The sequence below is a fragment of the Tenrec ecaudatus genome, chromosome 18 (assembly GCF_050624435.1).
Source record: "Tenrec ecaudatus isolate mTenEca1 chromosome 18, mTenEca1.hap1, whole genome shotgun sequence".
Classification (NCBI taxonomy): domain Eukaryota; kingdom Metazoa; phylum Chordata; class Mammalia; order Afrosoricida; family Tenrecidae; genus Tenrec; species Tenrec ecaudatus.
In genome coordinates, this window is record NC_134547.1 from 41823388 (window position 1) to 41895476 (window position 72089).

Genomic DNA, 72089 nt, shown 5'->3' on the forward strand with positions numbered 1-72089 from the left:
ATGCTATCAGTAGAAGAACGGGTAAAGAAGCTCATAAACATGATGGAATACTGTGCATAGGAAAAAATGTTGAAGAAAACATGAAGCACCTCAGATAGACATGGAAAACATCATGCTGGGTGAAATTAGTCAAGCACAAAGGGATAAATATTATACAAGACCCCTGTTATAAGGGGGGAAGTAAGAAAAAGACACCCATATCAAAGGGAGCAGCAGCCTTGGGAGACTGCCAAGAGGGAGAGGGCATGGGAAGGCAGATCAAATAAAAGGCTAAACTGTGACAGGTGCTAACATGAGTGTAAGATAAGTTAGCACTCCACAAGAGAGGGAAGAGCAATCAAGGATGAAGAGTAAATTATTGGGATCTTGGTTAGTAGTTTAAACTGTTGAATATATAGTTGATGATCTGAAATGTACCCCCCCCCCAATTTACAATTTAAAAATCGGCTAAAGTATTGTGGGAGAAAAGTATTTCAGGGCCCAATAAAGTTGCTCAGTTCCAAGCTAGCAAAAAAAAAGAAAGGAAATATTTTAAAGATTGAGGAAACGTGGAACGGAAAGACAATAGAACAATAAACTTTGACATCTCCAAATTTCTGCTTTCAAGTCCTTTGAATGTTGCGTTCATCTGGGTAGACTAGAGAAACAAATCCATAGATACTCCTAAATGTATAAGGAAGAGGTACATACAAGAGCAATGGAATATTGAGAAAACATCCCAGCCCAATACAGATCAAGTCCATAAATTCAATATTAGCCCATATGTGAGATACCAATCTATAAAGTCCTCTTCTTTCTCGTGAAACACATGCAATGATGCTGAATGCAGGAAGCTCACAGGCCAGTGGGTTGGACATATTTTAGATCCAGTGGTGTTGTAAGCATATCAGCGCTGGCAGGGGTCTCCACGTGGTTTCTTCAGCTCTGAAACTCTGACTGCCACAGGGAAGCTTCATGTGTCCTCTCCTCAGAAATGTACCTCAGGGAGTGAGCCTTGTCAGTAGAAAGTCTCCAAGGGAGTGAGCAGAGAGACAGAGTCTCTTCCACCTCCAAGGAAATACAGGAGTCCCCAGAATTCCCGGAGAAGGCCATGCCCACACAGAGGCCTCATTGACTAGCTAGACTCCACCCCTTCGCTCTTAATCCACTAATTGACACCAGGCTATGTAACTACCACAAATATATATACCTAGCAGTAGGATTGATGGGTGATATAATAGTTCTATTTTTAGTTTTTTAAGGAACTCCTATGCTTTTTTCCCACAATTGCTCTAATATTTTTGATTCCCACCAGCAGTGATTTCCTACTTCCCCACATGCCCACTAATATTTATTGCTTTCTCTTGTTGTTTTTAATTTTAACTATCCCAGTGGGAGTGAAATGTATCTCATTGTGGTTCTGCTTTTTATGTCTCTGATGACTGATGATGCTGTCTATCTTTTTATGTGTTTGATGGCCATGTCTCCTTTGGTGAAACGTCTATTCAAGTCTTGGTCCATTTTATGATTGTGTTATTAGTCTTTGTATTGTTAAGTTGTCACATCTGCCCATTTTTATTTTAGATTTATAATGCATTTCAATTAAATCTCTTCTAGTAACTCTTGCTTTCTCAACTAGTCTTTCCTGTTTATTTGTCTACATGAAAAAAAAAACTATGATTTTTACCCCCAAGAAACTTGGTTTTCGGTAAATCTATATAATATTGTTCTCCCCATCAGAAATGTCATTCTTCTAGTTGCATAAACTAAAACCTAGTGTAGCAGAGGTCGGTAGCACTCACAAAACCCTTGTGCAGTGCACTACATTCTCTTCATACATGCAATTTGTTCAGGTCTGGGTGACGTCCTGCTCAGTGCTTAGTAAGCAAAACTGACCTGGGTTACTAGCAGAACAAAAAGGAAAAAGAAAAGAAAGTTACAAGTTGAGGCACATCTCTCTTCGCTCTCATTGGGTCCTTAGAATTCATGTGTTGGGAAGGTAGCATCATGGAACTGAAAAATCTTGGATTTCAATATCAGTGCCTGCTACCCACAGAGGACTGTGCCTCAATGAGAAATGTATGTTTATTTTATAAGCAACTGAGAATCTACTTTATAGATTCTCCTTGTCAGTGGATCACAGGTTCACATGATTTCTTCTTGTCCTAATACATCAAGGGAATAACTCATATTCCTCTCTCTTCTTATCGTCTACTGCCACTAGATTAACTCCACAGCAACCTCCGTGCCTCAGTTAGGTAAGTCTAACCACCATGACTGTTAAAGCCACAGCCCAGCAGATATTAAATGAGGATCCTTGCATCTATGGGCTCTGTGAGAATTTTCCTTAAAGTATACAGTGCAACTCGTTAAATACAATCAATTTCCTGATCTTCAGCTTCCCTTTTTGCTTTCCCCAAACAGATCTTCCTGAGAATGCCGAGGCTACTGCCTGTCTGTGTCGCTTCATGTCCTATATATTTTTCATAGTCACCTTTTTACCCTGTACAACAAAAAGTGTATGTAGCACCCATGCTCAGCTTACTGTGACAGCAATGCAGCTAGCAAGGGAAATATTGATAAAAGGAATGAAGAGTGAATGCATCTAAGGACTGGGTAACGATCCTTTGGCCAGTCAGGCTGTTTCCAATTTCTGTCCTCAACAAGATTGAAGGAAGACCTAATTAAGCCAATAAATCATTAGACCATATTTGGAAAATAGATTACCTTTTCATATTTGGCATTTAACTCAGAAGGAGTTTAAAGCATTGACAGATCTTATTACAACAAAACTCCCTCCATTTCCTTATTTTGTGAATAAGATTTCTCAGCATTTGTACCAATAAAAAGAGAAATAGGGATAGGATTGATGCTGAGCCCCATCTCATGCTAACAAATGGTAATAGCCATCTGAGGATGCCTATCTGTTAACCTTCTGAAAAACATGCCTTTCTAATAAAACATCTTCTTATGTTTAATCAATTTTTCAACCACATTTACAATATATTAGTAATATTTTGTTCAATGTTATATAACAGTTATAGCTAGAATCATAAATATGATTCAATAAAAAAATTTAATAGAAGTATGACCACAGTAATAATAGAGATATGTATTGACAAAGTTATGATTAGATAATCAATGAAAGTTTTTCATATTAAAATAAATTGCAGTGGGATGAAAATCAGTCATGAAAATATAGTGGTAGTGTAATGGAGATGATTTAAAAGATTAAAATATGAATAAATAAGACCTTAATAATACATTTTAGGTATAAAAAATTAAGTCATCATGGTATTTAGATTCAATTGAACATATTATAAAGAGTATTATAAAAATCTTTGCAAGGTCAATATTTAAAATAAGTATGTTTTATTTTATAACTACTTACATTTAGGTGGATATAATTTTAGATGTCAACTTAATAATAGGAGAAAGAGCTCATAATTTTTAAAAGCACTGTTAGGGTAAACAAGATTAAAATATTTGGAGCCCAATGCCCTGAAAGAAAAGAATTGTTATTTGTATTCCTACAATTTCCCCTCAGCTGTTCTACTGCTACTCTTCCCTTCTCCAGTCAATTATTTGTCTTCCAACGGAAACTTCTTCCCTCGGTACACTGTGTGTGTGTGTGTGTTTAAAGTTTAATCCTCTCCTTGCAAATTCTTCAATATCATCTCACCAAATACAAACTTTTTTCATGCCTTAGCTAATGTCCCGTTTGGCATCTCTCATCTTTTTCCTGCTTTTTTCTTAATCATATGCCTCAGGTCATTCTGTACTTTCTACACTTTGAATATAGCAAGCTTATTCCAGTGAGACTGCTAATGTGTTTGCTGTGCCACCAAACGTGTTTTTACCTCCTTGCCTTCCACCCAAGTCTCTGCTCAAATGTCACTGAGTCAGAGAGGCCGTTCTTAATAACTTTATTTGAAGTTACTTCCTTATTCGGTTCTTCTCCTCCAACCTGCTTAATTTTCTTTCATAGCATCAAATACTATATGATTTATGATATGGTATTTGTTTGTAACTTATTCTTATTTCTTCCACAATAGGATATAATTCTATGAAGTCAGAGACTTTCCCTGTGTTGTTTATACTAGAATACAAAGTGTTACCTACTAAGCACTCATGAATATTTGTTAAATAAATAAATTGCATAAATTGAAATACTTTATATACTCGTAAGTAAATATTTCCTCAATATAGTGTAAAGTATTTTAAATTATGTGAAAATGATTTATACTAACACAAACATTCAACAATACATAATATTCATACAGAATATTCAGGGGAGAAAAGACAGGACAAAGAGTAAGGCCATGCAAAATGGCAGGGTAGGTTAGTTGGTTACCAAAGTAATCATTAATTGGCAAAAATGATCACAATCAGATATATTAAGATGAACTGGATATTTATAACTACGAGAGTGAGTGTTCCTAAACAAAACCCCCATTTCTCAGTCCCACACTGACCCACACATCCGGAGCACCTGACTGGGACCAGGGACGGCCTGAAGGACTTTAGCCTTTAAAAAATATCGGGCACTAGTGTTTTGGTTTGTCGTTACCTGACTAGGACGGATATTTTCTTTGGCTTTAGCTCTTTCAGGCTGTGGTGAATAACTTCAGAATGTGTATTAGATTATTTAAAGGGACACTACTTTATTTATTAATAATAATAATAATAATAATAATAAGTCAAACACTTAAGGAAATCTTTGTCAGGTTGACCATAGGGATAATTGCTCAGAAACATTAGTGAGCACACACAGCAAAACACACACCAATTTCAAAAAGAGTAACAGAAAAGTCACTAACAAATGCTATAGCTCTCGACAAGAAAAGTCAGCAATCTCTGTGGAGAAGCAGAATCTGGTTTTAGATGTTATCATCTCATAATACAAATAAAACCTAGTGTTTAGAAAGGATGGGAATAAGAAATAAACATAAAGATATGGTCAATCAACAGGAAAATAAATTTGACAGAAAACATTACTTGAAACCCCCAAATCTGAGTTAATACTCAAGGATAATAAATTGTGTTAATCATACCCAGAGGAGCTAAAGGTAGTCAGTCATAGGACTAAAGGAAATACAGGGAACGATGTAGGAAGTTTTCCTTTTAATGCTCAAATCTTTTATTGTATTTTCTAATTCTGAGAACTTTTTATTTCTTTTCTGAAATGGCGTTTGGTGTAGAGCAGCAGTTCTCAACCTGTGGGTCGTGACCCTTTTGGGGGATCAAATGACCCGTTCACAGGGTTCAGAACAGTAGCAAAGTTACAGTTATGAAGCGGCAATGAAGATAATTTTAAGGTTGGGTGTATTACAGCGTTGTGGCATTAGGACGGTTGAAAACCACTGGTCTAGAGTTTCTAGTTTTTCAATCCTTCCATTTCCCCCCACAAATATTCCCACTATCTAATGAAGGCACTAAAATACCATTTTCTTGAATTCTACTTTTAGTCATTGCAGGGCATCTTCTTCAGAGTGTGCCTTTATGTTTGGGTGTTTTCCTAATGTTTATTGTAGCTTTCCTTTTTTTCTTTGAAATGTGCTGTGATTGGCTGCTGTGTCCTTGGTGTTATAGGCCAGGTGTTTTTAGCTGGTGAGTTTCTGTGTTATTATGGGGTAGCTGACTCTGCCTGGGGTCACAGAAGAAGGAACTAATAACACATGTGGGAAAATGTAGAAAAATGGGTACAATAAGTAAAGGAAAAGGAAGGGAGAAAATATAAAGAAGAAAAATAAAGTTAAAAGGGGCCATATGAAAAGACCAAAAGATTTATAAAAGTAATGCTATATGTATTAATATATTTAATGTGGACAGGGAACGAAGGAACATAAAGAGGTAGTGAACAGGGAAAGGGAAAACTATAATAAAGTAGACAAACAAGAGTATTTACGGATGTCTATGTGTACGTGTATATGTATGAGACTTAGTGACATATCGATTGCATACTGGGCTGTCAACTGCAAGGCCCGCATTTTAAAGCCACCAGTTACTCTGTGGAAGAAAAACCAAAGCTTTCTAATCCTGTAGAAAGTTACAGTCTTGGAAATCCACAGGGGGAAGTTCTATCCTAGTGTACTAAATGGTTATTATAAGTTGAAATGACTTTATGGCAAAAATGTGATTTTTGGTTGTGTGTGTGTGTGTGTGTGTGTGTGTGTATTTAGAAGGAGCAGAATTAAAGAAAATGGGAAAAGTGCTATTAGGGTTGGGGCATGGTGATCCACAAAGTCAGCAGGCATGTGGGTGCAGTGGTGGTGTACACAGGAGGAAGTAGGAAAAAGAAGAAGAGAATGTGCTGCTTGGATGTGAATTGGCAGATCTGTGGCGGGGCTGGTGGCCATGTGTAGATTCACTGTGGGCACACATGGGTCCATAGCTATGGAGTTGTGCATGAACTGTGGGGGCGGGGGGGTGATTAAAAGAGGAAGTTCTTAGGAGACACACAGGGTGGTGGCAACTTGGTGATGACAGTGGGGGGCCAGGGTGTGTGTGGTGACATTTGTAGTGTGGGGAGCAGGGTGGTGCTGTGCTGGATGGGTTTTGAGGACCACCACAATGAAAAGTCAGGGAAGTCTGCTGTCCAGGCAGGGCCACTAGAGGTAATAGAGGTAGAAGGTGTGGCTGAGGGGACAGTGGGGGCAGGAGCAGGGAAGAAGGCACTCTGTGATGGGCATCAGTGGGTATCCATGGTGCATGGGCTCGGGAAGAGGGAAGTATACAGAAGCCACCCAGGCTGCTGGTAAGTGGTGAAGGGGAGGCCTAGCAGCAGTGAGTGGTGGCTGGCACTGGGTAAGTGCACAGAGGTTGCCGTAGAGCCTGCAGGAGCTCTCAAACTGCAGAGCGTGCCTGTGCTGTCTCCCTCCTTGCTCTCACCATTCCCATAGACACGGACTTGGTGAGCCCTTGGTCTATTTAGCTTTGAAGTTGTTTTGCTGGCTTCCTGGAAGTTCAAGATTTCTTTCATATCGGGCTCTTTCTTTTTTCCTCTTGCCTTCCTTTTAAGTGACCTTTCGCTTTCTTCATGTATGATGTTCTTGGTGTCATTGAGAATTCATCAGGCTTTCTATGATTGGCATTCTATGCGTTTGCATTGGGTGGGGTCTTCTATGGTGGCAAAACTAGTGATTTATAAATTATATGAATATAATGTAGCTTGCTTGTACCATCGTGTACACCACTTCCATGTAATGATAGAGTCCTACTGTGGTCATCTAGCTTTAGTATCCTGTGGTCAGATAACCCCCAGTTTATAATGGGCAGTTCAGGCTTCATGGGGAAGTGTTCAGTCTCCACTAAAGCCCCATAACAGGCCAAAATCTGTTTTTCAAAAGGGGAGTATTTATCTACAGAGGATGACAGAGACTTGCTCCACATGCCTCAAGGGCTGCACTGTGATTTACTAATAGGAGCCTGCCAATGACTCCAAACTGCATCTCTATTTGTCACTGACACTTGAAGAACCATTGGATCAGTCAGATCATATGACTCAGGCAGCAGAATGCTTTGCATGGCAGCCTGTACCTGCTGCAGAGCCCTCTCTTCGTTTGGGCCCCACTAAAGCTGGCAGCTCTTTGAGTCACTTGACATATAGAAGACCAGCACACCCAAATGAGGGATATGATACCTTCAAAATCCAAAGAGACTCCAGGCATTGTGCCTCCTATGTAGTTGTGGGAAGGCCCATACAAGGTAACTCATCTTTCCATTCAGTAGGGATATCTTGACATGTCCCACACTACTGGAGCCCTAGCCATTATACTAAGGTGGAATGTGCTTGAATTTTTATAAGGTTAATCTTATATTCTCTAGCACATAAATGTTTTATCAATATGTCTAAAGTCATTAATATGCCTTCTGTATTAGTTATAATCAGTATGAGTCCATGGACAGGTGAGATTTTGTGGAAGGGAAAGATGGTCAAGGCCCTGCGAACTAAATGCGGCATTGTCTTGGAGAGTTGGCACATTCCTTGGGGAGAGTCATGAAAGTATTTTGTTGCCCTTGTTAGCTGAAGGCAGACTGCTTATGATGGTCCTTTGAAATCAGAATCGAGAAAAAGGCACTGGCCAGATCAATAGCTGCATACCAGGTACCAGGTGGGGTATTCATGTGCTCATGCAGCCACACCTGGAACAGCAGGTGCACTTGGAGTCACCACCTGGTTAAGTGTATGATAAACCACTCTCATTCACCAATGTCCATCCAATGTTTGGATAGGCCAAATCGGAGGGTTAAATCAGGATTTAGTGGGTATCACCATCCCTGCATCCTGCAAGTCCTTGATGGTGGCAGTAGTCTCTCAGATCCCTCCAGGATGTAGTGTTTCTTTGTTTTACTAGGTCCCCAAGCAGAGATAGTTGTCATGGTTTATGCTTGGCTTTTCCTACCACACTAGCCCTTATCACACATGTCAGGAATAGAATATGGGGGCTCTTATAGTTGCTGAGCATGTCCATCCCAATAATGAATTCTGAAATTGGGGAAATTACTACAGAACATTTTTAGGAACCCACTGGACCCACTGTGGGATGCACCTGAAATAAGACATCATTAATAACTAACTTCCATAGGCTTCCCCTCTGACTGGTGGATCTTCAAAACATTTTAAGTTAATATTAATGTTAAGGTCTATGTCCAATAATCCATGCAAAATCAGATAATTTCTTTTTTCTTACTGAATAGTCACTTGTGAAAGGCTGCAGATCCTTTTGGCAAAGACGAGGAGAAAGACTAACCGTATAAACCTTTGGTGGTGTAGTTGAGTCCTTCCTCAATGGGGTCTCACCTCCCTTTCACTCAAAGGGTTGTTGTTCTGTAAATTGGCTCAAGTCTGTGAATTGGTTGAGGGGTTGTAACTCTATCCTGGCATTTTGAGTTGGACCGCTATTCACCTGATCTAGAATATTTCTGTTTGTATAGGTAAAGTGAGGACTTAGTACACTTCCTATTTATTTCACTCTTAGATATACCCTGCGTAATAGTCAATCCCATTTGTCTATGGAATAGAGGTTATGCTGATTACTAGTGTGTTAGTCTGGGGAGACCAGAGAAACAAATCCACAGAAACTCATATGTATCTAAGAGACAGTTTTATATAAAAGGTAAGTGTACATTAAGAAAGCAGCCCACCCCAGTCCAGTTCAAGCCATAAGTCTGACATTAGCCCATATGTCTGACACCAATCCACAAAGTCCTCCTCAAACTCGCAAAACACACACAATGATGCCAAATGTAGGAGGAAAGCCGAGTCAGTGAGCGTGTGAGTACCTCAGCACTGGCAGGGTCTTCACGTGGTTTCCCCAGCACCCAGGGCGGCATCAGGGTAAATCCTTATGGCTGCTCCTCAGGGATGTGTCACAGGAAGTGAGCCTTGCCAGCTGAGACAAAGAACTGGCTAAGGCAGTCATACACAGGTCTGACTATCAGAGAGCAAGAGACCAGAGAACAAGAACGGTGAGGCTCACTGAGCCATTTAGCTCTTCGCCCTTCAATTAATCCCACATGTGTTTATTGGCCAGGTTGGCACAATAAACCTTCACTATGTCGAGTAGTTTAACTCTGCTGTCCAGGCCCACCTTTTCCCTGTCTAGGGAGGGCTGCAGTTTGACCCATACCCTCCCGAAACACCATCAGCCCCACTGCAGGCAGAGTCTTAATTCACCTAGGATAATTCCCACTACTAAGCCTGACTGATATCAAACATCAATCACTGGAGTCTTCAGATCCTGGGGGTTCCTTCACAAATGTGTTTTTACTGTTTTGGTAAGAGGTGTGTCCTCAAAGCACTCCCTTTGGGGTCCATGGTTTATGCTAATAGATTCACTCTAACATGTCAATTTCCCTAAGCCATTGGATGCCTTCTATGGTATACCAAGGTAGGTCTAGTACTTATGAGCTATATCAAAATGGTACTCAGATAAAAATATACAGCTAAAAACATCTAGTTAGAAAAGAAGATAATTCTCAAGTCAACACCTTTACTTTTTAGGAAACTAACTGAAAAAGAAAAGAATAGCATACTAAACTCAACATTAGCAAACAAAATAAATTATAGGAGATAATTATGAACAATTTTATGCCCCCAAAATGGAAAGCCTAAAGGAAATGAATAAATTTTTAGAGACATATTTACTAAAACAACTCACTGAAGAAGAAAGAAAATCAATATAGACCTATAACAACTAAAGTGATAAATCAGCAGCCAAAATCTCCCAAAGAAAAAAGAGAAAAAAGCCTGTACACTTTATTAAACATTTTATGAAGATTTGGCACCAATCATTCTCAAACTCTTTCATAAAATTAAATAGGAGAAAATGCATTACTTTGGCATCAAAGATAGAGAACGTCATTGAAAGAAAAGAAAGCTACACACTAACATTTCTCAGGAATATAGATGCAACAGTGCTAAACAAAATATTAGCAAAACAAGTTGAATCGTTTATTAAAAAAAGATGATTTACCATGGCCCAGTCATATTTATTTCAGGTATACAAGTGGTTCAAAGTAAAAGAAAAAATATCTCCCCCTCCATGCAGTTTGCCACATCAAGAGAGCAAAGGACAAGAGTCTTATGATCATTTCTATTTGATGCAGGAAATGATTTTGTCAAAATTCAGTACCCTTTCATGATTAAAAATTGTGAATAAGCTAGTAATTCCTTAACATGATAAAGGGTACTTATGAAAAATCCACAACTTAAAACATGTGCAATGATGAATGATTATGACCTTTCCTCTTGACCAGGAATACAATTTTAACTTTAACCACTGCTATTCAATAATTTACTGGAAGCTCTAGCAGAACAATTAAGCAAGAAAAATAAATAAATTATGGGGGAGGGGTAAATATATGCCTAGTCACAGATTATAAATTTAATTCTATAAATAGAAAACCCTAAAGAATCCACAGAAAATGATCAGAACATATAAAAATTGCTGGTAAAAGATAAATGCATCAAAGTTAGTTGTGCTTTTAATCACTAGCAATGAACATTCTAGAAAGGATATTAAGAAAAGAATTTCATCTAAAATAACATTGAAAATAATAAAATAATTTTACTAAGAAACTACACCGAAATTACAAAAGAGTACTGAAATAAATTTTAAAGAAATCTAAATAAATGTAAAGATGCCTTATGTTCATTGACTTGAAGAATCAAGATGGATAAAAATGACACATTACATCCCCCCCAAATCTACAGATTCAACTCAATCCTTTTTAGTATTCCAACAACATTATAAAAATAAATGCTAAAATTTACATGGAATTTCAAAGAATTTAGAGTAGTAAGACAGAAACAAAGAAAAGTGAAAAAGAATCAAGTGGGATTCAATACAAAGATAAAATAATCAGAAGCATGGTACCAATATAGGGATAGATATTTAGATCAATGTAATAGACCCGAGAGCTCAAAAATAAAGCTTCAGATGTGCTATAAGATTGCTCTTGAACAGGGGTGACAAGAGGGAAGAATCTCCAAATAGTGCTGTGGAAATTGGATTTCTGCATGCAAAATAATGAAGTTCAATTTTTACCCTCACTATATGCAAAAATTAACTCAAATTGATCAAATATCTAAATTTAATAGCTAACACTATAAAACTCATACCAAAAACCTGTGAGGATATTTCTCATTACTTTGAATTTGGCAATATCTGTATATACTTGAATATAAGCCAACCCGAATATCAGCCGTGTCACCTAATTTTACCACAAAAACTGCATAAAAAATGTGCTGGAAAAACTCGGCTAATCCATGAGTACATTTGATATTTTATTAAATAGGAAACTAGAAACATAGGTAACAAAAGAAAAAGCGGATAAATTAGACTTCATAAAAAATAAACACATCAGAAAAAAAATCTGTGGATTATAATTCAAATTTTCAAAGGAAAACAGACCTCCCAGGGATTGCTCCACCAGGATAGATTCTGTTTCATGGGTGGGGCTGACCTTTTGCCTTTTGGTTCCATTAATTCTGACACAGATCTCTCACTTTCCTAACAAACTGAAATCTTCCCTTTTCCATCAAGCATTTCCTAATCTCTAGAAATTTATTTTAATCAATCAAATAGTTCTTGGAGTAATTTCTTACTTATGGCATCCCCATGGGTGTCAGAGTAGAACTGGGCTCCCTAGCGTGTCCAATGCCTGATTTTTTATAGTTAGAGCATCAGACTTCCAAAGCATCTCTGGCTTTATCAAATCTCCATCCACTGGATTCACAGCTGAGTGTGTCCACCATTTGCACCAACCAGTGACTCCAGAAATTCAGTTGGCCAGCCATAAAAACATTAGATATCACTTCAATTCCAAATAGGTTTATCATGGCTGCTGGAGAACTAGATGGAGAATTTCATAGGCTTAGAAGAGAGCATGTTAATCATTTACCAATGTCTATCCTATGTGATATGGAAGTGGAAGTTGAGATAGGCAGGCCACAGAGTAGCTCCCCATACACACGTCTGTCTGCTCTACTTCCTCACTGTTCATTCTTACTGTAAACATCCTTCTTCTTCTTTTTTTGGGTAAACATCCTTCTTGAAAGCAAACTTTGAGATTATTTTTATCAAATCATATATTTTCAGTTCTCTAAGAACAACTTTAGTCTTGATCTGTCCTAGCATTTTGTTCTTCACCACTATCATTTTGACATCTCTCCCCACCACCAAACTCAGCTCTATATCAGCACTTGAACAAGGTTTTTTGTAATCTCTAAAACAGCCTCTTGAGTTGAAAGAATTACAGTCTTGGCCCAAATAACCCAGGCAGATGCCACATGCATTTATGTGTTACAGAAACAGAGGTTCCTAGAATAGCATGCTTAGAAATTAGAGATGGCAGACAACTAACAGGTCATTGGTTGTCCTGTACAATTTGGTTAAATGCCTGGTATTTTTACAGAATTTCTCTTCAACATTCTCTATGTTACTATTTCAGTAACACCTATTAAGGAACTCTAGCCACATTCTCTATTCAGATATATTTTGAAGGCCAATGTCTCCTTTGAGTTCATTTCAACTCCTAGCCCTCATTTTCCCTCTCATAAAAATTCCCAAGGCACTCCTAGAGGTATTCTGTTTAAACAACAACAATACCAATCCAATGCAAATATTCACCACAAAGTGGCTGACTGTTGTAGTTTCCAACAGAAAAAGCTAGACTCCGTCTGAATGTCTAAACGCAAAGGATTATTGACTAAGCTGCTGTACATCCATAACATATAATAAACACAAGACTACCATTAAAAATGATGCAGATGCAAATTGATTCAGGGAAAACAATGGCCATGGCTATCAAAAGCGGATTTCAAAATAATTTGTATACTATTCAATGATTTTTGGTAAAAATTATACTTGTTTATAAAAATATATATGACATTAACTATAATTAATGCTGAATATTGATTGCAAATGCTTTTTATTTTCCTATTTGTAAACGTGCATCGCCTAATTAAGTGCAATAAACATTTACTTCCCAAACAGTCCTTTTGTGAGAAAATATCTTAGCCCCTTTAAAAAAAAAAAAGTAATGCCTAAGAGGGCTAAGAGGGATCAATCCCCATGAGTTCACTCAAAGACAGTCACGGAGATAGGAACTTTACAAATCAATATTTACCTTCCTGCTCACCACAGCATGTGCTAATTGATAACCTGTCTGAAGAATTTTCTGGAGTTGAATTGCAAAGACCCAGTATGAGTCGCGCCCACTGCAGCAGATACCCTCCAGTTTCCGTCTTACTTTTGTTTTTTTTCTAGTCAGTCATATACATATTCCAGTTCTCTTTCAAGCCCCAGAGATTTATGTTCACTCGAGCCACTAAGATCCAGGTGCAAAACAGGTAAATAACTGTCCCCCCTGACCCACCCCCAAACTCTCAGATGCTGGGTTCTTGTTCCCGCTGCCTGCAAGCCCAATCCTTCACTTCAAGGACAAAGGAGACAGCTTCCCCTATAAAGTTACCCTGTGGGATTGCAGGCTTTTTCCATGTGTTCACCTAAGCTTTGTTTATATTCCTCCAAACAAAGACACAGAAAACCACTCGAGCATCAAGTCATGTCCGGCACTGAGTGTTTCTCTCCAAGTGCTGCACCCATCTGAGTGTAATGTAACTCTTTCCCATCACCGCCACCCCCACTTTTTAAAGCCCAACTGATTACAAGTGTTGTTAAAGGTTACTGAACTAGAAAAGCAAACCAGGCCATGGTTGGCGCATTCCTAATTACAGACAGGAGTGCATTTGGAATAATTGTTTTTGTACCTCGACATTTCTCTGAGCCCTGATCAGGAAGTGGGCTGTTTCTTTTTGGCTACTCATAAGAAAGGATTACTGACAATCCAGAAACTGCTATCGGCTTTCTTTTCTATCCTGGACTAATACGAAACCATTTCTCAAGTATCGGCTTTTCCAACAAAAGTCTTTAGTGCCTGACCTTGCATCATAAAAACAAACTCAACAGATTTGATTCTGAGGTATGCGCTGACTTCCGATCATATTCCAGCTCAGAATATTCTCTTCTGCTGGTATCAAGGTGAGGCTGGAAGAAGTAAGCAGGGGCTGTCGGGAATGTTCTCATTCGGGGCAGGAGACTGTAAGTTAACACCATTGAGCCCTCTCCTTGTGCTTTGCAGTTGTGAGTGTGTTTTTATGATTAAGCTGCTGAGTGAGCTCAGCCCTCTGGGTTTGCAGCCATCTTCTGAAAATTTAAAATGAATCTATGGAAGAAAATGAGTCCATTGAAATAATTCCTGGTATGGTCTTCAGTGAATAAATCAGAAGTTAATTTTCTTTTATAATGAGGCTTGCTAATTCCCAACCGAAGCTTCAAGCTGCTACTTCACCTCAGTGCAAGGATGATGGAATCGTGGGTATATACCATCCTGTCCTTGAACAACAACAACAACAAACTCAGCACAGCCTGACCAAAAAAAAAAAAAAGAAGGGAAAACCTCACAGTCATCCCATGAACACTAAAGGGGAGTGGAAAATAGGAAAACACCTGGCCTTGTGCTTGCTAAATGTTTGCTATGGAAACAATCAGTTCATATTTAACAAGAAATGACATCATGAGGTATTTTCTGCCTTCGGTTCAGCCAGCTGATCCAAAAAGTAGACTTTTTTGGGAACCTGAACAAAACTTTAGGATCCAAGAAGGAAAAAAAAAAAAAGCAAAGGCAAGGAGATAAAACCACCCCGCCAGAAGAGGGTTCGTGTCATCAAGTCAGAGTGGGCCAAACCTCCCTTCTCACAAAGCGCACCATATTGACCAAAGAAGCAAAGTACTATAAAATACTTGAAAAACATTATATTTTAACAATGCCGAGCTGCGAAAGAGTTTGCTTTTAATGGCCATCTATAAAAAGTCTCTTTATTTAGGAAAATCTATTTTAAATTAAATATTATAAGCCCACAAGCAATAGCAAACAATATTTTGGACCATATGTTCTGAATTAATATGCCAAACATTGCAACCTCTATTTTTTCATAAGAAGTGGCCCCACCCTGATATGGGTGTGGTGAGCCTGAAGGGTGGAAGGCTAGGAATTTTCAATAAGGCCACCTTTCCATAGGATGATTGCAAGGAGCAACAGACTACGTTTCTTGGGAATTATCTTCTTCGGAGTTATCTCAGCAGAGAGCCCCTTCCATTAAAAGAAAGAATTCTGCTTGGATCCGCATTCCTACCTTGGCTAGAAACTTAATTCCCAAGAGTCTTAATAACGTGGGCCACACTTGAGGTGACTTCGGAAAGTTGCAGTAATTCCTTTCGTCTGTTGCTTGCCATATTTGTGGTGATATGGTTTGAAAGTCAGCTCTTTCATCAAGGGCTGGGTGGAGATGGAAAATCGGTGTGAATTCCCTCAGGCATGACTCTGCCCACTGCCCTTTGCCAGCGTCCTTCATTCACTTACCAAATGCCTTCTGCAGCTCTTCCATAAAGAGCATCATGGATACCTCGAGGCTGAGAATTCTACAAGCGGTGGGGCTGTTGGCTGTGGAAGGGGAAAGGGCAGGAGAATTCAGAAAACTCACTTGGAGGTAATCTGGCTGGGTTTGGTCCTTGCAGAAGGCATGTCAGCTCGTTCAGATCAGCTTCATGTGTGTTACAGATGCCCCTACCACTGAGAGTGAGCATCTAACACTGTACTACATATGACTCGTGTTTCCCCTGTAAGAGCTAATAGTCTAGGCACTGCCTTCAACTGTGGAATAGTTGTTTGGATAGTGAATTAAAACTCACCCAGCTTGTGATTTTTCTTTCATTTTTTCCTGACAACATTGTTCTTTCCCACTAATCATTTCTTTCTTCTTTTATGTCTTTTTCCGCTCTATTATATTTTCTTTCATGTGTCTTTCCCTTTACACTTTTTGGAGAAATGGAAAGTTATTTATCATTATTTTTATGATCTTGGGTCATTAGTGCTGTTTCACACTGGATAGGTGCTGTTTAATTTACATATCTTATCATAGGATCCTGGAGCCCTGCGGTGTGGTGCCTATGCGCGGTATCACTGGACCCTGGAGCCCTGCGGTGTGGTGGTGATGTGATCCAGGTCTGTGATCTGTATAGTCAGCAGTTTAAAACCACTGGCTGCTCCAAGGGAGAAAGACAGGCTTTTACTTTGACTGATGGCAGTGAGTTTGTTTGTTTTTTAGCCTTAGATCCCAGGAGCCCTGCTGGTGTAGTGGTTGCCATTGTGAATCTTAAGATAGGCAGTTTGAAACCCCCATCCACACTGCAGGAGAAAGATGAGGCTTTCTACTCTCATGAGGCCCGCTAGGGCAATGCTATCTTGACTCAATGGCAGGGAATTTGGTTTTCGTCAGATCTTACAACTCCTCAGAGACTTGGATATTATTACTTCAATTTCAGAGATAAGAAAATGAATTCTGAGGGATTTTGAGCGAAATGCCTGGGTACACAACTCCTAAAGGCAGAGAGAGAATCCGAACTATGTCCACATGCTTCTGATGCTGTAATGACAGCTAAATTCCATGTTCAGATCTCTCTTTGTTTTGTAACGTGAGTTTTATAGCCTCATAATATTATTGCCTCTTTCCAACTGCATTGTTTATTCATCCGCTCCTTTTCCCCTTTCTGCTTTCTGCTCTAAGTTATACACCCTGTGTGTTCTTCTACTAGTAACCAAAGAACCTTGACATAGATCACTAGCAAAGGGGGAAAGAGAAACATCTGACTAAGAAGGACCTATCAACCTGAACGTTCAAGAAAGGGTCTAAAAGTCTTCAAAGGAGGTGAAAACAGTTCATGAGACTGGAGTGCAGGTAATGAAGAGAAAGTGGCTCAAACTGAGGTTGGAGAGGGAAGGAAATTGATAACAATTATGTATTATACATGTACAAAGTTCTTAATTCATATTGTCTCATTCTCCTATCAACAAAAGTAAAGTAAATCTTATTTTTAAGCACCCAGTGCCCCCACTTAAGGGGAAATTTATTGAAGCTGGGGGACTATTATATCATACTTGTCTAGATTTTTAAAAATTATTTTACTGGGGGCGCTTACATCTCTTATAGCAATCCATATATCCATTGTGTCAAGCACATTTGTACATACGCTACCATTATCCTTTCAAAATATTTTCTTTCTACTTGAGCCCTTGGTATCAACTCCTCATTTTTCCCCTTCTTCCCCCACCTTCCTTCTCTCATGAACCCTTGATGAATTTATATATTATTATTTTCATATTTTACACTGACTGTTGTCTCTTTCACCAATGTTTCTGCTGTTCATCACCCTGGATGAGGGGGTTATATGTCGATCATTGTGATTGGCTTCCACTCGCCCCTACTACCTTCCCCCTACTCTCAGGGTATTGCTACTCCCCTTATTGTTTCTGAGGGGTTTATCTGTCCTGGATTCCATGTGCCAAGAGTTCATATCTATACTAGTGTACATTCTTTGCTCTAGCCAGATCTGTTAAGTAGAATTGGGGTCATGATAGAGGGGGGCAGGAAGCATTAAAGAACTAGAGGAATGTTGTATGGCTGCCACATCCCTTTCTTGTGACCCTTCAGTGAGGGATATCCAATTGTCAGATGGGCTTTGGGTCTCCACTCCCCCCCCCAACCCCTGCACTCCACTTTGCATCAGTATGATTATTTGTTTAGGGTGTTCTGATGCCTGATACCTGATCTCACTGACACCTCATGATCACACAGGTTGGTGTACTTCTTCCATGAGGGTTTGGTTACTTTCCAGCTAGATGGCCACTTGTTTATTTACAAGCCTTTAAGACCCGAGATGCTATATCTTTTAATAGCCAGGCACCATCAGCTTTCTTCACCACATTTGCTTATGTACCTATTTTGTTTTTAGCGATCATGTTGGGAAGGTGAGCATCACAGAATGCCAGGTTAATAGAACAAAGTGTTGCTGCATTGAGGGAGTACTTGAGTAGAGGTCCAACGTCTGTCTGCTACTTTAGCACTTAACATATAAATATATGTACAAAGATATCTGTCTCTATTGTTATCTATAATTATATTTATATTTGTACATACCTGTATTTATACCTCCACAAAAGTTCTTTGCCTCCTAACTCTTTCCTCTATTTACTTTTACTTTCCTCTTGTCCAACTAGCATGTTCAACCTTCATTTGGCTTTCAGTAATTCCTCTCAGCTACATTGCACTTGATCAAACCCCACTTGGCATTTACTCCATCCTTGCCATAGATTTTAGATCACTTGTTCCCTATCCCTGCATTAGTTGACTCCCCTCCTCCTTTCCCCTCCTCCCCCTTCTCCTGCCACCCCCAGAACCATTGGCTCAATTGTTTCCTCCTCAGGATGGTTTATTCTGCCTATCTTATATAGATAAACATGGGTGGGGGGAGCCTATAAATAGTTCCAGGTCTGTCTGTTGACCTTTATGAATGTTTTCTGATCAAGTTTGATGAGGTGCCAAGCCCTGCCCCTGAAGTCTATATTTGGGATTCCTCAGGGACTTCATTGCCTTGCTCCATTTGCTGCTCTATTGCACTCCTTTCTGTATTGCCTCAGAGTGTGTGGGTCAGGCTGAGCACAATTCTCGCACTGTGGCTCCAGTGCTGTCCCCCTAGCATTATGGATAAGTGAGTGGATGCTGTGTCTCATGGTGGGATTGTGGGACTCTGTGCACTGGTTGCTCTAAGCAGTAATGTCATCCTTGGGGCTTGGTGGGCCAGGATGCGGTCCACCCTCTCTCTCTCCCCCTACCTCTTAGTTTGCTCCTGTGTGCTCTAAGCAGACCTGCCCCCTTCCTGAGCTGTATCTTCAGTGCTTTCTTGTATAGTGCATTCTTCTGGGAAGTGGTCCACATAGTTGGGATTGGGATCAATCCTGCAAAACTCTCTCTTGGTTCACTGCTTCATGCCGGTATGTTGTCTACAAGTATGCCTGTCTTTAGTTTTAGAATATCTTGCTCCAAAGTCTGTTGTCCAAAACTGCCTCCTGGATAGCGACTTGGCAAAATTGTTTGATAATTTTGTCATTCTGTTGGGTCACCTGTCTTTGGGATGGGTACAAATATGAATCTTTGCGAGTAGGTGGACCAAGTAGCTGTCTTCCAAATTTGTTTACGTAAGAAAGTGCTTCATCAACTTGCTGAAATATTTCAATTGATATTCTGCCATGTACAGAAGGTTTGTTTTTTGCTAATGCATTCAGGGCAGCTTGGACTTGTTTCTTCAATACTAAATAATCTATGGTCAACTTGAGCCAAGGGGTGGAGTCTAGCCTGTCAACCAAGTCATAACCAATGAGGTCTCTGTGTAGGCGTGGCCTTCTCCTAAGGACCCTGAGAACTCCTCTCTTCCTCACTGGAGGTGGGACACACTTTCTAGCTGCTTTGTCTTCCTACTGTCAAGCCACATGGAGCTATGCTGATGGAGCCAGAGTCCTGGAGATGGAGGAACCACATGGAGACCCATGCCAGTGCTGAGATGCTTTCACCACCACTGGATCCACAAGATTTTCCACCCATTGATGTGACCTTCCATTGAATGTATTGCTTGAATTGAAGAGGAATTTATTAACTGGTATTGGACATATGGGCGTAGGGACTTGATCTGGACTGGGCTGGGATGTTTTCTCAATATTCAATTGCTCTTGTATATAAAGATCTTTCCTATACATGCATGAGTCTCCTTGAATTTGTTTCTCTAATCTATCCAGACTAACACAAATATCATCAGTTCTTGTTTATATCCTATTTCTTGAAATGGTTAAATGTCAACTAGAGCTCTTTAGTATAGTAACTGTGTATTTCTCCTATCTTCATTGGATGCTTCCCACATCATTTGATATTTTGCCCATAGAATCTTTCAGTATTGTAAATCAAGGCTTGAATTTCCCTTCAGCCCTTTAAGCTTAAGATGTGCAGAGTGTTTTCTCCCCTTTTGGCTTTCTAAGTCAAAGTCTTTGCACATTTCATTATAATACTTTACTTTGTCTTTTTGAGCTGCCCTTTGGAATTTTTGGTTCAACTCTTTTACTTCATCCTTTCTTCCATTTACTTTAACTACTCTATGATCAAGGGCAAGTTTCAGAGTCTCTTCTGACACCCACTTTACCTTTACTTTAGTTTCTGCCTTTATAATGAAGCTTTGCTGTCTTCATATTTGACGTTCACGATGTCATTGCCATCCCACAACTCGTCAGATCTACTGTCACAAGTATACAGTGAGTCAAATCTATTCTGCAGGTGTTCACAAAACTCATAGACTCAAGACTATATTTTGGATTTTGTGGACTTATTTGAATTTTCTTCAATTTCAATTTGAACTTATAGATGAGCAATTGATGATCTATTCCATAGTCAGTCCCTGGCCTCATTTTGGCTCAACATCTCTTTTCACAGATGTAGTCATTTTTATTTCTGTGTATCCCAGCTAGAGAAGTACCTATGTATAACTGCCATTAATGTTGTTTTAAAAAAGCCATTTGCGATGAAGAAGTCATTGGTCTTGCAAATTTTACTGTGAATTTTCCAGCTTTCTTTATATCACCAAGGCCATATTTTCCTGTTATTATTCCTTCTCTTTGTTTCCAACATTTGCATTCCAATTACCAGTAAATATCAATGCACATTGATTGCATGTTTGATCAATATCAGACTGAAGACATAGGTAGGCTTCTTCAATTTCTTCATTACTAGCTTTAGTGCAGGTGTATAAAATTTAATAACAGTTGACTTAATGGAATTTTCTTGTATATAGATAGATGATAGAAGATAGATGATAGAGAGATATTATACAATCACAGACAGCATTATACTTCAAGATAGATGTTGAAATGTCATGTTTGGCAATAAATGCAGTGCCATTCCTCATAAATGTTTCTTTTCTAACAGTATATCATATGATTGACAGATTCAAATTGGCCAAAACCCATCCATTTCAAATCACTAATAACTAGGACATCAATTTTATGCATTCCATTGCATTTTGAAGGCTTTCAACTTCCCTAGATCCATATATCATACATTCTAGTTTCCAATTATCATTAGATGTTTATAACTATTTCTTCTCATCAGTGCCCCATCAGCAATAAAGGTCCTGAAAGTTTTACTTCATCAATGTCATTAAGATCCACTCTACTTTGAGAAAGCAACTCTTTCTCAATCATATTTTGAATATCTTCCAACATGAAGGTCTCATCTTCTGACACTACATCAGATAATGCTCTGCTGCTAGTTGTGAAGTTTTCAGTATCTGACCACGTTCCATTGCTATTCATGAGTTTTTCAGTGGCCAGTTCTTCAGAGATGTACAGCCTAGTCTTTGAGTCTCTTCTTAGTATGGAAACTCTGCTTATGTCTGTTCACTTTGGGTGACCCTGATGGTATTTCAAATACCATTGACATAGCTTCCAATGTCACAGCAATACACAAGCTATCACAGTAGGACAAACTGTGAGACAAGTAGTGATCAGAGCGCACACTCAAGCAAGGTATGGAGTATTTACTTTTGATAGACTGCATTCACCGAGCTGGCAAGGTTGTGATGGCCACTGCACTGGGGTTGGAAGCTGGGAGACTTGATTTCTTTCCATGGGCTCTTGGACTTCTTTAGTGATGATGAATCCTTCTCTATTGACCTCACTGCTATGAACCTGGAGCATAAAATGTCATGGAGTAGACACATCTAGGTTCCACAGTGACTTGCTTTCAGGAAGGGATACTCCAAGGGAATGAAGATGTTGTATTGCCTTTTATGAACTAGCTTCATAAATCACAGAACATCATTTCAACTAGAGTAACAAGCCAACTCGGTGTTCTGATTCACGGCGTAAAGACCCCATATTCAATTGGAGCATCATACAAGTCACCTTCGGAGAAAAATGTACTGGATTAGAGATTGTCACAGAAATCTTTGGAAAACATAATCTCCTAGTTTAGCTAATCAGTGTGTTAGTCTGGGTTGACTAGAGACACAAATTCATAGATGCTCATATGTGTATAAGAAATAGCTTTATATAAAGAGTAACTATACATTGAGAAAACATTCCAGCCCAATTCAGATCAAGTCCATAAGTCTGATATTAGTTTATATATCTGATACAAGTCTATAAATTCCTCTTCAGTCTCATGAAATACGTGCAATGATGCTGAATGCAGGACGATCACAGGCCAGTGGGTGGAAAGTCTTGTGGATCCAGTGGTGGTGTAAGCATCTCAGTGCTGGCAGGTGTCACCATGTGACTTCTCCGGTTCTAAGGCTTTGGCTGCCATCAGCCTGTCTCCATGTGCCTTGTCAACAAGAATGTCTCACAGGGACTGAGTGAGTGTCTCGCCTCCATCATGTTATTTATCTCCTTAGTGCCTCTAAATGAGGTCATCAAGCTGCAACCTGATTGAAAGGTAAACTCCACCCCTTCACTTATAAATCTTAAATTGATAACAGATTATGTAACTACCACAATCAGCTCTTATAGTTAACACAATGTCTGCTCTGTGAAGTTTCTTAGATAACTTAAAAACATTATTATGAGAGAGCTCAGTGTCAATTCATACCCATTCATCTGAATAAAATCTGGTGTCTGAATAAAACCTAGTTACCACTACCAACTACTCTGAAAGGGTGCTCAGAATCTTAGAAGAGATCTGGTTTACTAGTGAGATACACAGGTGGCACCAGCAAGACTATGAACCCCAGACAAGCTTCAGGTATAGAACTGAACTCATCCTATGGTTGAATTTTCAGTCACACAATAGACAGGTCTATGAAGGGAACACTGACATCAAAAGGGCAGAGATATCCAGGGACAAAGTTCAGAAGAGTTAGGAAACCAAGAGGAATGGAAACAGAAAACACAAAGAGGAAATGAAAAAAGTGATACTACATGGAAGGGAGTGAAATAAATGAAATGAAATACATATGAATTGTTTAATGTAAAACTGATGATTGGTTCTGTCAATGTTCATTCAACTCAATTAAAATAAGCAAAATGAATATAACTCAATTAGTTAGAGAAAAGTCTGATTGGCCTAAGATGTAGCATGTGATTTCCTATGGTTAGCAGCAGAATTAAGATTTGGGATGATGTGCCTCTCCTACAGGATCACAGAGAGTGAGAGAAATGGATTACACAAAATAAAGATCAGTTTAACTATAAATTTTTCAAGAAGGTCTTTCCTGGACCTCTGGTTATATTCATGCCCTTGTTGATTGTATTTTTCTCTCACAGCATTTGTTAATTTAAAACTAAAATTGTATTTAATACCTCCCTCCTCTACTAAAATAATATCTTCATTAGGAGAGAGATCACATCTACCTAGATTTCCTTGCCTCCTACTGGATGCTTGTTGGTCATAATTCCAAATTCTTTCACCTCTACCACTTATTCCAGAAGAAGCCACTGGAACTCAGTAGTCATTGGCAGGCACCAGGCAAATGCATTTGGATATCATCACACCTGGACCTTCCACTCTGGGTTTGAAACAAACAATAACTGATTTCTACATGGCAGTTTCCCATAATTTAGTGGTAACTTCTTTTTTTTCCCCCTGTAGGAAACACTGAATGGCTTTGTTTTCTCACTTGAGAAAACACTCATTCTTCTCTTGGTTGTTTCACCAGACCTTACAGTATTTAGAAAACCAATCCCTTGTATAAAACTTCCATTGTTTGAAATACCGGAAGTGGTTTCAGCACACCTGATTCTGACTGATACCTTGTTATTAGGAACCTTGCGGGAGAATGAAACATTGCTAGTCCTGTGCTACCCTCCCAATCCTTCCTATGTTTCAGTTCACTCTTGTAGCCTCTGTGTGAATGCATCGTATTGAGCATCTTCTGTTTTTCTAGACCATGATTTTCACAAATGGGATAGAGTCCCTCCTGCTAACATGGGCACAGTACACGAGACTAAGCGTTGGCATCTGTTGCTAAGGAGCCTTACAGTTGCTAACACGGATTTCTTTGCTTCTCTGGCCTGTGCTCTATGGAATATCCCTTCCAACATAATAATTTAGTCATCCATTCTACTTGGGTCTTCCCTGTTAATTGTTGAAGCTCTTCAATTGTTGTCGTATGTTGCTTATTGTCAGCCGGCAGATTCTGACTTGTGGTAACTCTTGTGTTAGAGAGTATAGGTACTCTAGAAGTTTTTCTAGGCCTTATGTAATCACAATGGGTAGATTTGAATCACCAACCTTTAGGTTAGTCATCAAACGGAAACAATTGGAGACAAATGCGGTATTCAAATCCAAGGCTTATTATTTCTAGAGTGCATGCTCTTAAGCACTGCCCTATTCTGCCCTCACTAGCTGAATGCTAAGGTCAATTATTAAGGTGTGTAGTATCTGTAATACATCCTGTGACTTCATCCTTCTTCTGTCACCTCTAGGAATGCCTGAGATGGTCTTGTCATGTACTCTGCCCAGTGGCCTCTGATTGACTTTGGGTCTAGTCTCACACAGTTTTGAGGTTTTCTTTACGCTATTACCTAGGAAGCTTTAATCCTAGCCCTCTGGCTATTTCTCTTTTTTGGTCAAGAACTAAAAGTGATTTAAGAATTTAAGAGTTTATCTTTGTTCACATATTTCATCATACATATATGCATACAAACATTTCATCAAAAATATATTGCATTTATTTACCTATGCATATCTTTGTTAAGTTTAATTTTTTCCATATTTGATCCAAACTTTTATTGTTAGGAAAAATATTACAAATATATTTTAAGATCTTATGTCTTATTATAGTGGTGATCTATGAGTAGATTCTTGGATAGGCATGAGGCTGAATAGGTGTGGGGGGGGAGTAGGAGTATACCCATGACTATGTAACTGTGATAGAGTGTATTTATATATGTCTATTTACCTTTCCTGAAGTTACCCATGAATATGATGCGTGGTGGAGCATGAAAAGAACAAAGTTAGAAAAACCTCTTAGATATGGCCTTTGAGGAATGAGTCAATGGGCCTAAAGGCTTAGGAGCATAGTCTCTGGGGACGCCAAAGTCAATTGGCATAACATAGATTTTAAAAGACTATGTTTTATATCCTACTTTGGTAAGTAGCAACTGGGATCTTAAAAGCTCATAAGCAGTATTAAATGTGAAAATATTGGTCTCTTCCTGACTAGAAGAAAGAAAAATGATGAAATTGAAAGAGATATGGCAGCACTTAGTTGATATAAACATCAGGCTCACAAACCTGAGACCAGAAGGACTACATGGGGCCAGGCATCAACTACCAATTGGTCTGAAAAGGATCACATTGGATTAGAAGGTCTTGGATAGAATGAGAGAAAATGTGGTACCAAACTCAAAATTAAAGAAGAGGCCAGACTTATTTGTCAGATAGAGACTAGTAAAACACCCCCTCCCACCCCCCACCAAATGATAACACTTATTACCCTTCAGGTCTGAAACGGAATTCAACCTTGTCTAAGAACAAATAACCAACCACTTAAGATCTGAAGGGCAGTATTTAACCATGGGCCCCGGGGAGGGAAAGAAAGAGGAAAGGAAACAGGAGACACTGGGTTAAGTGTTGGACTGCAACCCACAAGGGCAGCAGTTCAAAACCACTAGCTACTCCACAGGAGAAAGATCAGGCTGTCTACTCCGGTAAAGATTTGTAGTTTGAGAAACTCACGGGGGCAGTTCTCGCCTATGCTGTAGGGTCCTATGAGTTAGCATGGACTCGGTGGCAGTTTTTGCTTTTGGTTTTTGTCACTTCGCCTTCATTAAGAACTGAATAGCAAGCATTACCAATGTGTCATCTTAAAAAAAGGAGCATAAATTGTACAATAAATAAGGAGGCCTAATTGTATAGTGGGTTGTACTTGACGGCTAACCACAAGGGCAGCTACTTGAGCTGACCAATTGCTCTATGAGGGACACATGATATTCTGCTCTCATAAAAATGTACAGTCTCAGAAAATCACAGGGGAAGTTATACACTGTCTATAGTGTTGTTATGAGTCATAGTCAACTAACTGTTAGTGAGTTCGGTATAATAAATAGATGTCCAAATGTTCTGAAATCAAAATGGGTCTGCCAGGGTTCAAAATACTTTATTAAAATTAAAATGTTCTAGTGTTGTTATAAGATGACACAATTTCTCCACCAGTGCAAAGAAACTGTTAAAACAAAAGTTGGATCAACATCAAAGACCCAGAACAAACAATCATATCATTGTAAATGCGTGGGAATGTGGAGTGGAGATCCAAAGACCATATGTAGACAATTGGACACCCCCTTACAAAGGGTCACAAGGAAGAGATGAGTTGGTCAAAGTGCAGTGTAGCACCATTGAAACATATAACTGTCCTCTAGTTCTTTTTTTTCTTTTTAAATTTAATAAATCATTTCATTGGGGCTCATACAACTCTTATCACAATCCATACATATATCAATTGAGTAAAGCACCCTTATACATTCGTTGCCCTCGTCATTCTCAAAATTTGCCTTCCTCTTGGGTTCCTGGAATCAGCTTATTTTCCATTTTTTCCCTCCCCTCCCTCCCTGCTCCCCCCTCCCCCATTAACTCTTAATAGTTTATAAATTATTATTTTATCTTATCTTATACTGCCCACCCACCTTCCCATTGCCCACCCCCCAGAGAGGAGGTTACACATAGATCCCTGAGATTGGTTCTCCCTTTCTACACCCCCTTCCCTCCCGGTGTCACCACTCTCACCGCTGGTCCTGAGGGGTTCATCCGTCCTAGATTCCCTGTGTTTCCAGATCCCTACTGCACTGCTGTGCATCCTCTGATCTAACCAGGTCCGCAACGTAGAATTGGGATCATGATAATTGACAAGGGGGAGGAAGCGTTTGAGAATTAGAGGAAGGTTTTGAGTTTCATTGTGCTACACTGAACCCTGAGTGACTCATCTCCTCCCCACTACTCGGCTGCAAGGGATGTCCAGCTGTCTACAGATGGACGTTGGGTCCCCATAACGAACTCTCCTTATTCACGGTGATGTGGTTCTTTTTTTCTCCCTGCCTCTGTTGTTTGAAACCTGGTCCCCTCTGCCCTTCATGATTACACATGGTTGTGTGCAGCTTCCATGTGGGCTTTGTTGCTTCTGGGCTAGATGGCTGCTTGTTTACTTTCAAGCCTTTAAGTCCCCAGATGCTATATCTCTCAATAGCCGGGCACCATCAGCCTTCTTCAGCACACTTGCTTATGCAAACATTCGTCTGCAGCATTTAGTTGAGGAAGGTGATCACACAATGATGGTTTTTGTTCCTTGGTGTCTGCTACCTGGTCCGTTCAACACCTTGTATTCATTTAGGCTGTGTGCTTATTCTCTGTGGGCTTTGTTGCTTCCAAGCTAGATGACCGCTATTTGCCTTCAAGCCTTTAAGACTCCAGACGCTATATCTTTTTGATAGCCGGGCACCATCAGCTTTCTTCACCACATTTGCTTATACACATGTCTGTCTTCAGTGATCATGTTGGAAAGGTGGGTATCATGGAATGACTGTTTAGCTGGGCAAGGTGCTATTGTACTAATGCTTCCTCCCCCCCCCACTATCATGACCCTAATTCTACATTACAAATCTGACTAGACCAGAGCATATACAATGGTACAGATAAAAGCTGGAAACACAGGGAATCTAGGACAGATCAACTCCTCATGACCAATAATGAGAGTAGCGATACCAGGGGGGTAAGGGGAAGGTGGGGGGAGAAAAGAGGAATCAATCACAATGATCTACATATAACCCCAACCCAGGGAAGGGAGACATTTGTCAGTGTAATTTCAAATGATAAACTAATAAATTATTGTAACTTAATATCTTAAAATACCATATCTAAGAAAATAGAGCTTCTGCAGTCTATCCAAATCAGTTTTCTGAGTCAAGGCCCCACATAACCCCAGAAAGAGGCCTGAAAACCCAGACACCAGGGAAAAAAAATTGTGGGGTTGGGTTATGAGACTGGAAAGTTAGAAACAAAGAGGAAGAGTCAGTAGTTGGAAAGTTGATCTTAGTAATATGAACAAAGCTGAAGATCACGTCCTGTAATTTGCTAGATCAATGACTTTTTCATTTTGAATACAATTTTTCAGTAACATAAATGACAACTATAGACAGATGGGATATGCAGATGGTATGCACAGGAATCAAAGGCTGTATCTGTGACATGAGGTTGATGGAGAAGCTTGATATCATCAGTTAAAACCAGAAAAGCCCTGATGGTGGAACAGATCATCAATTGTTCAAATACAAGTGTAGACTGATGCTGAAGAAAAATTTTAAACCATCTATGAGAGCAAAAATATAACTGAGTATATTCTACCTGCATTTAGCAACCATCTCAAGAACAGATATAGCAATCTGAAGAATTGAAAACTAATGACTAAGGACCAGATTAGCTGTTTATGACATCAAGAACATCAAATATGAAAATAGCAAAACATTTTAAAAAGAGTAAATAGTTGCATTGAATTGGTAAAGTAATATGAGTAATGTTGACATTTTCACATTATTTAGTCTGCCTAATCAAAAACAGTGGTTCTTGAGTAAGGTGTTGCTCAATTTCCATGTATTTCACTTTTTGGCATTGATTATTCCACTGTTGTTTTCTAATTTTACAGCATTATGATCTGAAAAGATGGTTTGTATTATCTCAATGTTTTTGAATTACTTGATGCTCGTTTTATGAACTAAAATGTGATCTATTATAGAATAGCTACTGTAGGCATTAAAGAAGACTGTTAAATGTATTTTGTTGAATGAAGTGTTTTATACACATATATGAATTCAAATGGATTGTTTTATATGAATTTTTTGAATCTTTGTTGATTTTCTTTCCAGTTGTTCAATCTTTAGCTGAAAGTGATGTATTGAAGTCTCCTATGTATTCATGTCTTCATAGCTATAAGAATTTGAATAATTTATTTTGGTGATCTTTCATTTGAAGTATATATATTAATTATGGTTATGGTTTCTTATTAGAGTTTTCATAATTTCATATAGTGACCGTCTTTGTTTTTCATTGAATCATTAACTTTGATACCTATTTTGACTATGGTTAATATTTCTACACCAGCTTTCTTTTGATTGCCATTACCTTGATGTATTTTCTCCATCCTGTGACTTTTAGTCTATGTTTATCTTTATATCTAAGGTGTGTTTCTTTAAGCAGCATACTAAATTTTTAAAAATCCATTCTGTTACTCTTTGTATTTTAACTGGTGAATTTAGTCTGTTTGCATTTGGTATTGTTATTGACAAATATGATCTTGTTGATGCCTTTTTGCTATACATTTTATTAATGATGCTGCTGATTTTAGTTTTCTGGATGATTTTTCATGTTGTGTTTCTGGTTTTGTTGTTATCATCTTTTTGATAATCTCTGCTTTTATGGTTTTTGTCATTTGTCTTGCTTATATGGTTTCTATCTTGTGGAAGTTTTATGTTTTTCTTTATAGGTTGTTTTTGTGTGTGTTTTTCTTTCCAATTTCAAAATAGTTTATTGCATTTTGTGAATGGTTCAATATATTTTCTGTTTGCATATTTATTGCCTGCTCTTTTCACTCTGTTCTTATTTATGCATTTGTTTAGTTGCATCTTTACAAAAGAATGCTGTCTATGATATATCTTGTTTCGATAGAATGTTTTCTTCATATTTTTCCCTAAAAATTTTAGGTTGCTTTGTAAGGTGTTATAGATTTTTCTGTCCCGATAATTCCTTTTAATATTTTTATAAAGGTGGTCATATTTTGATAAGTTCTTTCAGTTTTTATTTCTCCCTCATACTTAAAGGATAATTAAAGGGTGTGGTAATCTCGGCAGGCATTTTTTTTCTTTCAGTATTTTGAATATATCATTCCATTGTCTTCTTGCCTAAATAGTTTCAGTGGAAAATCTGAACGTCTCCTGATCACTTGTACTTTATATGTAATTTTTTGCCATGCAGCATTCAGGATTGTTTCCTTATCATTAATATTAGAAAGTTTGATTATTACATGTAAAAATAATTTTCTTTTAGGGTCAATTCTTTTTAACATTACATGGGCTTCTTGCCTAGTTATCTTATTTTGACATAATATTTCATTGGTTATTTTCTCAGTAGTTATTACGTTTTCTTTCTGTCCTGGGACATTTATCAGGTGTACATCGTTCCTTTTGATGGTGCTGCATAATATCCCTAGATTATTTTCAGTTTGTGTGTGTGTGTGTGTGTGATTTTATAACCTGGTCTTGATTTATCTTAAGAGAACAAACAAAAACAAAAAAACATTTTATTGGGAGCTAATACAAATATCACATATTCCACAGTTACATCACATCCATTAGTGTTGTATAATTGCTGCCATAATTGGTTTCAAAAAATTCTCTTCCATTTTCAACTCATTTTTATTATTATTAATTGGGATTAACACATATATCCAATCATCTATAATTCAGTTATGTCCAGGAAAATCATACATTTGCTACCACAGTCAGTTTCCAAACCTTCTTAGACCCTTTGACATCATCACTCCTTCACCCCACCACCACCTCTGTGTTCCCCTTCCCCCAAAACTGTTATTCCACAATAGGTTCATAGTCGTGGTTTTCATCTACCAAAAAATGAGAAAACATATACCGCAACTTCAAGCAGGTGACCCCCAATGACATAACACTCCAGGGATACCCCCTAATATGTACAATCAAAACCCAAACAAAGCAATACAAACCCCCAACACATAAAATTTTAGATACCAGATCAGGTCCAACTTGCATCACAGGGGGAATGTGCTGGCAAATTTTAACTTCTCAAGTCAGGTTTCTGCCTTTGACCTTCCATACTCAGCTCACTTTTGTACTCCCTTTAATGACCACTTTCTCTTTCCCTCATTTGGGGATCGAGGGAGTTCACCAGAGGTTCATTTCCTGTATAGATCCACCAGTGAATCTTGGGCTCCACTGTCATCCACACTTTTCTGCCAACCAGATTCCCAGACTTTAGGCTTTGATAATAATCTCTCCCTTCAACTTCAGATTATATGCTTCACAATCCTTCAGTGACTGATGATGGTGTGCTTCTTCCAAGTGGACTTCGTTAACATCTCACTTAGATGGCTGCTTGTTTGGAGACAAACCTTTAAGGCCCCAGACCATATTTTATCTGCTAGCCGGGCACCATCTAGTTTCTTCAGCACGTTTTGCTATAGCACCCTTCTTTTCTGTGTTCCTTTCCAGGAGGTGAGTATTGAGCAGGGCTATGATTTAACAACTAATTGTTCTTAAATTGGAATATATTTCTTTTTATATCTCAGTTTGATTTGAAATGTGTAAACTATCTTGTATTCTGCAGTAGCAATTTAAAAGAAAAAGCATTCATTTCCACTTATTTTTCTATGATCAAATTGTATATGACTTGGCACATTTTATTTCAGTTTTGACATAGGATAAAACCGTAACCCTCTGGTGACTGATGATGGTGTGCTTCTTCCATGTGGATTTACTTGACATATAACTTAGATGACCAGATTTTCAGAAATGAGTCTTTAAGACACCCCCCAACTATTTTATCTGATAGCTGGGACCCATCTTATTTCTTTACCACATTTTGTTATATCACCTGTCTCCTCCGTGTTCTCTTCCTGGAAATGAGTATGGAGCCAGGCAATGATGTAAGAACTAATTGTTCTTCAATTGTAGCTGGGATTAAGTGCAAGTCCCCAAACCATCCCAGGATCTATGTTTGTTTGTTTGGGTTTTGGGTCTTTCAATTTATTCTTACATGGGAATTAACCCAAATGTCAAGTCATTGCATCGTTCAATCTTGTCAAGCAGAATTGTACCATTGCTTTCATAATCAGTTCCCAAATATTCTGGGAACCTTGCTATCATCTCTATTTCCCTCCCCCCTCCCTTAAACACCTGCTCTACATGTTATCCTTGTAATTTCATCAATCCTGTGTTTCATTTACCAAAACCCAGAGATACTTATTTCATAACTTCAAGAAGGTAATCCCCCACTCCATATCACCTCTGAGATATATCCTGATATGAACAAACAAAAAACCCAGAATACATCAAATGATTGTCATAAGTTTGGCAGAATAAGACATATCTTAATAAAACATATAGGGCATTGAGGGTGGCAATACCTTATCTGTCCACTTACCAACAGCTCTCCAACATTGGTACAACTGTCTTCTGCTTCCTCAGACACCTTGTGTTTTACAGCTTACATTCTCAAGTTCTAGGTGTGTCTGTGGTAATGTCCAGTTCACCCAGTGGAATTCCTGCATGGCATGCAGCCTCTGGAACAAGCTGTGGATGTTCAAGATCCACCATTCAATGTTCCAGTGCACCATAACACCTGTCCTGGTGACACCAGAAACCCAGGTCAATGTGTTTCATCTAGTGCATGGAGCCACACACACTCCCCCTCTAGTTTCCTCAGAAGTATTTTCTGTCATTCTTCTCTAGACCAAGAAGTCAGTCCTCCTCTATTCCCACAACAGATGGGCCACTGTGTTCTCCCAGATGTTTGCTCCATTTCTCTTCTCCTGCATTGTTCTTCCCATCCGTATCCTCCCTCCCTCTGATAGGGCTGTCTATCTGTCCAGAGAGACCTCATCAAAGATATACATGTCAAGCTCATATTTTTTATTCCCCTTTCCCCTCCCTTGACCCTTTGATCCCTGCTGATGTGAGGTGCCCTCCGGTCTAGCTGTTTCTAAATACTTACCTACACAAAATATTTATCCAGAGTGGATAGCATATGGTTCCTTGGCACTGGTCAATCTCTTTGCCAGGCTGTCTGGCCCCCAGTAAATAGCCTGATGTCCCACAAGCCTGGGCTTGTGCCCATTTGCTCTTTGATTCTACAGCAGTGGATCCTCTCAGCAAAATAACTTCCAGCTCCCTCCACATGTTGAGGTGTTTCCTGTATTCATTGCTATCTTTTAGGGATGTATAATATTCCATTGTGTATGTATACCAGGATTTCTTTATCCAGTCATCTACCAGTAGAAAGTTAGGTTGTTTCTAGCTTCTTGTTATTGTGAACAGTGCTGCAATGAACATGGTGTGCAAGCGTCTGTTCATAATCTGCTTATTTCCTTTGAGTATAAGCACAGTCATTTTATTGCCAGATCATATGGTATTCTAAATGTCATCTGTTTAGGAATTGCCATATCACCTTCCACAGTGGTCATATGTATCTACCAGATCACCAGCAGTGGATAAGATTTCCAATCTCACCACACCCTCTCCAGCATTTGCTGTTCTCAATTTTTGTTTTTGTTTTAATTTGACTACAGTTATGGGTATTAGGTGGTATGTGCTGGTTGCTTTGACTTGCATTTCCCAGATGACTACTGAATAGGAATATTTCCAAATGTGTTTGAAAGCCATTTGAGTGTCATCCTTTGGAAATTGTCTGTTTAGGTTCTTTGTCCATCCTGTCAGGGGATTATTAATTTTTTTCCTTGTTGCTTTAAAATATTATAGATTTTGGTCCTTTGTCCATTGTGCCATTACTAAATATATTTTCCCAGTTGGTGGACTCTTCCTTTACACTCTTAATGAAGTCCTTCTATGAACACAATTGCTTTGTTTTTAACAGGTCCCACTCATCTATTTTGTCTTCCAATGGAGTGTGTTACTTTTGTTATCTCTATTAGCCCAGATATTCCTTGCACTAGGAAACTTAGATTTGTCCTGATTTTGAATTTATCATGAAGACCACTGGCTTTTGATTCAAATGTTTATATCTTGCTATGTTTTTCTTTCACAATGTTGTCAAGCTCTAATATTTTTAGTGCTTACCTTTTGTCTTTGCTTGAAGTTCTATGTTTTTCTAATATTTTATTTGTTTAGTCAGCATGTTCTTTCAAGGCACATTAGGGTTTTGAATTATGACATGTTTTTCTTCTCTAATCCTATCTATTTCTTTCTCCAGTCATTTAAATTAACTGCAGACCATTATTGCCATCTCCAGTTTGGGAAGATGAATGGACTTCTCCTTCTCCAAGAACTTCTCTGGATCCACATCTCTGGATGTTGTAGTTACTTATGATATTTACTCCTGCTTCCACAAGTGTGGGGGAGATCTATAGCTTCTTCCAAGACATTGTACTATTATGAGTTTCATATTTTCATGTTTGCATTATAATCCAAATCCCACCACAATTTTTCAAAGAAATGTAAAAAGTAATCACCAACTTTAAATGGAAAGAGAAGAAAAAGGATAAATAAAACACTATTTAAAAAATGAAAGCAATGTAGGAGGTCTTGCACTCCAAGACCTTAAAACCTACTCTACAGCCATGGTAATCAAAGCAACTTGGTACTAATAGAATAATTGATATGAAGACCAATGGATCGAGAACCCAGAAATACAACCAAGTGCCGACAGATACCTAATTTTGCATAAATAAATGGTGCTGGGAAACTGTATCTTCACCTGCAAAAGAATGAAACAAGACCCATACTTCACACCATGTACAAAAACAAAAACTCAAGATGGATCAAGGACCTAAATATAAATCCCACATTAATAAAGACCCTCAATGTAAAAATAGGGACACGCTTAAGGACTAGAACATGAAGCATTATCTTACTATGGAACACAATAAAAAATATCCACACTATAAAGAGCTGGGACCTACTAAAGCTATGATACTTATGCACATCAAAGGCTTCATAAAAAGAATTAATAAGGAACCACAAATGGAAAAACATTCAGTAATACTTCAGATAAAAGACTAATCTCCAAAATCTATAGAAAAATCTTATCTTAACAAGAAAAATATAAATAATCCAATCAAAAATTGAGCACATGACATGAATAGATAATTTGCCAAAGAAGTCATCAAGGCAACCACCAGCCATACGAAGAATGTTCATGATCATTAGCAATAAGATAAATACAAATGAAAACAGAATAACTTCACAACATCTCACCTCACATCGACACTTTTGGCGAAATTCAATAAAATAGAAACCAATAAATTCTGAGAACACGTGGCGAGGTAAGAACACCTTTACGTTGCTGATGGTCCTATAGAATTGTATAACCATTATGGAAATTGGTATACCACTTTCTTAATCAAATATAAATCTAGTAGTTTATGACCAATCAACCTCTTTACTGGACATAGTCCCTACTATAAGAACATAGAGCAACCATACATATGCACACCTATGTTTATTACAGCAATTTCTATAATAGCAAAAACATGGAAACAACTCCAAACCCTGATTATAGAGGAATAAACAAGCTTGGTACATTCTGACTATGGAATTTTATTCATCAATAAAAAGCGATCGCAACTCTCTTAATCACCATAAGTAATGGTCAAAATTAGAGAACATTATATTTAGCAAACTTGGTCAATTTTAAAGATTAATATTTAATATCCCCATTGTTACCAGGAAAAACAAAGATGATAAAACATGACTTATACACCAATAGAAAAGGCTTTGAAAATGTTGCATAGGTCAGGGCTGGGGTCAGGAAAAGGAAGAGGAGAGAGAGGGGAGAGATTAAATAAAAAACAACCCACATATGTATATAGCGCATTTAATGGGATATTGTTGTTGACTTCCTTTCTTGAGATAGGCTGCATAAATATATAAAGTGTATTTCTTTAAAATTAAAAAATGAAAGAAAGTAAGGATTAAATTGCATGTCAGAAGAGATTCTGAAGCTTGCTTTTAATCATAGAGTAACTAAATCAAGTGGAAGAAGTCGTAGAGTAAAAGACTGAACAGAAAATTTCAGAGAAGATGAAAAAGACAAGCTAAAATATTATAATGAAGTGTGAAGTACTGAAGTTAGAAATGCAAAAAAGGAAGAGCATGCTCAGCATGTCCTCAACTGAAAGAGCTGAAGAAATAATTCAGGCTTGGAGTTAAAATATCGAAGGATTATATGGGCAAAATATTGAATGATGCAAGAAGCCTGTAAAGAGGATGGAAGGAATACACAGAATTCCAGTCCCACAAAGAATTGGTTTGTATTCAACCATTTCAAGAAGTAGAATAAGATCAAGAACCAATAATATTGAAGGAAAAGTTCAATATTTACTGAAAGCTTTAGCAGAATACAATACTCTATGAAACTCAGTCTACCAATTACAATGTTTCAACAAACTGATGCAGCACGGGAAGCACCCATTTGTCTATGCCAGTGGTTCTCAACCTTGCTAATGCCATGACTCTTTAATACAGTTCCTCATGGGTGACCCCCAACCATAAAATTATTTTTGTTACTAATTCATCCCTGTCATTTTGCTACTGTTGTGAATGGGGCGGCCCCTGTGAAAGGGTCGTTCGATCCCTAAAGGGGTTCCAACCCACAGATTGAGAACTGTTGGTCTACACTAAGAAATTTGAAAGACAGATACTTGGTGAATTGACTGGAAAAGATCCATATTTTTGCCCACTCTCAAAGAAAGGTGACATAACAGAAGGTGGAAATTATTGAAAAATATCATATGCAAGTAAAATTTTGCTGTAGATTTTTCAGAAACAAATGCAGCAGTAGATTGATAAAGGAGGTGGCAGAAATTCGAACTGTGTTCAGCAGAGGACATGAACAGATTGCTATCATTGCTGATGTCAGAAGGATCTTTGCTGAAAGGAAAGGATACCAGGAAAATACTAACTGTGTTTTATTGACAAAGGTAAGGCATTCAACTTTATTGATTATAGCAAACCATGAATAACATTTTGAAGAATGAGAATTTCAGAACGCTTAATTGTGGTTTCGTGAATCTTTACATTAGCCAAAAGGCAGTCATTCAAACTAGCAAGGAATACTGAGTGATTTAAAATCAGAAAATATAGGCATCATGATATTATTTCACCATCTTATTCAATATTATGCTGAGCAAATAATCTGAGAAAAGGGACTATATATGAGGAAGAGCAGGGTATTAGAATTGGAGGAAGGCTTGTTGTGTTGTCTGGGTAGACTAGAGAAACAAATTCCTAGACATAAATATGTGTATAAGAAAGAGCTTTATATACAAGATCAACTGAATATTGAGAAAACATCCCAGCCCAGTCCAGATCAAGTCCATAAGTCCAATATTAATCCATAGATCTGAGACCAATCTATAAAGTCCTCTTCAGATTCATGAAACTCATGCAATAACACCAAAAGCAGGAAGATCACAGGCCAGTGGGTGGGAAGTCTTGTGGATCCAGTGGTGTTGTAAGCATCTCAGTGCTGGCAGGGATCTCCGCATGGCTCCTCCAGCTCAGGACACTAGCATAGCTCCATGTGTCTTGTCAACGGAAATGTCTTCCAGGGAGTGAATGTGTGGCCTGCCTCCAATGAGCTCTTATCTCCTTAGCACCTCCAAATAAAGTCATCAAGCTGTGACCTGACTGACAGGCTAAACCCCACCCCTTCACTCTAAATCCTCTCAAATTGACAACAGATTATGTAACTACCACACTTGTTAACAGCCTATGATATGTAGGTGACACAAACTTGCTTGCTGAAAGCAAAGAGGACTTGTAGCAATTGCTGATGACTTTCAGGATGGAGTACAACTCAATGGAAAAATCCTCCTATTTAGGCCAACAAAAGAAGCCTTGGTTGTGAGTTGTTAGTTGGTGGTTGAAATCCATCCGCCATTTTGTGGGAAAAAGTTGAAACTTCATGCTCCCATAATAATTTATAATCTCAGAAACCCACAGGGGCAGTTTTCTTCTGTCCTATAGGATTACTATGAGACAGAATTGACTGTGTAACAGTGAGTGAGTGAGTGAGTGAGTGAGTGAGTGAGTGAGTGAGTGAGTGAGTGAGTGAGTGAGTGAGTGATGTGACCACATCATGGTAGATGGAGAAAAGATTGCAGTTGCCAATTATTTCATTTTACTTGGATCCATAATTAACACTCATGGAAAGCAGAATTCACAAAATCTAATTAGGGGACAATAACTTTATTGGTTCTTTAAAATGTTAAGAAAGCAAAAATATCACATTGAGGACTATGGTTCACCTGACCCAAGCCACGGTGGGTGTTTTCAATCATCTCACATGCATGTGAAAACTGGCCAATAAATAAGGAAGCTTAACCAAGAATTGATGCCTTTTAATTGTAGCATCGGTGAAGAATAGTGAAACACCATGGACTCCTAAACGAACAAAGGAATCTAGTTTGGAGGTAGGACAGATAGAATTCTCTTTAGATTCGAGGATGACAAAACTTGTCTCATGCTCTTTGGACATATTATTAGGGGAGATCATTCCTCAGAGAAAGGCATCATGCTTGCTAAAGAAGAGCGTCAGCCCCAAAGAGGGACGCCCTCAACGACCTAGATTGACATAGTGACTTTAACCACAGACCCGAACGTAACAACCGTTGCGAGCATGGTGCAGGATGGGCCGTTGTTTTTTTTCTCTTGTACATAGGGTCTCCATGAGTTAGATCAGCTTAACAAGAACTTAAGAACCATAACCACATGAATAATTTATGGAAGTACTGCCTTATTTGTGAATTATCCCATCCTCAGAGAAGTAGTCATCATTTTTTGTGCAGGATGATGATACTCAATACTACAGCAGCACAGTACTGACGTTAATATTGTTGTTGTTAGGTGCCATTGAGTCAGCGCAACCATCAGCGACCCTATAAACAACAGAATGAAACACTGCACAGACCTGCTCCGTTTGCACAACCGTTCCGATGCCTGAGCCCATTGACGCGGCCACCGTGTTTAGTCATCTCAGCGAGGGCCTTCCTAGTTTTTGCTGACCCTCCACTTTACCAGAAATTATGTTTTTCTCCAGGGACCAGTCTCTCCGGACTACATGTCAAAAAGATTTAAGATGAAGTCTTGCCATCCTTGCCTCTAAGCAGCACCCAATAGAGATTGGGTTTTCCTTTTAGCAGTCCATGGTACTTTCAATATTCTTCTCCAGCATCACACTTCAAATGCTTCTAGTCTTCTATGATCTTCCTTATTCAGTGTTCAATTGTTATATGCATATGATGCAATGGAGAATACCAGGGCTTGGGTCAGGCACACCTTAGTCCTCAAACTAGGTACTCAAATTAAGTCCTCAACTTGATCCTTGCTCTTCAGTACCCTACAGAGGTCTTGTGCAAACAGATTTACCTAATGCAATTCATTTTTTGATCTCTTGATTGCTGCTTCCACGAACACTGATTTTGTGTCCAAGTAAGTAAAAATCCTTGACAACTTCAATCTTTTCTCTATTTATCATGATGCTACCTCTTGGTCCAGTTGTGAAGATTTTGGTCTTCCATACTTTAAATTGTAATCCTGACTGAAGGCTATAATCCTTGATTTTAGTCAGCAGGAACATCAAGTCCTTTTTAGCAAGTGAGGTTGTGTCACCTGCATACTGCAGATTCTTATTAAGCCTTCCTCCAATTCGGATGCTGTACGCTTCTTAATATAATCCAGTTTCTCTAATGATTTTCTCAGCATAGAAATTGAACAAGTATGGTGAAAGGATATAACCTTGAATCACACCTTTCCTGATTTTAATCTATGCAGGATTCCCTCGCTCTGTTCACACAACTGCCTCTTGATCTACGATAGAAGTTTCTCAAAAGCACAATGAAGTGTTCCGGAATTTCCATTCTTGTCAAGGGTATGCACAGTTTATTATTGTCCACACTGTCTAATGTCTTTTCAAAGTCAAAGAAACACAAGAAAACATCTTTCTGGTATTCTCTCTTTTGAGCTAAGACCATCTGACATCAACAGTGATATCCCTTTCTGCACGTCCTCTTCTGAACCTTTCCTGAACTTCTGGTAGGTCCCTGTCAATGGACTGCTTGTTGCTTTTGTTAGCTGCCATTAAGTTAGCCTCTGGCTTTTGGTGACCAGATGCACATTAGAACAAAATGCTGCTCAGACCTGTACCATTTCCATGATTGAGAACATAGAGTTTTCATTGACTGGATTTTTGAGGTTGAGTCTCAGGCCTCTCTTTGTAGTCTGACATAGTCTAGACCAGTGGTTCTCAACCATCCTAATGCCACAACCCTTTAATACAGTTCCTCATGTTGTGGTGACCCCCCTGACCTGCCCCAACCATAAAATTATCTTCATTGCTACTTCAGAACTGTGACTTTGCTACTGTGATGCAACAGGTGACTCCTGTGAAAGGGTCGGTCGACCCCTGTGAAAAGCCGCTCGACCCCCAAAGGGGTTGCAAACCACAGGTTGAGAACTGCTGGTCTAGACGCTCCACCAACACCCATTCATCAAGACACAAGCCTCTGTTGATAGAGGGTTGACAGTAGCACAGGAAGTGCACTAGCTGGGAATTGACTTGCATCTCCCATATCAACGGTGAGAATTTGCTACTGAAAATCAGGGGCTAAATAAATACGTATTTGTTTCAAGTTTTAATTGGGATCAGTGACACTTGTTGGCTTAATTAGCATAGTTAATTAAGTTCTTCCCTGATACTCTTTATGATTTGACCCCGGTCTGTCTATTTGACTTCAAGCTCAATTGTTTGTTCAAGTACTTCAGGAACCTGGTCTTATTTCTGATCCCCAACATTTAAATTTGTCATCCTTATTTATTGGTCCCTGCAGTTTTAGCTGCCTAAAAATATATTGGACAGACCTTCACATTACCGGTCGGCTTATCATACATGCCTCATTCCAAATCATATCACAGAAGTAGTTCATGACCATGTTGGATAGACAGTAGTTTAATCATAGAACTAAATTAGAAATATCGTACATATGACTATATGGATAGTGGGAGCTACCTGCTCTAACACGAACCCCTTGACCAAATGATGCACCAAAATTCCCAGCTGCTATTAATGGTGCATAGCTGTGCTCTTCTCTGAGGAATGCTCTTCTTTGACAGGAACCAACTTGGTGTTTGTGAAAGACAGGTAACATCTGTCCTACAAAACAGCCTGTAACCAATGACTGACTAGTGACTACTAAAGCTGTGCCTTTGTCACTCTCAAGGTGGTCTTCTCTGCGGTGCCATTCATACTCCTGAATTCACCACGAGATCAGGCTGAGGTCACACTCCAGCCCAATTTACAACTTTGCTTTGCTTCTTATTTTGTCCTGTTCTGCTCCCTATATTTTCCTCTAAGCCCCCTGTACACATGTGGATTGAATCATCAATAAATCACTTTCAAAAGAGTCTTCATCTCAGAACCCCTTTCTAGAGATTGTGACTCAGAGAATGCATTTGTTTACTTGTTTAAGATGTGCCTTCCCTGCTAGAGTATGAAGATGGGAGCAGAGATTTGTTCGCTACTGTTTTCTCAGTTCAATGCCTGTTAAATAGCCATAAATACATTTATTAAAAAATCAAAACCAAAGCATTGCCATCAAGTCTGACTCATGGCAACCCCATGTGTGACAGAATGGAACCTCTCCGTAAGTTTTCTTGTTAGTAATCTTTATAGATTTCCAGACCTTTTGAATCTACAGCACTGCTGGGTAGATTTGAACCACGAGGCTTATAGCTAATGACCAAGTGAAAACTGACTGCCCCACACCGAAACTTACCCCATCATAGTTATTCAATAAAGATCTGAGCAAATGGTGACTGAATAAATCTAGATCTACATAGTCAGCTTCAGAATCATAGTACCTCAGTTTTAACATTAGAATTAAAATCCACCAGTCTGCTCTCCACCCTCAATGAACACACGTTAGCATGTTAGTAATAAGTAGATATCTCTTTGCATGGAATAAAGGGAACTGCAAGTCTGCCTCCCCCTTTTTTTAATCCTTATGAAAATGCCACACAATAAAACCTTGGGGGTGGGGTGGGGATGTCATATCCCATCCCACAATACACCTCCTTCAAGTATCTGATTACACCAAGTCCACAAAGAATATGATTAATGTAACTAAGCCATATTCACACACTGACATTCTTCCCAGCCAAACACATATTTTAGCCTCACCCGGCCCCTTTCAACAAATAAGCTGTTTTGAAAATGATTTCCAGGGCAATGTCTGTTGCCATAGGAATGACATTAAATGAAAAGGACAGAAAATATAGAGGGTGATAAACTGCATGCTTGGATGACACACTTGACTTGGAAGCTTGTGCTCAAATGAGGCATACATGCCAAGATTTTTATGAAAGACAAAATTAAAATGTATCACTATCAAGCTGTAACTGACAAGGTATTGTGTGGAGGCTGTTAACATACTGCTCCATATATTTATTGTTTGTCATTTTACTGGCCCTGACAAAGGTCTCTCCAGGCTGTAAATCACACCATTAAATCTGCCATGAACAACAGAGGCTGGTGGGAAGAAGAGAAAGCGAGCGTGGTGTTGAATCTGTTTCTGCTACATGCCGGCCAAGTAATCCTGGCCAAGGGGTCTTCCCCCTTCCGGCTGGCACTTTTACAAGTGTCAGATTGTTGGCTTTTGACCCTTCGAAAAGAGAAAAAAATAATAAAGCATGTACTCTCCTCCCCCCCTCCCCCCCCCCGGCCTGTTTCTAAGGGCTCTTGATTTGCTGTTGGGAAAGCTGCCCAGAAAATCACAAAAAAACAGTTGTCATTGAGTCCACTCCAACTTTTGGCGACCCCGCATGCGTCATAAGGTTTTCAATGGCTGATCTTGTGGGAAGTAGATTGCTTGGCCTTTCTGCTCAGGTGCTTCTCAAAGGATTTGATGCTCCGACCTTTTGGTTCCGAGCTGCACTAGTTAACGGTTCACTACACAGGAACTCTACCCAGAAATCACCCATCCCCCAAACTGATTTTATGTTCTTTATTGGTGTAAGACCCCAATCCTCTGGGAATGCCCTGTGGATGGTGCCCTGCCTGGGGTGCTTTTTGTTATTTTCTTGAAGATATGATTGGATTATCCTTAGTTTCTTCTTTATACCAGCAAAGACTTATTTGTTATTGAATAGTTATCTCTTTCCAACAAAGGGTGGGTGGAGGGGGGAGTCTAAAACTATTGACCACATTACATACCGAGCATCAATCAGCCTATCGAGGCCAAATCTCAAAAGACTTGACCTTCCATCCTCCTTGGCCCTTTCTTATCCAGATGTTGGTGGTATAGGGACTCTGCCTAGAAGCTGGGCAGTCAGAGTGTGAGCATGAGAAGAATATTGAAAAACCAGTTAAGATCTGAGTTGGAATCAGAGTTTTACTGGAACTAGGTATGATGTGGGCAAGTCTTTGAATCTTTGTAGATCGTGGTTTCCTCTTCAATTAACAAAGGGTACCAAATGGGGAAGGGAACTTTTGGATTTCAATTTCTGTTGTGTTGCCTTCCAGCTCCAATCATAAGTAAAATTAAGGATGTTTTCAAAGGGAATCTAGGCCTCTACTGGCTTTGAGAAGGATTTAGTTATAACCAGCCATTATACATCTCAACCTGAGGAGTCTAAATGCAGGCTGTGTTGTTCTTTCAGTAAGAAAAAAAGAAAAGAAAAATTAAAAGCACCTCCAGTGCCTAAACCTGGGAATGGAAAGAAAATAACCCAACCCCTGGTTTGAAATGAAGGCAGTATTTTCAGGATTTATTAAACACTCAAAATAGGAGTCTTCTGCCAATGTTGCTGTGATTGCCTGAATTTATTTCTATTAATATGTTTTATGTAGCAGAGTGTAAAAGAGAATAGAGTTTCCATCTATACCTTTCTGTACAGAGTATCTTTCTCATAAAACTTTCTATGCTAGCAACTATATTTAAATATTAGATGTTCTTGTACAAAAATTAAAATATAAACTCTTAATTCTTAACTACCTTGAAATCATGTCCTTTTTGGTCCATTATTATCATTCTGTACATGCTTGTTTCCAAATCACCAACCTACATATTGAGTTTGCAATAATCTTGTAATTATAGATTGGAGGGAAAGTTAAAATTGCTAATAATTGAAAAAATGTTGACCAGCGAACCATGCCATTCTTCCACTGACTCCTTTTTATGAGTTATTAAGTCCCACCCTAGTCTTAGAACTGCTTGGAGAAGCCTTATCAAGATGTTCTTGAGAGAGGAATGGGCAGATGGCAGTTTTAAGTTGATCACTAGTCCTTGTTCCATAGCTGACACCCTTTTACCACTTCTACAGCAGAGTTAGCCAGTGCTACATAACAGAGTAGGTTCTAGAATCTGCCAGGGTTGTGGTATAACTTGGGGAAGTCATTCTACTTCTCTGAGCTCTATTTTTCCCATCTGCAGAAGATGATTAGTTTATGATGCAATGTGATATACCCTATCGATTATGATTATTATCCATTGTAATCCTTGAAAAGTCATGTAATGTCTCAAAACTTCAATAGCTTAATCTGTAAAAAATACAATGAATATATATACTGTCATCATTATAGGTCTGATATTTAGTCAACTATAATGACAGTAATAATTTAAAGTAATTTGAAAATTTTGAAACTTAATAAAGCTAAAGAACTGATTATTATTTTTATCATTATCCTGTCTGATATTTCAGAACAAAAATTTATTTGAGACAAAACGATAAATTTTGTTATTACAAAATGGATACAAAATATTTGAACCTGTTTATAAATATTAAGAATAAAACATTAAACTGGGCATTACATTCATAGTATCTGTCAAGTAATAAAAGCTGGAAGTGTCTGTTTCCTTGAAAAATTTTTTTCTTCCAAGCTTAAATCTGTTCTTGTAGGTTAGAAGTGGAGGTGTTAGCTGAGCCTTAGTCCCTGCTGTGGTGAAATAACCTGTGTGAGAAATTTCTAATCCTTATACAGATCCAAATGATAAATATTTCTCAAGGTGAAAAACCACCACGTATCCATCTGTTTGTAGTATCGTGGTGGCTTTCACGTGGCTGTGCTGCTGTCAGCACTGCGATCACTATTTCAAATACCAAGTGTCATCACCCATGGCTAACAGATTTCAGCTTCCAGACTAGGAACAGACTAGGAAGAAATAGTTGGTTGTCCATGTCTGAGGAGTTAGCGCCTGAACACCTTATGAATATTAATGGAGATAGCTGCTGATATCAATTAATAATCAGAATATGAAATATACAAACTAAAAATCTAGGAAAATTGGAAGTCATCAAAGTGAAATATAATATATAGAAATCTATAAGCTAGGTATTGACACAATGGGCAGGTGTTGGCCACTTGGACTCAGAGAGTCATGAGGTTTATTATGCCAAAATAAGAAACACAAAAGGCATGCTATCACATTCAGCCTCAAAAGAAAATTTCAAGATCTATCTTGAAAAACAATGCTGAATGCGATAGGATAATATCCATATTCGTACAAGGACATCACATCCAACAAATACAATTATTAGTCAAATTTCCTTACTAACCATTAAAGTTAGTGATGAAGAAATCAAATGACAGGATCATCTTCTTCAGACTCAAACTGAGCAAACATGCAATAAATATGTATTGATGATTATTGGTGATTGGAATGAGAAATCGGGGAAAAAATGGAAGGATCAGTTGTTGGGAAATATGACCTTTGTGATGGAAACAAAGCTGGAAATCAGTGGGTACAATTTTGCAAGATCAATGCCTCTTCCATTGCAAAACCCTTTCTACAACATAAATGGTGGAATACATAGGAATCCAATTGATTATGTCTATGAGAAAAGATGGTGAAAAATCCATATTAACAGTCAGAGTAAGTCCAGGGCCAACTGTGAAATAGACTGCTAATTGCTCAGGTTGAAGCTGAAGAAAATTAGAACCAGTTCATAAGAGCCAATATATAACCTTGAATACAATCCACTTGAATTTAGAGACCATATCAAGCATTGAAGTGATAAAATGAACTTGAATTGAAATTCCAGAACACTTACTTGTACTCCCATGAAACCTTTACATAGACCAAAGGCAGTCATCCAAACAGTGAACATACTGCGTAGTTGAAAATCACTAGTGGGTTGTGTTGAGGTTTTATCCTCTCACTATCCTTATTCAAACTTATACTGAGCAAACAATTTGTGAAGCTGGCTTGTATGCACAAGAATACTGTATTAAGGAACTGTATTAAGAATCCGAGTTAAACAGACCACACAGCTTTGCTTACTGATAAGGAAGAGGACATGGAGCAATTGCTGATGAAAATCTGACTGCCGCCTTCAGTAGAGATTGCAACTCAACATAAAGAAACCCCAAATCCTTACAACTAGGCCAACAGACAACATCATGACAAAAGAGAAAAGCTTGAAGTTGTCAAGTATTGTATTTTACTTGGACCACAGAGAATGCACATGGAAGCAGCAGTCTTTTTGTTCTCTTGTAAAAATAAATTGGGGCCAACTTGATGAAACTTAACAACTATAAGGAGAAAAAGCTCTACTTAAAGAATATAGGCTAACCCTTCAGTGATCACATGTACAACACAGGAAATGCTGACTTACCTGTACTAGCTTTACAATGATCACTGAACTAGAGCCCATTGCTGCGCCCTCTCTATCAATCGATTTAATTAATGGTCTTCCTGTTTTTCACTGTTTTTTTTTTCTTTACTAAGCATGATGTCCTTCTCTAGGTGCTGATTCCTTCTGATCATTGAGCTGAAGTGAGTGAAATAAAGTATTGTTATCGTCACATGGAGAAGAATTCTGACGACACTTCTTCCAAGACAAGATTGTTTCTTCTTCTGTCAGTCCAAAGTATATTCAATATGTTTACCAACATTTTATCACATGTGTCAATTCTTTGTGGGTCCTTCTTGTGTATATGCATGTGAAGTAATTGAAAATATTATGGTTTGGGTCAGGTTTGCCTTTGTGGAAAACTGAGGGATGGGAAGGGAGTGTATGCAGACAAATCCTTTATTCTCACATTTTAAGAAGCCTAGCAGGCCAGGTTTCTGGGTGGAGGGAGGCCTTTGCACTTGTGAGTTAGAGATGAGTCCCGATCACATTCTCATAACTAAAATTAATCTCTCATAATAGTGCTCTCATAATAGTGCTACCAATATTCTCTCATAATAGTACTACCTTAGAGTTACTTCTTACAAGCACATGGCTGATTGCTATCTGGCTGACAGCTTTATCTACAGGAGCAGACATGTTATTGCTCTCATTGCTCAGGGAACAGTTACGCCCCTTTACCTTCCCCCAGCACTGGTGTTACCTTACTTCTTTAATGAACTCAGGGACCTGTAGGATTAAGGTACAGCCCACATTGTTATGTGTGTGGCTACCTGTACTTACAGGGTTTGTATGCCCCAAGAGTATATAAGATGATGTGATAATACAGTCTCTTTTCTCAGAACTGGTTCCTAAAGCCATGGCAGAGGTGAGCACCCCCAAATTTTCGTCTGTCTCTAAGTTACTTTCCTTTAATTACAATATCATCCCTTAGGACCCATTCAGATGTGAGGCAGGATCTCACAACCTTAGTCCTCAGGAGGACATATCTGTTTTTTTTAATATTTCTAAGAAATATCTGGTAGCAGAGTTATTTCAATGCTATACATTGTTTGAGTTCTTAACTACTACTTCAAGATGGCCCATCAAGATAGTGGATATTGATCATGAATCCAAGTACATTCTATTAGAACTTTTAAAGGCCAGTAAGAGATGAGAATACAACAAATAAAAAAAGAGCAGAAAAATTTATATACAACAACCCCAATGGGACATAGGCTGTATCCCCTCACAATAAGTATTCAATCGGTATGCTGAGCAAATCCTCCGCATAACTGGCTTATATGAAGAAGAATATGGCATCAGAGTTGGGGGACAGCTTATTAACAAACTTCAGTTTTAAATACAACCTTGCTTGCTCAAGGTGATATATTTGAGGCACTTGCTTTTGAAGATCAAGGACTACAGCCTTCAGTGTGGATTGCACCTCATGTAAACAAGACCCAAATCCTCACAACTGGACCAATAGGTAACATCTTGATAAATGGAGAAAAGCTTGAAGAGCTCAAGGACTTTGTTTTGCTTAGATCCACAACCAATGCTCATGGAAGCATCAATCCAGAGATCAAAAAATGGGTTGCATTAGGTAAACCTGCTGCACAGACCTCTTTAAATATTGAAGGCGAGGATGTGACTTTGAGGACTAACGTGCACCTGTCCAACGCCATGGTGCTCTTCATTACCTCATATGCCCGTGAAAGTGGGGCACTGAATGAGGAAGTCTGTAAAATAAATAATGCACGTAATTGTGATGCTGGAGAAGAATATCGAAAGTACCATGGGCTGCTAAAAGGACACATTGATTGTATTGGAAGAAGTCATGCCAGAGTGCTCCTTAGAGGCAAGGATGGCAAGACTTCATCATACACATTTTGGACATCCTGTCAGGAGAGACCAGTCTCTGGAGAAGGACATCATGTTTGGAAAAGTGGAAGGTCAGCGAAAAAGAGGAAAGCCCTCACCTGATGGATTGATGCAGTGCCTGTATCAATGCGCTCAGGCATAGGAACAAAATGCAAATGACACAGGGCTGTGCGGTGTTTCACTCGCTTGTGCACAGTGTCACTATGGGTCAGAACTCAATAGGTGGCACCTATACCAGCAATTTATATAACTAAAAGATAAAAATTAAAACAAGGATGACATTTTTTTTCCTTACCGTAGCAAAATGATTGAAACTATCAAGGACCAATAAAGGTATTAACATATTAATAGTGGGGTTGCATGTTAATAAATCATTCTTTTTTAGATAAATCACTCTCATAATGAGAAAAATTAACAATTTCATTTGGAAGTACATTAAAATGATGCACAATATCATTTTGTTAATAAAATATTGATTCATAATTTTCAATGCTACCACTGTGTGTCCAATTTTTCATTAGGCTGGAGATGTTTAGATAAACAAAAATTCATGATATTACCTCATTTTTCACAAAGAATGGCCCTTTAGTGCCTTGAAATTAAATACTTCCAAATAGTTGCTTTCATGTTAATTTCCTTAGGACTCTTTTTCAATTATGAAGAATCACTCATAAACAGAACTAGTTAAACTTCAAGAAACAATTACTTTCTTATATTTTATGAAAAAATAAATGTTAAATTCTAAATATTCTTGTGAGAAAAAATACTGGATTTCCTAATGAATTTCACAGGAAACAAAATAAGAAAAAGTTTAGATTTTCCAGTGATAATGTTTTACTAGCTAAAGTAATCCTAATGTTTATTAGAAATAAATCCCAACATTTCAGTGGCTTTACATAATACAAGGTGATATTCTACACATATGCAGTCACATTAGGAGTCCCTTGGAAGCATACATGTTCAAGTGCTTGAGTGATTAACTTTTCTCTGAAAACTGGTGGTTCAAATCTATCCAGAGACACCGGAAGGGCTTGAGATACACTTCTGAAAAATCAATCACTGGAAACCCTATGGGGCTCAATTCTACTCCGACACACAGGGAGCTGCCATCAGTTTGGGCTATCTTGATAGGAACTATTTTATTTTGTTTTTAAGTCCAACTGGAATAGGGTTGGAAGTAGGACTAGGGAGACGCTACTCCCTGTATTCATTCAGAGACCTAGGCTGATTCCCACCATCTTTAGCATATCATATCCAAGGTCATACTTGATTTCACACCCAGGTGGAACGACATGGTGGAGGATATCCATTCTGTCTCAAAGTGTTAAGGCTCAAGCCTGGAGAATATTACCCATCATTCTACCCAACAGTTCATCAGGCAGGCCTAATTTGGCAGCCAAAAGTAAGTGCAAAGATGAGAGGTGGCAGAGTAGGGGTGGGAGTTATAGTCTAGCTGTGTGTCAAGAGGAAGGACAATTGTGTATGGCAAACAAATCTGCTACAAAAATCCCAAAGCTAAACCTTTAATTAAGATTCCCCTTCTGAGACATTGGACAGGGCAAGATATGACAAAATAATGATTTATAAATTATCAAGTGTTCATGAGGGAGGGGGAAGCGGGGAGCTGATGCCAGGGGCTTAAGTGGAGAGCAAATATTTTGAGAATGATGAGGGCAATGAATATACAAATGTGCTTTACACAATTGATATATGTATAGATTATGATAAGAGTTCTATGAACCCCTAATAAAATGATCAAAACAAACAAACAAATTTAAAAAAATTACCCTTCCAATAAAACTTACTGTCATGGAGTGGATTCTGATGTATCACAGTCCTATCATTCAGGGAAGGCAGTACTTGCCCGTATGGGTTTTCAAGACTTGAACTCTTTACAGGATGGAAAGTCTTGTCTTTCTTTTTAAGATTACAAGGGGCTTAAAATTTTCCTGGAAAGATGAAATTGAAAGATTATGGATATTTCTGCAAATTTTTGTAATCAACTCCTATAATCAAGGCCATTGTAACATGTAGAGAATTAAAATGAACCCCGCCCCCCCCCCCCAGCTGTTCCAGATGTTTTCTTCCAAAATTTCCCATTTCCCATTCTCTTATCCTCTAATTTAGACCTGGTCAGCTGTCACTGTTCACAAAATATTTATTTACTAATGAGTTCCCCACACCCTCCCTCCCACCCTGCTCCATCATTTGGTAACCTCCATCCTCACTAGCACTCACTGAGTCAATGCTGACTCAGAGAAACCCACCTGTGGGTTTCCAGGAGTTTCTAGGGGTTATGAGACTAGAAAACCCTGTCCTTCGCCCGCAGAGTTGCTGGTCCTTTTCAGCTGCCGACCATGCAGATTGCAGACCAGCACGTAATCACCACACCACCTGGTTCACTAGCACAGCTCACAATAGCACCTAACCTTCGTAGAGTATACTCAAGTGCCACATTTCAACACAGCAACTGTCACTTTGTTGGAATATCAAGGCTAAACTTCAGCATAGACTTTAATATCTTTGTTTTATGAATGGATAAGTAGACACAGAAGTGATGCATGAAATTACCAAAATCAACTAATAATGAGCGGGAGTGAGACTTGAAGGTCAAGCTTTTAAATATGAAATGTCACACTGTTTCTGCACTCCTACCTTCCCTCCAAAGGGGACCTAGTGACAAAACAGCAGATCCTCCTCCACAGAGTTCTCACATGAAAACGATGCTGTCTTGTGAGTTTATGATCTCAGCTGGGAAAAAGAAGGCCGAGGAGGTGTTTAGAAGAAAGCAAGGGGGGAGGGCATCGGAAAAGAGGAAGAGCTTTTCATTGAGTTGGATTGACATAGAGGCTGAAACAAAGGGCTCTGGGGAAAGAGCAGTTGTGAGATAGTGCAAGACTGAGCAGTGCTTCATTCTGTTGAACGTAGGTTCACTAGGAGTTGGAACCAACTCCATGCTACCTACCAACAGTAGCAACAGCACTAGAGGCCAGGAGTCCTGGTGGTGTGATGGTTAAGCATTTGGCTGCTAACCAAAAGTTGGTAGTTTGAAGTTACCAGCCTCTCTATGGAAGAAAGATGTAGTCATCTACGTCTGTAAACCTCACACCCTTGGAAACCCTATGGAGTAGTTCTATCTTATATAAAGTGCTATCTTATATAAATTTTGTTGAGTTGCAATCTATTTGACAGTAAGAAGTCTCATTTATTACAACAAGGGAGACCTGGTTGTACAATGGTTAAGCACTCAACTGCTATTTGCAAAAATTTGCTATTTTGAATTCCCCCAGCTGCTGAGCCATAGAAAAACCTGGCAATCTGCTTCCGTAAAGAATGCAGCCTAGAACCCTATGGGAACATTCCACCCTGTCACATGGCATCACTATGAGTTGATATCCACTTGACAGCCTCCAACAACAACCCCAGCTCCCAACCTCTACTCTCAATTTGATTGTCTCCCAATTGTTTCTCTCTACCTATCATTTGATGTCGGTTCCACTCTGTTTTGCAGTGACTTGAGTGAACTCTCCCCCTAAAACTTTACGTATGAAAAATGTCCGAAGACAAAGTGCTCTGATGCTATGTCGGCAGTGACTGATGCTGAGGGCTCTTCCTTTTCTTTCAGAGCATCAAATCCAAACTCAAACCCATGGACATTGAGTTGATTCTGATTCACAGTGACCCGAACACTGTAAACCTTTTATGGAAGCATGTTGTCACATCTTTAACCCACAGAGAGGCTGGTGGGTTAGAAACACCAACCTTTTGGTTAGCAGCCAAGCACTTAAACACAGGACATTCGGGCATCCTTCTTGGGAGTGCTTCAATTCTACAAATGTTCGTAATGTCCCCGCTGTTCTCCAATTATTAACATCCACTGAATTGCCATATGCCAGGCATTCTGCTAAATGCTTTACCTTTAATGCTCCGATTTAATTTTAGAAACCACCGTGTGAGCCTAGTCGCCATTATCTCTATTTTACAAGTGAGAAAACTGCAGCTTAGTTAACCATCTCTCCCTGGGAGATCTAGCTTCTCTGTCACAAGCTCAGTTTGGAATCCAGGCTTTCCACGGTGCTGCTTGTTGCTGTTTAACGCTTCTACTTGGTGTTTATATTATGGTAGCAGTGTTGGGGTGTCACTGATGGCCAAGTGCTTGAGCACAGGCTGTAAAGCCTTGTTCAAACCTATCCAGAGATGCCTTAAAGTGAAGCCTGATTGTGTTCTCTTGAAGATCATAGCTCTACAAAACCTAGGGAGCAGGTTTTCTCTGCACATGCATGGTTACTATGAATGGAAATGAACTTGACAGCAGCCGACGACAATGTTAGGGTAGAGAATGAGCCACATGGAGTGAGAATTACCTACTGGTGCTGAAGTTCTAAACCAAATGTTGTTTTACTTCCTTGTTTTCCCCTCACGTATTACAAACAAACCTGATTGGGAGGGATTCAGCTCCAGCATCACAGGGCCTCATTTTCCTATGCAGTTGAATGCTCAAATTTGTTCAAAATTCTTTTTATGGAAAACTGTTTTCTGTATGGTATAATTTTCGATAGTTCTCAGTGGAGTGGTGAAACTGGATCAGCACATCACCTGCGTTTATTTTCTTTTCCCACGCAATTTTCAAAGGGGTGTAAAAGATCTTTTTTTATTTAATGTTAATCTTCAAAATTCTTTTGGAACATATAATCCTGAAGTCAGCTTAACTGCAACCAATACTGAGTTTCATTTTTTCAAAGCAAATAAAAACAACTAACAAAGAGATAGCTTACCAGTGTAAATCTCTTTCTGCCAATCTTTTATATATATAAACAGGTTTTAAATTTTCTGTTAGTCATGATGTGTTGGGAGCTGTGTTTTAAGTGAATGTGGTTGTATATAAATGTACTTAATTTCTTTTGAACAACTGAAGCTGTCAAGTAAGCACATTAATAAACCATATTCTAAAGGATCACATTTTAAAGGTGTCTTGAAAGCTTGGATAATCTCTGGTATAAATAATACATATGTATGTCTCATTCATTTAAACTGGGATAGCTAATATGATGCAAACTTCTAAGAGGTCCCTTAGTGAGCATCCCTAAGAGCATTCTCATCTGAGTGACAGATAAAGCAAAATCTAATTAGCAGGTGTATGACCATGTAATCTTTTACTTGTATGAAATCAATATCCAATTTGATTTAAAAACAAACTATGTATGTATTTAAAAACCACCAGTGACCTTTTGTTTCAAGATTCAACAATAAGTGTACTACTCTGCTTTTTATTTTCTGTATTTGACCAAGCATATTGATAGAGAGACTCAAAGCCCACTAACACTGAGTTCATTCCAATTCACAATCACTCTAAAGAACAGAATAGAATTTCCCTTGTAGGTTTCTGAGACTGTAACTCTTTAAGGGAGTAGAAAGCCTTATCTTTCGTCTATGGAGTTGGTCGTGGTTTTGAACGGCCGACCTTGTGGTTAGCGGCCCAATGCATAACCCACTCTACCACCAAGACCCCTAGAAAGAGAGATGGCTATTATGAAATACACCAAAGCAAGCCGATGTGGGGCAGGATTTTTTCCCAGAAAAAATAAAAGTGTCAGAAAAATAGTTCAAACCACATTCCTGGCAAAAGAATCTTTTCTTTCTGCAGCTATCAGCTTTCCCAGATCCAAATGGGATTTCTTTTGGGTTGGACAAAGAGATTTCCTACCATCCAACTTTGTGGTTGATATTAATAGCAACCCTATGTATAACAGAACAAACTACTGCCTGGTCCTGCACCATTCCTACACTTGTACTTGAGCCCATTGTTGCAGCCCTTGTATCAATCCATCTTGTCGTGTGCTCCACTTTCCAAAAATTAATGGATGGATGTGATTGTTTCTTCTCATTGTAGTCATTTAGTTGGCAAATCAAGGTCCTGAATACTCTACTCCATCTTCATTACTAAGGTTAAGTCTACTTTTAGGAGGTATCTCTTCTCTGATCGTTTTTTAGTGTCTTCCACCCTGAGGGAATCACTCTCCAGCACTATAATGGACAGTTTTCTGCTGCTAGACCTTAGGTTTTCAGTGGCTAATCCATCAGAAGTAGACAGCCTATTCCTACTTCATAATCTGGAAGTGCCATCTCACATGACCCAGCTGGTAGTGAGATATCAGTGGAATAGCTTCCAGCATCACAGCAACACAGAAGCCACTGCAGTATGACACACTGACAGATGATGAGCGGTTCAATGACTGGAGTGCTCAGATAGGCAAGAAAAGGAAGGCATCTTGACATAATAATCTGATACTTTATGTTCCTTACCTGCTAGGCATTCTAGGGTTGGAGCACCTCAAGCACAGCTCCTACCTGCTTGTCAGGAGAGGCTTGTGTGATACGGAAGAGATTCCAGTAGAACTCACAGAGCAAGACAGACGAGGAGAGGAAGAGACAACAAACTACTCCGACAATCTGACAATGAAAACCCCGTGGATCCTAATAGTTTGATCCGCAACTAATCATGGAGTCGCACAGGACTGGGCGTTGTGCCATTCTGCATGTGACGGCCAGGAGTCAGAGATGGACTGAACAGCAGCTAACAACTATAGTAGACATTCTTTAAGACTTACATATTTCATAGGTAATATTTGAATGAACAGGTCAAAATATGTCAGTAAATCAGCGACCCTCATCACAGAGGGCCAAAAATATCAAGATATTTTAAATGATATGTAATTAAATATCATATTGCATGGCTATTAAGTCTACATGGTTGCTATGAGTCAGAACAGACTAGATGGCACTTAACAAAAGCCCTACATATTGACCAATTATTATCTATGACAAGGTCACAAATACCACACTTTCATGTCCAATGTTAGAAGATCTAGTTTAATGATGGAAAATTGACAATAGATATCTTAATTAGATGAAATTTTCTTTGCAGATTTAACCAGGAAAAAATGAGAAGCCAAAGGGATGTGTGTGTGTGTGTGTGTGTGTGTGTGTGTGGCGGGGTGGGGGGGGGGGGAACAAGATGATAATCTAGCAACACATTTCTTGGTGACAATGTATCAGACAAGTAGTAATTTCAGACTCTGAAGGGAATTCAATTGGGCTCTAACCTGGTAGATAGCAAGGATGCTCCAAGAGTCTCATCAGGGCAGCTCTGTAGTGGTAACTCTAGAAAGGCTGGTGCCTCTGAAAGCCTTCTGAAATGTTGCCTCCTTTTGTTAGCTACTTGGCTGCATCAGTAAATTGCTGGTAGAACATTTGAAAGGCTACAGAACAAGAATAAGTTGCAGCTTTTCAGGAAGGCAGGTGTGAGGCCATTAGATACTCACTGTATCCCACCACTTTTAATTCTACTGGGAAATTCCCTGGAATTTAATGGTGCTATGAACTGAAAATGCATTCCATGTCACTTCCCTGTGTATTTTATAAATATTTATGAGTAATATACACTACCACTGGACATGAAGAGCACTTTATATTTTTTCTTCTCTTTGTTTCAGAGCCGTGGTGGTAGAATAGTTATGTGCTCAGCTACTCACCAAGAGGTTGGTGGTTCAAACCCACCTAACAGCTCCATGGGAGAAAGACTTGCCCATCTATTTCTGCAAAGATTACAGGCTTAAGGAAAATAATAAAACGAATATATAGAGCAGTTCTACTCTGTCACAGGGAGTCACAGTGGTCGGTAAAAATTAAAACAAAGACACCCAACAATAATAAAATGGAGACCACTTTTTATAACGTCTTAGGAAATGTAAGAATTCAAGATTGTTGTTGTTAGGGGCTGTCCAGTTGATTCCCAGTTATAGGACTCCTCTGTACAACAGAATGAAACACTGCCAGGTCCTTCACCATCCTCGATGTGCCTATGTCTGAGTCTAACGTTGCAGCCATTATGTCAATCCATCTTGTTGAGGGCCTTCCTCTTGTACGCTCCCCCTATACTTTACCAAGCATTGTGTCTTTTCCAGAGTCTTGGCTTTCCTGATAACATGTTCAAAGTATATGGGACAAAGTCTCAACATCTTTGCCTTGAAGGAGCATTTGGCTGTACTTCTACCAAGACAGATTTTGTAGACCATGGAAATTCCATTATTCTTCGCCAGCACCATAATTTAAATGCTTAAATTATTCTTTGGTCTTCCTTATACAATGTCCAACGTTCACATGCAGGTGAGGTGGTTAGAAATACTATGGCTTGAATCAAGCACATGTTAGTCCTCAAGGTAACATCTTTGTTTTTCAACACTTTAAAGTGGTCGTGTGCATCAAACTTACCCAATGCCGTGCATTGTTTAATCTCTTGCATACTGTTTCCATAAGCATGAATTGTGGATCCAAATGAGACAAAATCCTTGGCGACTTAATCTGTTTACCTGATGTTGCCTGTTTGGCCAGTTGGCAGGATTTTTGTTTCCTTTACCTTGAGCTGTTATCTACACTGAAGGCTGCAATCCTTGATTGATGGAGATTTTCACCGAATGATGAAATAAACCTTTGAATCAAAGGTTCATGTGATCATGTCCTTTGAATTAATTGGTAGCAGCTACCTAATTGTTTGCTCTACCACTTCTTAACTTTAATGCTTTTATGGAAATAGAGAAACTATGAGAACATTCACAAAAGAAATAATATTAGACATGTATTTATTCTTCAGGCATCTATATATCCTTAGAGCTGTATAGCAAGGAAATTATTAGCATAGGAAGAAATAGCATAAAATAATTTATGGTAAGAAATAGCATAAAATAATTTACTTAGAAAAGGTCATTGAAAATAAGTATAAAGCAGTAAACACTAAAAAAAAAACCCATTGTAATGAAGTCAGTCTGACACATAGCTACTCTATCCAGGATTCCCATGGCGATAAATCTTTATGGGAGCAGCTAGCCTCAATTTTCTCCTGTGGTAAGGTTGGTGGGTTGGAATTACTGGCCTTACCGTTAGCAACCTAACATCCAACACCACCACTAGAGTTTCTAAAGAGTATGCTATAGTGATGCTCACACATGAAACAGATGCTCATTGCTCTGAGCACTCAAAGAGAATGTGGTCTTTAGGCACCATCCAGTAATTTGTTTCTTAATTTATAGCATCCCCATGCAAATAGGGATTGTTAAGTCTTTCTTCTTGGAGTTGTTGGGTGGATTCAAATTGCCAACCAAACCTTTAACCATTGTGAACACACTGGAAGATTCTAGCAAGCTTTTCAGGAGAAGTGGGGCTTGGAAGGATGGATGGTGCGATAGTTTATTGTGCCAGCCTGGCCGATAAACACATGTAGGATTAACTTAAGGGCAGAGGGATAAATGGCTCGGTGAGCCTCGCCTTGCTTGTTCTGTGCCTCAGTTTAAAGGGGTACACTACCTGTGGGATGCCTAGCCTGTGGACTGTGTCACTGTAAGGTGAGGTCCCTTTAAGCCCACACGATTGGAATGTTCATCTCTGGAGCTGGGGACCAACAGTTGATGACAGTTGGGGACCTGCCTTGCTGTTTGCTGCCTGTATATATATAGCCCAGCTCTCTCTACAGAATGGGATTAGCGGCTCTCAGCCTTAAAGGACTGCTAGTGTCTCACTGCTTTATAATTTAACTGTTAATTTCTTGTATTATCTATCTGTATATAATTTAACGGTTCATTTCTTATATTATATATCTATCTTTATAAATATATTTATATATAATTACTAGCAATCTGGTTTGTCTCTCTAGAGAACCCTGTCCAACACAGATGGTTATTGAAAGAAAGCATGTGATGAACAGGGACTAAAAAGTTCTAAAAGAGTAAATAACTTGACACATGAACTTCCTAAAATTTCCTTTGTGCAGCAAAGTGGGCAGATTTCTTTTGAAAGGAAAACTTGAGGACAAATGACATTGTGATTTTTCTCTTTTTTTCATCATGGAAAGAAAAAAAGAGAGAGATCTGGTTCTGGTTCATTTCTCTTATCAATAGCACTGTCTCATGTTGTAAATATTGGCAAAATTTTCTAGTAGGTCCATGCAGAATTTGGAGACCTGTAAATTTTCAATTATGTAACTTGTAAAAAGGACCTAAGGAAACACCCACAGAAACCTGAAGTTGGTGGGTTCCCTTGGAGATGAGTCATCTGGCCCTTGTGTCTGAACTGGGAACCAATGAAACCAGGCTGGGTTGACATGCTCAGTAGAAATAAATGGAATCCATCTCAAGTCACATTAAGAAATGCAGAGACTAAACCCATAAAAATGGCAGGAGACTCTACCTTTTCTCCTTCCACAGGAGAACACATCATTTTTCTAAAATAAGGGCCAACAAGGAAAAAAAAAAAGACAAGTGAGAATTTGTGAACATTCTAAAATTTTTAAAGGAGACCACCTTGCTAAATGGAATGCAGGAGTAACCCAAGAAATTATGGGAGAGAGGCTACCAATATTTAGTTAGGCTTCTGAGAAGGAAATGTTCAATGGGGTGGGGGTGTGTGTGAAGTCCTCCTTTCCATAATAGAGTAACAAACAAAATGTGGACACCGCAGGGCCTCCTTCCTGGAGTTCCTCTTTGCTTGCTCATTAAGGGCCAGAGAGCATGGATTCTGGAATTTTTCTTTTTCCCAACATGCCTCTGAATTGAAGGGAGTTATTGGACTTTGGGGTTGTATTTGTTTGTTGTGCTTATTGAGTCTGGTAGCAAAAGGACAGGAATAAGAGCAACGAAACATATCTGAAGAAAGTAACAAACAAGAATTGAGTGATTTGGCCAGTATTCACTAAGCTTGGAACCAAGCTCACCTACGGCAAATTCAGTCAAGATTTGAAATCCCTCAGGTTGATGCAGCTCAAATGATGTAATCAATGCCATCGAATGGTGCATGGAGAAGCTGTTGAACTGATTTGTGTTTTGCTGCATTAATTATTAACAACCACTACCACCCCAGAGATATGAAATATATTACCTAAGAGGAAGAAGGTCTCTTGTTGGCACAGGTTATGCTCAGCTATGAACCGAAAGAACAGAAAGCCCTGGCCATGTGCTTCTCTAAAGATTTCAGTCCAAAAATTTATGGGGTTCATTTCTATTCTGTAATACATAGGGTTACCAGAAATCAAAAGCATCACGACAACGAAGCTTAAAGCTAAGAAGAGGAAGCACACAGTAATAAATTCAGTTGTTAAACAACTGTGTAGTAACTAATTATTTTCAGTCAAAATTAAGATTCAAAATGTGTTAATGTATTACTACAAAGACTTACTGAGTTTTAGGTAATCATTTTAGAAGTGACTTAGTATTTAAGACATGTTTAGCCAGTAGCGACTTAACCAGAGATTCAGAGCCTGGATTTCATTTCTAATTCTGACAAAGCCCATGAATCAAAATGATAAAAATGCTATCCCAAAACCGCCTTAGTAGACTTATTATGTGTTTGAGTCTATAGTTAGAGAATCCACTTATTAACTACTTATTATATGCCAAGAATCATTGTAAGAATTTGATTCCAATAATATATCATAAATTATTATTACTGCCCCATTTTAAAGATATGAATGTTGAGGCAAATCAGATGAAGTGAAGTGCCCAGGTTTGCGGGTTAATGGTTACAGAGTAGGAACGTTAACCAGGTCTGCCCCATCATGTTGTTAAACCCTGAACCATCCTCCCCAGGTTCTTAGTCCTGGGTTAGAACTAAATACAAATGAGCGATCTATAGTTAAAGCACAGGAGTTCAGGTGGTGCAATGGTTAAATGCTCCACTGCTAACCAGAGAGTAAGTATTTCAAGCCCACCAATAGTTCCAAGGGAGAAAATGTCTGGTGATCTGCTCCCTGAAATATTACTGCCTTTAAAACGCTTTGGAAAAATTCTCCCCTGTCCTGTAGTGTCATCATAAGTCAGAATTGAATAGAAGGCAAACACCCACATACGGTCAAGGGAAAAGCAATATTGAAAATAATTCTAGAACACATGTAACTAGAAATGAAAGATAATTTGTAGTTTAAAAACAACTCCCCCAAACAAGCAACTCTCAAAGAAAATAAAATGTTGGTGACACCTCTGTATATGACTATATATAACGTTCCTTGAAAAGGCCCATATGACAGCAGTTCCAGTACAAAACTTGTTTAAATAGAAATTTGTCCATAATCAATGATAACAACTGGTTTGGGAATAAACTGTTCAACATAAGTGAATTTTCTAGAAGGGTTGTATTGACCCATTTAAATGAATTGCAAACCTAACCACTTATGATGGAAATAAGTGTTAAATAAAATATATTTTTTCATGCCTCTGACAAAGGTTATGCTGAGTATCATTTAATTTTCTGACAACATGTAGCCTTTATTATGAATGCCAGATTTTGTTCCGGTTATATTATTACTAGGGTACACTTGCAGGACACTGTAGTGCATTAAACATTGCTTCCTACAATAAATGCCACTATATTGCTCTTTTAAAATGTATATTTTACTTGTCATTATTTTCTCTTTGATAGTTCTCTTATGTTCTCCTTTCTGCCTTTCTCCTCCCTAATGACTGCTCCCCTTTTCACTTCCTTATTTTTTCTCTCTCTCTCTCCCAATATTAGTTTATTCAGCTTTAAGTGTCAGTTTCAATTTACTCGAGTTACCTGTGTGCCCCTTAAGGTTCCTAGGTAGCACAGACAGTTAATATTTGAATAGTAACCTAAAGGTTGGTGGTTCAAACCCACCCAGGAGCACCATGGAAGAAGACCTGGTTATCTGCTTCCATAGAGATGATTACTAAGTAAACCCTATGGAGCACAGATCTACTCTGTAACAATAGGGTTATCATGAGTTGAATTGAATTGATGGCAATAAATTTAGTTTGGTTTGGGTGTGCTGCTTAGAGTTAAACCTTTATGTTCTGTTTTATTCATTTAATCATTGTAATGGTGAAGATTTTGTGTCAACCTGGCAGCCATGATTTTAGTGCTTTGGCAATTAAGGCCTACTGATAATTCATGATGAGATCTCCTAAGCTTGCTTCCAGTATAAGTTGACTTTATAGAAAATTTTGTTGCTTATTAGCTGAGTCTGAATCCTGTATCTTGATCTTTGACTTTTGATGGTTTGTTTTTGAGCCAGAAATCTTCCCAAGTGCCTACTTGTCATTAAAAATCTACCATCTTACCTACCATAGGTTCACTGCTTGCTGATCTTGATTCCATCACCCCTGTGTGCCAGTGAGTCAGGAGAAGGTTCCTGCCGGCCAACTGACCCACAAACTTGAAACTTGCTTGACTCTACATCTTTTGTGAGCCATTTCCATGATATAAATCACTTTCTCTGCCTTTCTCTCTCTAAATATGATTCACTAGTTTTGCTTTTGTGTTAATTAGCTGGGTAGTCTAGGGAAGCAAAACCAGTGACATATGTTCTTGTTGTCGGGTGCTGTTGAGTTGGTTTTGACTAGTAGAACCTTTATGTGTCTATTATAGAACAATAGCATAAAACACTGCCCAGTTGTGTGCCATGCTAATAATTACTAATTTTGAACTCAACATTGTAGTCAAGGTGTAACCATCAAGTTAAGTATCTTCCTCTTTTCTGCTGCCTCATTTATGATCTTATTTTCCAGGGACATGGTAACATGTTCAAAATCTTGCTATTCTTGCTTCTAAGGAACATTCTGGCTGTACTTCTTCCAAGACAGATTTGTTTATGCTTTTGACAGTCCATAGTACTTTCAATATTCTTCACCAGAACCATAATTCAAATTCATCCATTCTTCTTTGGTCTTCCTTATTCAATGTCCAACATTCAAATATCTATGAGGCAATTGAGAATACCATGGCTTGGGTCAGGCACCTCTTATTCCTCAAAGTGAAATATTTGCTTTTCAGTATGTTAAAAAAAAGTCTTGTGCAGCAGATTTAAACAATGCAGTGTTTCATGTGAACTCATTTGATCTCCTTACTGGTACTTCCATGGACAAAATCAATAGTTTCATACCAGATACCAGAGAAGTATTAATTTGTTCATGCAATGAAGCCACATCTGGAAGAAACTGTAACTGGAGTCACCATCTGGTTATGTTTATGATAATCAACGATCATTCTCCAAGGTCTACCCCCCACCCCCTTCAACACTGGCCAAATAGACAAGTTAAATGAAGGTGTGGTGGGAGTCACCATCCCTGTATCCTTCTAGTCCTCCATGGTGGCACTAATCACTGCTATCCTTCCAGCAATATATTACTGATTTTGATTTACTAGTTTCTTAGAGGCAGTTCTAATAGTGTCTATTTGTCTTTTATTACAAAAGTCAACCTTATTTCACATTTCAGAGAACCAATTTCAGGTTTCTTCTGGATTCTGAGAATATCTATTCTAAGTATGCATCCTGAGACAGGAAATTTCTACAGGATGAGTTCAGGGATCCACTGTGAGAATAACCAGGGCTAAGATTCTAATAATAGCTTGACCTTTATAATCTACCACTCTGACTCATTGACCAATATTTTGGTTTCCCTGGGTGACGTAGGTACATAATCTCATGTCGACTTGAGGATATTCGGAGTGAAGGGGTGGAGTCTAGCCTGTCAATCAGGTCACAGCCTGATGATGGCTCCTTGTGGGCATAGTCTTCTCATGAGGATCCTTGGAACTTCCTTTCTTTCTACCTGGAAGCAGGTCCCACTTCCTCTCTGCTTCACATTCCTATTGACAATACTTTACACTAACTGGTCTGTGTTCTTTGTACATTTTTCATCATTGCATGTTATTGCATGAGTCTGAGAGTGATTTATGGACTAGTATTGGGCGTATGGGCTAATATTGAATTTATAGACTTGATCTGGACTGTGTGGGATTTTTTTAAATATAAAATTACCCTTTGATACAAATCTCTTTCTTGTACACACATGAGTGTCTCCGGATTTGTTCCTCTAGTCAACCTGGACTGATACACTGGGATAAGTGTCAATTCAGAGCAAATGTCAGTAATGCCCCCAAAGCCTAATTATTTTCTTTTGATAATGAACTGTCATTCGTGTAAAAGATCACCTTGGTGAAGGCTAGGAGAAAGACTAACAGTATAAAATGCTAGTGATATAATAGGGTTCTTCCTCTAAGGAGCTCAATTTCCCTTTCATTTAAGGTACTGGGGGTCTATAAAATGGCTCAATCTGGGAATTGATTGAAGGATCATTCTAGCTAGTCAAGTTAATAGTCAATCAGTTAGTATTCCTCCACTTATACAGCTCTAGTAAATAGTCCATACTCATTCACTCACTGACTCACTGCATTGTAGCCAATTCTGACTCATGGCCCTGTGGGTTTATAAAAATGTAACTCTTTACAGGAGTACATAAGCCTCATCTTTCTCCTTGAAGCAGCTTTGGGTGTCTCCTTTTTATTTTTATTTCTGGAAGCACCCTACTTTAGTTCAGAGCCTGGCTATTCTGAGTACTACTTTGTCTCTGTTACCCATTACAGTAACCATGAGCACTTTTCCCTCTCTTAATTAATTTCTGCCATTTGGACTTTACTATCAAGAAGTCTAGTCAGCCCCAGTATAGTTAGATGTCATAGCACACTGCTGACTGGCCACAAGTTAACCTGTCTTTGTACTTAGTTTATATGATGCAGTTTGTAAGCCTGAAAGCAATGTAAGTCTTTCTAGAACCCAGTTGCATGAGATAGTTTTGGCTTGAAATATCACAGAGAAATTGTCCAAATACACTCTCTTCCAGGTTGTCAGTTTCCCACGCCCTACCTCCTCTGCCATACCTCCAAGCACCCATTACTCCATTGACTATCTCTATAGACTTATCTATCCTGGATTTCATACACAGAAAAACTAAAGAACAAACAAACAGAAGTAACAAAGTAAAACAGAAAAAAATCCTTAAGAAAGTAGAAAATTAAAAATTTGAAAAAATTTAAACTGGACCAAAAGTGAGATCAAATGATAAAGTGCTGAATTTTAAACCAACTGCATTTGCAATCATCCACTTTCCAATGCACTCTGCACAATAGCAAGGCCATTCACATCCCTAGTCTATGGTCAGAGGGAACTCACCAGAGGCTTCATCCATGTGTATCCCCCCTTCATTTTTAACTAAGACAACTTTAAAATGGGCTAAAAGGGTGATCAGATGACAAGATAGCACATTTTAACATAACTGCATCTGCCTTAATTAACTTTATAATGCGGTCTGATAGGAAGACTATTCATATCCTTCAACTATGCCCAGAGGGAAGTCACTGGAAGTTTAATCCATGTGTATATCCTGTAATGGAATTGGGGCTTCATTGTTATCCATGACCTTCTGCAAACCAGCTTTTCACATTATAAACTCTGATACCATTCCTTCCTTTGTATTTTATTATTTACATCCTTGGATCACATGGGCTGGTGGGTGTGCTTCTTCCCTGTGGACATAGTTGGTACCTCACTGAGATGGCTACTTGTTTCAAAACAAGACTTTAAGACCAGAGGCAATGTTCCTTCTGTTAGTCAGGCACCATCTCGTTTCTTCACTCAGGCACCATCTATTTTCTTCACCACACTTTGTTATAGTCCCCTTTTCTTCAGTGATCTTTTCATGAGGGTGAGCATCTAGCAGGCCTATGTCAAACCAAAACCAAACTCACTGCCCTCCAGTCAGTGCTGACTCTTAGCAACCTCCTATGGGTTGCCCAAACTGCACCTTACAGGAATAGAACACCTAGTCTTTCTCCCAAGGAGCTGCTAATGGGTTCAAACTGCCTACCATGTGGATCCCAGACCAGTGCATAACCATTACACCAGGGCTCCAAGGGCCATGTCATAAGAACTAATTATTCTTAGATATGAGCTGGAATTCAGTGTCAGCACAAAATCTATTCATATAGCCATGCTTTATGTATGTCTCTAGTTAACTGTAGAGGAAAGCATCATTATTATACAAATTAGCTTTGGGGTAGGGGATGGGAGTGGCAGACACAAAGAATACATGGCTCACTAAAAAAAATTGGAAACCAGGCTGGTATATGAAGTAAAAAATAGGGGGAAATTTCTTTAGAACAGTTTTCTCTACATATATATACGTTTCACAGAATGAAATATATTTAAATTTTAGGGTGCAAATTTTGTTTTATTACTATTTTGAAAACTTGATTCAACCAAGTGAACTGCCCAAACCTCCTCCCCCCTTTATGGCAAGTACATAAGAAACAAACAGAATATTTTAATGTAGTCAAATATGCTAGTTAGCAGATTTCAAAAATCAAGAAAAGACCATGGCAAATCCAAGATGGCATCCAGATAGAATCACCTACCCAGTGCTGCTGCTGTTATATCTGAAAATTAAGAGGTATGAAGGCCAATAGTGGGAAGCAGGGTAGCAGAAATAGAGTTCAAGTGTACTAGGGTCTGTGGATCAGACTTTGCTCTGTGATTTTCACCCATAGAGAAATTTGAAGGCTTGTTGAAATGTTCTACACTCACCATGGCTGTCCCTAGGCTCCACTATCCCTCACCAGGTCTAGTGGGAAAGTGTCCACCACACTTTCCTGCATCCAAGACCTGAGACCCACAGTGTACAATAGTTTACCCAGACTGCTGTCTAAGTGTGGTCATAATTTTGGGCTCTGGGAGAGCCTCCAAGAACTCATCACAAGGGTTCACACCAAAATTATCCTCTCAGAAACCCTCTCCATTTCTACATTCGCTGGCTTTGCATCTCCTCTCCCCAGCTAAGAACAGAATGACTGCATTAGCCATCCTCTTTCCCCCTCTTCTCAGCTCCCCACCAGCCTGCATGGGCAACAACAGATAAATAAACATTAAATTTCTCTAATTGGAGAGCAGCTAGGATATTTACCCAGAACACTTAGGATAGATACCCAGAACACAGCCTATGGAGTTGTGCAGAAGGGAGCTGAGCATGATGTAGGAGGGCAGCTGAGGCAAATCAGACCATGTGGACCCCAAATCCACTCAGATAATCTGGCCCTCTTTCCCTGGGAGGCAGTGCAACACATCCCTGATATCAGGGCACCCTACAAGCCCATTATTAGAAGAAAAAAAAAAACAAACATAAAAAAGTCTTTCAATCCAAGTCTGTGTTTCTTTGTGTACAACTTTGAATGTAAGCCATCAGAAATGTGATTCATTAACATAGCTTTAACATAACAAAACAGACAGAGAGCAGATCCTTGAGCATAGCCTACAGAGTTTTAACATAACAAAACAGGAAATGGCAATAGGAGCTGAAAACTTGCAGCCAGGCAAAAATATGGTTCTACTAGTTTGAGCCATGACAAAGAGTCCTTAAAAGACTGAACAGTGGCCAGGACCAATTTACCTCCAGCATAAAGCCCAGGTCACATGTCGACCCCACCAGGATGCCTCTGGACCTGCAGCGCCCACCCCTCTCTCAACCAGCATCATGGGCTGCTGACTGCTGCTGGCCTCAAACCACCCCTGAGGCCTCCCTCCAATTCACTCCACCAAACTGAGGTGACTCCTCATCTGATTGGCCTACACAGCTCAACACTCAAGGCCTGCAACCACCTTATCAGTGTCCCATGAGAGGGGATTCCAACCTTCCCTCCAAACAACAGAATAGGTTAGAGTTAGAGGGAAACCCCAGGGGAAAAAAGCTGTAGCCTGACCCCCAGCACACTTCACTACAGGCAGCCTACAGAAGCATTCCTACCAACCTCCCAAAGAGAGAGCCCTATTCTCTTTGACTCCCAGGAAAATGACACCCAGCTCCTCCAAAGAGAGCATTTAGAAAATTGCCTCAACAATCTCAACAAAATATCAGGAGAAATAAAAGGCAATGTCAGAGGGAGTTCTGAACTTAATGGTATTCATAGAAGAGGCAAGCATTGATCTGCCACAGAAAGAACTCTTTGGAATGTTGATTGGAATCATACAGGATATGAGGGTAGCAGTGCAGAAAAAAGATCAAATGATTGAGGAGATAAAGGCCACACACCAAAGGAAAATACAAAAGTTAAGAGTTGAGATAACAAAAGCAAATAACAAATTCTCAGACTTCACCAGCAGATTAGAAGTAGCAGAGAATCATATCACTGACCTTAAGGGTAACCTGGAAGACTTTAGCAAATGGTAAAGACAGTCAAACAAGATAATCAGAGAAGCTGAAGAAAACCTGAGAACAATGTCTGATGCTATGAAGAGTAACAACATTAGAATAATTGTACTATTGGAACAAGACACAATGAAGAAGTCAATGGCAAAAATAGAGAAGACATTCATAGGAGAAAACTTCTGCAGCTTAATGAATGAAAACCAGGCAACCATTTAGGAGGCCAAAGAAACACTAGCTAGACGGAATCCCAAGAATTAGCCAATGCATAAAATAGTTAAGCTACCTACTTTGAAGAAAATCAGAAAATCTTAAGAGCAGCTAGGGGAACAAAGCAGTACTTATAAAAGTACACACATAAGAATATTCTCAGACCTATTGCTGGATATCATGAAGAAGAGGAGAGAGGAGCAACATATTCTGAAAGTTGAAAGAAATAATTCAAACCAAAGAATATGCTACCCTGCCAAATTATCTATCAAGATAGATGGAGAAGAGTCTTCACGGACATTGAAGAACTTAAAGAACACGTTAAAAGAAACCCAGCGCTACAAAAAAATTGTTACTGACTCAGTATGGGCAGCAGAAGAGCACTCACCAAGCACAAATAAGAGACCACCACAGAGAACAACTCCACCCAGAGGTCAGCACATTGAATACAGCCCCCAAGATAGCATTGATTCAATGGGGAAAAGAAGAATGAAACACACCCATACACACAATTCACTAATAAGACGGGGGTATGGAAACACCCAACACAAAATGTAAGAGATGACATCACAGAATCCACAGATGGATGTAATAACTCTGAATATCAGTGGATTGAACTTGCCCATTAAAAGACAGAGACTTTTTGATTGGCTTAGAAAACACAATCATTTATCTGCTGCCTACAATGGACCCATCTCAAGCTTGTGGATAAAAATAGGTTGAGAATTGAAGGCTTTAGAACAATATAACAAGCAAATAGCAATTCCCAAAAAAGGAGGGGTTGCAATCCTGATCTCTGACAAAATTGATCACAAGCCATAAGAAGACATGAGGGTACTATATAAAGCCCAAAGGAACAATAGACCAAGAACCAGTGAGCATAATAAATTTATATGTGCCTAATGAGGGACCTCAGAAATTCACCAATCAAATGTTCCAAAAGGTGAAAAAATAAATCACAGGGTCAACAATTAGAGTAGGTGAATTTAATACACCACTCTCTGAGATAAATCACAGAGAAAAAAAGCTTAATAAGGAAGCTATAGAACTAAACTCTGCAATTGAACAACATGACCTGATAGACATTTTCAGAGCACTCCACCCAAATGAAAAATAAAATCACATTCTTCTCAAGCCCACATGGCATATACTTGAAGAACGAACACATCCTGGGACACAAGTTGAGTCTGTGTAAATTCAAGCTCTTAGAGATCACACAGACTTCCCTGTTGAACTCCTATGCCCTGAGGCTTTAAATCAATAAAAGGACAATTAAGAAAACAAGGGCAAAAATCAGAGGATAAAAACTCTTTACTGCAAAATGAGTGGTTACTAGCTGATATCAGAGATAATATTAGGAAGTTTTTAGAAACCAATGATAATGAGAATACGACATACTAAAATCTTTAGAACAGCAAAAGCAGTTATCAGATGTAGCTTGATAGAAATAAATGTACCCATGAAAAAGGAAGACAGACTTATGATTGATATGCTGGCACAAAACCTCTAGCAATTAAAGTAGAGTCAACAAGAAAATCTTACTAATAGCAAAAGAAAATAAATAATAAAAACCTGGTCTGAAACACAGGAAGAGGAAAACAAGAAAATAATTCAAAAATCAATGAAACTAAGCTTGTTTCTTGAAAGGATTAGCAGAATTGATAAACCATTGGCGATTCTAATTAAAGAAAGGAAGTAAAAATTTCAATAGCCAGAATGAGGAATGAAACCAGTAGCATTACAAAAGACCCTAATGAAATTAAATGGCTAATTACACAGTACTACTAAGGCCTGTACTCCTATGAATTCACAACTTGGAAGACATGGACAATTACTTAGAAAAACAATCCCTCCCTATATTAGCCTAAATGGATGTCAAGAACCCCAAGAGACCCATAACAATAGAAGAAATAGATTATCAAGGGATTACCAACAACAACAACAACAAAAATACCTCAGGCCAGACAGCTTCACAGGAAAATTCTACCAAGCATTGAGGAATGAACTGAAACCAATCCTACATAAATTGTTCCAAGCATAGCATAGAAAAAGATGGCAAACTGCCAACTCTTTCTATAAAATTAGTATAACGCTGATACCTAAAGTGGGCAAGTTTCCCACAAGAATTGAGAACTACAGATGAATGTCTCTAATAAAAATTGATGCAAGAATACTTAACAAATTATTGGCCAATAAAATACAAACATTTATAAGATGAATAATTCACCATTACCAAATGGAATTCATTCAGGGATGCAGGGATGGTTCAACATCTGAAAGTCCATCAGCATTTTTTGCCACACTGACATGAAAAAGGATAAGAACCACATGATAATATCAATAGATGCAGAAAAAGCATTAGACAACATCCAATACCTGTTCCTGTTTAAGACGCTCAAAAGGCTAAGAATCAATGGAAATTTCCCCAATATAATACAAGTATACATGAAAAACCAATAGTCAATGTGGTAGTCAATTGAGAAAAGACAGAAATAATCCCACTGAAAAAGGGGATCAGATAAGGATGCCCCTTGTCTCCACTTTTATTTAACATTATACTAGAGGTCCTAGCTAACAATTAAAGGCAAAGGAATGACATCGAATGCATTTGTTTGGGGAAAGAAGAGTTGAAACTATTGCTATTCACAGATGATATGATTTTATTTATGGAAAACCCCAAAAGGTTCACAAGAGGAGTACTGAAAGTAATAGAGGAATATAGCAGGGTGGCAAGATACAAGATCAGCAAATAGAAGTCTATTGGTCTGCCATGTACATGGGTGAAACAACAGAAAAGGAGTTTAAAAAGGTAGTACTCTTCACAATAGCAAGGCACAAATTAAAATATGTGGAGATATGCCTAACCAAAAAACCCCAAAAAATTTGTATGAGGAAAACAACCAAGTATGACTTCCACAAATGGAAGAATATCCCATGCTCGGGAATTGGAAGACATAATATAGTAAAGATGACAGTCTTGTCCAAGAAACTATATAAGTTTAACGCTATTCTGATATAAAAAACAACATGTTTATTCAAATACTTGGAATAACTGACTATCAACTACAAATGGAGAGGGGAAAAGCCCAGAATTAGCAAAGAACTCTTCAAGAAGGAAGACAAAGTAGGAGGGATTGCTTTACCTACTTTAACACCTATTTTACAGCCACAGTGATGAAAACAGCATGGTACTGGTACAATGACAGATACTCAGATGAATAGAAAAGAACTGAAAGCCTAGAAATGAAATCATCAGCGCACAGACAGCTGATCTGTGATAAGGGCTCAAAAAATATCAAATGGGAAGCAGCTGCCCTCTTCAAAAAGTGGTGCTGTAAAAAAATGTATATCTACCCGCAGAAAAATGAAGTTAAATTCTTATCTTACTCCAGCCATAAGAATAAACTCAAAGTGGATCATAGACCTCCAGGTAAAACCCCAAACTATTAGGGCCATTAATGAGAGGATTGGGAGAAACCTAAGGACTTCAGTGCAGGGATTACATAGGCTAGCAGAAATAGGGAAGGACACAAACACAGAGGTGGTGAGAAAAGAACCTGAACAGAAGTTACACAAGGGAGGAAATCTCAATGGCCAATAAACATGTGAGAAAAGATTCCAGATCATTAGCAATAAGGGGAATTCAAGTTAAGAGATACCACCTAACACCTCAAAGATAGCCCAATTAAAAAAATCAGAAAGCAACAAGTGTTGGAGGGCGTGTGGCAAGATAGGAACTCTCATCCTCTGCTAGTGGAACTGTAGGTATGTGCAGCTGTTATGAAAATCGAATGGCCAATACGTAAAACAAAAGGAAATCAAGCTATCATATGACCCAGCAATTCCCCCTACTGGGTATATACCCAGAAGATGTAAGAAATAGACCACAATCAGACATCTGCATGCCAATGTTCATTGTTGCACAGTTCACAATTGTAAAGAGTTGGAAGCAACCTAAATTTCCATCAACAGATGAATGGATTTAAAAACTCTGACACATGCATACAATGGAGTTCTACACATCCCTAAAAAGCAGTGATTAATACATGAAGCACACCTTTGCATGAGAAGAGTTAGAGGAAATTATGCTAAGTGAAGGAAGTCAAGCACAAAAGGACAAGTACATGAGTCTACTTAGGTAACCTTAAAAAGCACAAGGGCCATCAGGGTAAAGTC